This window comes from Miniopterus schreibersii, assembly GCF_964146895.1.
Source record: "Miniopterus schreibersii genome assembly, chromosome: 17".
In the NCBI taxonomy this organism is placed as follows: Eukaryota; Metazoa; Chordata; class Mammalia; order Chiroptera; family Miniopteridae; genus Miniopterus; species Miniopterus schreibersii.
In genome coordinates, this window is record NC_138117.1 from 7,388,197 (window position 1) to 7,460,285 (window position 72,089).

The 72,089-nt window shown below is 45.2% G+C and overlaps 1 protein-coding gene across 3 annotated transcripts; it reads right to left on the reverse strand.

Moving 5' to 3' along the window:
* Positions 1–26,813: 26,813 nt before the first annotated feature.
* AZIN1 (antizyme inhibitor 1) lies at positions 26,814–53,902 on the reverse strand. Of its 3 annotated transcripts, XM_081116246.1 has the most exons (13): positions 53,547–53,899; positions 49,547–49,684; positions 43,561–43,706; positions 38,384–38,581; positions 36,417–36,590; positions 35,709–35,881; positions 33,949–34,083; positions 32,894–32,975; positions 32,249–32,323; positions 31,486–31,648; positions 29,836–29,951; positions 29,304–29,518; positions 26,814–29,107 (listed from the first exon to the last, which is right to left on the reverse strand). In XM_081116246.1, the coding sequence occupies exons 4-13, from the start codon at positions 38,483–38,485 to the stop codon at positions 28,996–28,998; spliced, it is 1,347 nt and encodes a 448-aa protein (XP_080972372.1). In that variant the 5' UTR covers positions 38,486–38,581; positions 43,561–43,706; positions 49,547–49,684; positions 53,547–53,899; the 3' UTR covers positions 26,814–28,995. The 3 variants fall into 3 exon arrangements, with proteins under 3 accessions (XP_080972372.1, XP_080972371.1, XP_080972373.1); XM_081116245.1 differs by lacking the exon at positions 43,561–43,706 and having other exon boundaries at positions 53,547–53,902; XM_081116247.1 differs by lacking the exon at positions 43,561–43,706 and having other exon boundaries at positions 29,836–29,948; positions 53,547–53,900.
* Between the last annotated feature and the right edge of the window lie 18,187 nt (positions 53,903–72,089).

The window sequence follows — 72,089 nt, forward strand, 5'->3', positions numbered from 1 at the left end:
GGTGACGTATAGATGCCATTCTGACCTAGGGTCTAGATTGCCTTCAGCTCAAAATAATTTATATGCCAAAGTGGCACATTTTGGGGAGGCCTGTTTTGAACCCCTACAGGGTGGAGGCAGAGCCTGAACTGGGATGCTCTGCAACAGATGCCTCAGCTGACCCCATGGAGGGCTCTGAAGCTGGGATGTCCTAAAACAAGGGAAGGGGCCTGGGTCTTTGTACCCTCCCTTGACTAGTCATTGTATGCAGGCTGCGCTCAGGGAGGGGCACAGCCTTGAGCCTCCAGCTGAGGGTAGTTCCTGGGGAGGAACACAGCTGTGACCCCTCAGTAGGCAACACTCCTGCAGCAGGAGGTTAAGTGCCTGAGTTCCAAAGGGGGGTCTGGGTGGGGCCCCACAGCATCCACTACCAGCCTCCTGGGCTCAGAGTTCTTTCCAATCAAGTGTTCAAAGAGATCCATGTTTCATCGGCTTATGCCCCGATCTGCTACTACAGGAGCCAGCCCATTGCAAAGTTCCCTCCGAGCTTTCAGGACACCGGCTAGGATATAATTCCCATCTGTTGTCCCCTCTCCTCCTGCAGGCCTCCTTCACCAGGTACTATCACTGCAGCTGCTGAATTCCTTCTGTGCCATACTACCCAGGCCCTATACAGGAACAGAAAGAGCTACGCGGTCTTCTCTGGCAAGTGGGCAAGAGGGTCCCCTCCCCTTTGTGACACGCTCCCCTAGAGGAGCCCTAAAGAATTTCCGTGCCTCAGTTTACAGGGTTAGCTCATTCATTTTGCCTCTGCTAGGCTAGGAAATAAAAGGACCTAAAACTGTGGTTCTCAAGGCTGGCTGCCCAGTAGAATCCCCTGGGAAGCATTTTAACAGTACCAAAGCCAGGACTCCACCCCAGGCCAATGGAATCAGAAACTCTGAAGGGGCCCAGGCACTGGAAGTGCCTTTTCAATCTCCCCTGGTGATTCTAATATGCTGCCAGGGCTGAGAACCAGTGACCTTGAATTTCATTTACAAAGGTCAGTCGGGAGTGGAGTACAGAGGTGATTCAGGGGAGAGAAGTGAGGGCCTGACCAAGACTAGCGGTGATGGGAGTGGAAAAAGTTAGAGTAGAGATCACAGAAGTAGACTGAGTGAGAACACAAGCAGAGTGAAGGCAGAGCCAAGAGAAGCTGGAGGAATCCCCTGGAGATGGAAATAAATGCTCTTACCTGGGCCCCGCCCCCAGGGATCCTGATTTAATTGGTCCAGATCTGTGATTCCTGGGGGGGGGAGATGTGAGGGGTGCCAAACTGCCCAGGGGATTCTAATGGGCAGGCCAAGCTTTGAGCCAGAGCTCTAGGCCATGCCTCAGCCTCCTGCCTGGGAGCCCCAGGAAGCAGGCATCCAAAGCACCAGGTGGCCTCCACCCAGTGCTGATAAGCCAGGCATTCTTCTCACCACCTGGACCCTGGAATGAGGTCATGCACAACACCTATTTCCATCTAATCTAAACTCTAACGCTGGCACGCCACGCCTGCCTCCAAGGAGAATATTTGAGGGGAGCTGCTCTGCAGGACATGGAGCTGGGCAGCTGTTTGACTTCTGTTCCCAGCCAGGTACTCGGTGTGCTCGGCTGTCTGCCCCTCCCACCAAACACACTGGCATAGGGTTTATCTAGTTGGGCAATTTTTATATTGGTGATTTTTTTTCTCTGGAAAGGAAATCGTTATTTTTCTAAAGATAAATGTAATACATGATTGTTTAAAAAAAATGTTTTTTCCACAATGTGAAGTAGAAAGTGAAAAATCACCCTTATTCCCAACACCCAGAGGTGCCTCCCCACCCCCCATGAGAAAGAGCAAAGCGGCTCCTGACAGCCCGGAGCTGGCCTGGCACTCACAGCTGGCCTTGGGCTTCTCCTCTGAGCATAACCAGTTCCACAGAACAGCAACATCAGCCAAGGCCACTGTGATAGTGAAGATCAAAACAAAGACAAAACCATGTCTGAGCAAGACAAAAACAAGAGCACTGTCCAAACCACAAGAATAACCAAACATCCCCCTATCCTGGCTAATGGGTGCCCATTGTTTTTATTTTTACCAATTATAGGCTCATTTTATTCATCAAAAAATTGCCCTTGCTTGCTGGCAGCATCTAGCCCACATCAGAGCTCGGCCTGCTGGAACCATCAGGCAAAGCACCCACCACAAGGCCAAACCTGATTCGAATTCCTTCTAGCACCCTCAGCCCGAGATGCCCCCGTGGCCCACGGTGTGCACTCTCCCTCACTGCCACAAGCTGTTAAACCCAACTGCACCTGTTCCTCATTGCCTCTGGCTAAAGAGCACTGACACCATAGATTTTGGGATATACCTACTGATTGTTTTTTCTATGCATATATTTTTATTTCAAAAAAGAGAAGATGGCCTGGCTGGCGTGGTTCAGTGGTTGAGCATCGACCTATGAACCAGGAGGTCACAGTTCGATTCCGGTCAGGGCACATGCCTGGATTGCAGGATCGATCCCCAGTAGGGGGCGTGCAGGAGGCAGCCGATCAATGACTCTCATCAATGACGCTTCTATCTCCCTCCCTCTCCCTTCCTCTCTCTGAAATCAATAAAGACATATTTTAAAAAGAGAGAAAGAAGACACTAAAATTCTATTTTGTACTCTTGTTCAATTAATAATCCCCTAAAATTTTTAACAGCTGCATCTCTTGCTGTGTGGATGTAGACTCGCTAATACCACTTTCCAACTGTGTGATGTTCCATCTCTTTAAGCCCTTTGAGAGGAGGTTTTGCTTTTTTGATACCAGCCATGAGCTGTTGGCTCCCTTCACAAAGTCCTGAAAGGAACCACCTCCTTACTAGGCTTTGGTGTGGGGCAGGCACAGATGAGGGTGGAGATACTAAACCATTCTCCACGGGGCAGGACACGGCCTCTCAGGGGTGGCAGGGAAAGTGGGCACAGATTCAGAGCCAAGCTTCAGAGCAGGCCCTGCAAGAAGGTTCTCCATCCCCCCCCACTTCCCAAGTGTCAACCACCCAAAGATTGGGGATGTGGAACACACTGGATCCTCAGCTTTCAGAGCATCCACTGCGTGAGAGGGAATTCCATTTGGGGGACTTATATTTGAAAACTCTTTTGGCAGATTTATGTTTCAGAGGAAGTTTCTCCAGGGTGGTGAAGCGAACAAATTCTTTCTCTCCCCAAACAACAAAGTATTGTGTGTTTTAGGAAAAGGCATCGCTTCCTCAAGACAGCTCACTGACGCCTGCAGGAAAAAACCCAGCAATAAATGCCCAAATCTACAACTACGCTGTAGATGTCCCCGCACTGTGTGCAGGACACGACCTGCACCCACCACAAGGGCGGCCTTGATGAGGGACCTTCGCCGGTCCCTTGAAGTTCACCTCTGTCTGCCTTCCCCACTTCAGGCCCTGCCCCCTTATCGTTTCCTTTCTGGGAGGGGAGTTGCTGTTGGCCCTTGTATTAGTTTCCTGTAGCTGTTGTAACAAATTACCACCAGCTGAGTGGCTTAAAACAACAAATTTATTCACTCACAGTTCTGGGAGCCAGAAATCCAAAGTCAGTGTGTCAGCAGGGCCGCCCTCTCTCCAGAGCCTCCCTTCCTTGCCTCTTCCAGGTTCTGGGGCTCCAGGCTTTCTTTGGCTTCCGACTGCCTATCTCCCATCTTTGCCTTTTTCCTCACATGGCCTTCTCTTCTGTATCTGTGAGCTCTCCTCTCTGCCCTTATAAGGACACTTGTCATTGATGTAAGACACACCTGGATAATCCAAGATCATCTCATTTCAGGAGTCTTCATTATACCTGCAATGGCCCCTTTTCAAAATAAGGCCACATTCCCAGGTTTGGGGGGCTAGGACATGAACACCTCTTTTGGGGAGCCAGCAGTCAGCGAGCTAGGGTTCTGGTGCATGCGTGTGCAGACCGCAGCCTCCATCTGGCCGCACTCAGTAGTTCTCTGACCGAGTGTCCTCCACGCTGACCTGCCTGGACCTGCAGCAGATGCTCCCGCTACCAGGTCTCTCATCCGTCCAGTGCGGTGGAGGCCAACTCGCCCCTTCCCACCTGAGAACCACCTGTGGCGGTCCCCACACCTTCTCGAAGGTCAGGCACAGGTTCCCTTCTGTGTGACAGGCTGCAGCCTTCCAGCCCAGCCACACTCTACCCTGTAAGCGTGGTTCTGCTCAGCCGGCCGGAGGCTCTGGAAGGCCGGTGCCTTCGTAAAGGTTGGGCTGCAGATGTGGGAGGAAAGGGAAAGGGAGAGCGAGTAATCCTAACGGCAATAATAATACCTACGACTAGTGGCTACCATGTGCCAGGTGCTCCTTAACTCTTCTATAACCGGCGTTACAATCCTCACAACAACTCTAAGCAGCAGTACTCTGACCCCACATCAGAGGCGAGGGCTCTGCGGCAAAGACTAAGTAAGAACGTGCTCCAGCCCGACGGTTTCGGAGCCAGGATTTGAACGGAGGCAGCCTGGCTCCAAAGCCACACTGCAGCCGAGAGGAGACATCCTGCTGGCTGGATGTTTCTGGAGCTTGGAGGAGCTGCAAGATGTGACAGAAGAGCACCTGAGAAATGCCAGGGAGCAGCCTCAGCACAGGAGGGCAAGCAGAGCCCCAAGTTCCTTCTGAACGGCTTTTGGGCAAGAGACCGACTGTGCCCCTCTGGATGGACTGAGCCGAGAGCTGGGCCGTGTGGGCCCGGCTGGGCCCCGGCTGGTACTATCGAGTCCCGCCCCATCTCCCCAGCCAGCCCACATACTGCAGGGGCAGGTAGATACCCAGTGAAGTTCAAGACAGGAGAAGCAGACACTCCCTCCCCTCGCAGCTCTCCTCAAGCTTCCCCAGCCCACCCCAGTCTCCCCTCACCACAGCCACACTAAGCTTCTTGTCATCTCACTGCGGTGAGGTGCTGAGGGGGAGGAACAGCAGCCCAAGGTGGCAGGAGTGTCAGCTCGAGAGATACCTGAGACCAGAAGGGGAAGGTAAGGGAGGCTAGACCCCCACCCTGAGAAGAGGCCTGAGGAGGGGTAAGGGGGCAGGGACAACACCTAGCATCTCCTGGGAAGTAGGGAAATGACATCATGGAGGCGGGTGTCCCACAGCTTTACCAAACTGAACCAACCACACAGGACAGAGTTATGAGGCTGGGTTTCAGTCTGTCAGAAATTACCAATGAGACGTGCAAAGGCTGGGAAGGGAGGAGGGGGCAGTGCCCCAGGTGCTGAGACCACCCGGGCCCTGCAGGGCTCACTCAGCTCCGTGGGAGGAGACTTGAGAGCCCCGGAGATGAGCTCCTGGCGTGGAAATACAGAAGTACAGCTGCTTCCCTTCAGCATTATTTTCTAGTGGAAATTTCAGTCACAGGCCAAGTCTGGGAGGCAGCGAGGGAGGCAGGAACCTGACAGCAGAATAGCAGCGTTGACAGCAGATATTTCCTCCTGAGCTAGACCAGAATGTTCCTGGGCAGCAAAGAGGAGTAGAATGGGCCCAGGCGTTAGAGCCAGCTTGTTCCAGGTGGGATTTCTGGCTCCGACGCTTACTAACTGTGCGACCTGCGGAAAGTTCCATAGCCTCTCTGGGCCTCAGTTTCATCTTCTGTAAAAATGGGACTAAAAGCACCTCCCAAGATTATCAAAGAGATGCTCTGTCCCCAGATTGTCCTTCCTTGCTCTCTCAGCACTCCAGTGAGTGCTCAGGTTCCACGTTCAAGTTGAACCCTCCCAGGGCAGGCCAGCCCCTTCTCCTCCCTCCCACCCTCCCTCCTCCCTGCTCACTGGAAAAGATCCCAGAGCCGCTCACCCCAGCCCTGGAGGAAGGGGGGGCTGGCCTGGGCACAGCCAACACAGCAGGGGGCCTTGGGGAGGTGGGCTGCAGCTGCCAGGTGCCCTCAGGCAGGCAGGCAGGCAGGCTCCCTCACCTCCTGGGCTCCAGGGGAACAGTTGCTTACACTCCCTTCCCAGAGTACCTTTGGGCAGCACACAAATAACTAGCTGCCCAGCTAATGCCCCTGGACTGGCACATCAGCCTTGCAGGAAAGGCTGGGCTATTCAATGACCTCAGACCCAGAGAATGTGGGGGAATCCAGCGTGAGGCAGGGCTGACACAGCCGGGCCAGAGGGGAGGTCAGCGCAGGAAGGGAGTTTACGGGATCGGCTGAGGTGTGGCACAGTGTTACTGTACCCTGAGGGTCAGGGTGACCCCTCCAGCCCTGGGAGATAGGCCAGCATGTGGTCTGGGGCCCTGGTGTACTTATAGATGTTGCCAGCCTGGCTCCTCCCGCGTTTGGCAACTCCCTGGAGAAAACAAAATTGTTTTCAGGTTGTTTTTAAGGCTTCCTTTTGCAGCTGCTGGGCCCCACCTGTTCCCTCCAGAGGGACAGAGCTCCCCCAGGAGGCCCAGAGCCTCCTCCCAGGGCCCCACCTTGCAGCCTGGAGCCTGAGGCCTGGCCTCCTTGGAGTCTGCCAGCCTCTCTTCTGGAGTTTGCTCACCTCAGGTTAACAGATTGAGCAAATAAAAATACACGATAGCCTTTCAGATAAACAACAAATAATTTTTCAGTATAGATATGTCCCATACAATATTTGGAACAAACTTATACTAACAAAACATGCGTCCTTTTATCTGGAATTCAAATTTAACAGGTCATCTTGCATTTTATCTGGCCACCCTAGCCCCATCTTACTCTTTAAATTCTAAGAAGATCTTCCCGGCTTCTTACTCTGTGGACCTCTCAGACATTAGGGTGCACACAGGCATTGGTGTTTGTCATGTTGTTGCAAATATTAACCTGGTTTTAAAACTCTGGGACACTGCTGTTTGCAAACACTTCTTACCCTGAACTTTTAAATTATATGTTTCATAGTTCCTATTATAATAAAAGCCTCCAGTGGATCATTTCTATCCCTCACTTGTCTTTCTTATTTTTGTTACCTTGTGCTGGGAAACGTCCTGCTAGTATGTAAGAAACTGCCCCGTTCTTGGCTTGTTGTCAACTCTACTGAAGGACAAGACTCTTTTAGCTTTCCCTTCCATTTTCTGTAAGAAAAGCCCAGCCACCTTGCACCATTTTCCTTTGGAAAGGGGAGCCGCTAGGCAGGTCCCAGCTCTCTGGAGAGGGGCTCACTGGTGATGCTGAACACCCCTGGTGCCTGCATGCCCTTGAAATTGAGCCTCCCGCACTCCCAGTCCAGAGCCTGAGGCCCAGCCCTATGCAGGGCCACAGGGAAATACCCAGCTGGGGATGCTTGGGACTGTGGGCATGTGTCCCTTCTATTTTTGTCTCCTGCTCCTTTCCCACCTTTTTCCCCAGGGTGATAGAAATAGCAATGTTCTAACATCCAAAGTCACCGGAGCAGGGAGTGGCCAGGGCTCCTCCACGGCAGGCACAGAGGTCCCAGGCACAGAGGTGCCGGGTCTCTGCCACTGGGCCTGTGGCAGGTACCTGAGCTGCACTCCACATGCACCTCAGCTGGGAAGCCTGCCCTGGAAGCCACCTGGCCCCTGGCAGGCCCAGCTGTTCCTCTAGGGGAGCATCCTGGCCCTCCTCAGGCAGCGCCTTGGCAAGAGGCCAGCGTGGGGCCCTCCCTGCCCAGCCCAGATGAGTCTGGAAGCTCAGAACCAGTTCTCTGACGTGGGCTCCTCGCCCCCAGGCAGAGCTCCTGGGCTGGCCCTGCAGCCCCAGCTTTGGGTTCTCCCATCCCTTGGCCCTCCCGCCTCTTCCCACGCCTCCCTCCCAGGATTCCCGAGGGCTTTGTCAGGGTGCCGCAGGCCAACATCACACCCACCTTGGCTCAGAGAGTGCGAGACAACGTACAGGCCACCCTAGGGTAGTTCCACTGAGCCCCCAGGTTGTCGGCAGGGCAGCGGCTTCATGGCACTCGCCCTCCTTGCCCGAGTGCTGGCTGGGGAGCTTTTCCTTCCATCTTTCATCATCCATCCATTAGGAAGCCTAGTGATTAATCTCTTGGTCTCAGGCTAAAATTGCTGGATTCAAATTGCTGGCTCTCTACCTACTCAGTTACTTAATTTCTCTGTGCCTCAGTTTCCCCATCTGTGAAAGGGGCCTAATCATCATCCCTATTTCATGAAGCTGTTGTGAGGATTAAACGAGGCAAATAATATAAAGAGTTTGGAAGAGTGCCTGGCACATTGTGAACGCTTACCAAACACTGCTTCTTGGCTACTATCTAGATTTGCCAGGTGTCCTCTGGACTCGCCCACATTCGGTCCTGGCAGTGGGCAGCACACAGCGCTGGGCACGAAAGGGGAGACGTGGGAAATGGAATCTGTGCTCCCCATTCTCTGCTCTTGGGTCAGGTCCCCGTGGAGAAAACCTGAAAGTGCCTGCCTAGTCCACTTGGACACCATCACGCAAGGGCGCACGCCATTTGAAAGATGCTTCTAGAAGGCAAGGAAGGCCAAAGATGTCCAGCAAGCCACTGGAGGCTGGCGAGAGGCATGGGACCAGGTTCTCCCTCACAGCCCCCAGAAGGAACCAACCCTGCCAACACCTTGACCTCAGATTTCTAGCTTCCAGGACTGTGAGAAAATGCATTTGTTATTTAAGCCACCCAGCTTGTGGTACTTGGTTCCAGCAGCCCTTGGGAATGAATACAGAGGGGAAGCTCCTAGGCTTTTGTATCCAATGTAAGCTGCTGGCCAGGGAATTTCGTCTGTTTTATTTACTGGTACATGGATGGTGTCCAACAGTAAACATTCGATAAGAGTGTCGTCTTCATTTCTTCATAATTCACAGCACTGGGGCTACAGGACAGAGAACGGTCCTCCATTCAAAGATTGCGCTTTCCATCCGTCACCATCGACTCAGCCGTGGTCGGGCAGACCGTGCCCGCCACTCCCACTGCAGGCACCTGCAGAGCCCACCTGATACACAGGGGGGGCAGCCGGTTCTGGTGCACGGCCACAGGGCCTTGTGGCTTTCAGGCCTGAACCGATTACTAAATGCTGAAGAGACCTTAGAAATCATACTCCAACTCTTTCATTTTAAAACACAGAGCCCACAGGCCCACTGAGGGCTTTTAACTCCCTGGCAGATCCCTTTCCACGGCACAGACCCCAGATGAACCTCAAGCTTGGCTGAAAAACACAACAGCATGGACCCTTTCAATATATCTCCCATGTTATTTTGCCTACCCAAGTGTCTGTCCGTCATTCCTTCCCTTTTTTTCATGCATAGCAGGGTTATACTGAGGAGACACTTAGTGGCAGGGAGAGACTGAGTTCTAAAGAAAGTGATAATTTGTCATGGTCAGTACGGTGGTTTATTATTACATGCTTCCTTGCCTGATTTCTTTGGCAATAGCTTGGGGGTTGGGGGAAGTGTCTGCAAGTTGACTAGTCTAAGTATGGTTAAGTTAGGGATCTTCTCTCATTTAGACTCCAAGTGTGTGCGTGTGCACGTGAGTGTGCCTATTAGAGAGAGAAAGAGATCAATGCTTGATAGGTAGGTAGATAGATTGATAGATAGATAGATAGATAGATAGATAGATAGATAGATAGATAGATATAGATGATAGATAGAGTGTGTATGGTGGACCTAGGAAGGCTCTTCCCAAAGGAAGAAGAGGTAGCTGGCTCCAGGCCTCTCTCCATCTTCAGGTCCAGACCAGATCATAATGAGGACTGAAGTCACCCAGGTGGCTCACCAGGAGCCCACAGGGCCTGCCCAGCAGGGTTCTGCCTACAGGCCACACCTAGGCTGGTGTGGGAATGGGTCTCTTTTGTGTTCAGAAGCAGGAGCCTCCCAGATTACACACGGGGCTGGGCGTGTCTCTCACAGAGAGCTCTTTGTGCCTGGGAGAAGGTTGGCCCCGTTTGTCCTGGCCGGCGTCCAGATACTGCCCACCTGGAGCCATCCTGGCTCCCCATCTTTCCTCTCCAGCTGTGCTTCCTCCTCACGGGGTGCAGCCGCCCTACTGAGGGTAGGGCACTTGGGAGGAGGCCTGGGTTTTGTCAGAAGCTTACCCTGGGAGCCTCTGGCTGGAAGCCAAGGTGGCTCCAGGGACTGCTGTCAAGGAGAGGAGAGGGCCCTGGGGCTGGCTGTCACCCTGGGGCAGGCAGAAGGAGCAGGGGCTGCTGACAGGCCCACCCTGGGTCACCAGGGATACACGGCTGGCCACCAGGTCCAGGAGAGAGCTCAGAGGCCAAAAAGCCCTTCTGGGTCAACCTGCCTGGGTGGGGGTGGGATACCGCATGATCTGGCTTGTTGCTGGGGATACACCTTCACTGAAGGGCCATGATTATAATTGCAACTGTTCATGTTCCTTTAAAAAATTAAATTAAAAAACCCACGAGAAATCTCACGCTTGTCAGAGCCTTCCTCCCCCGCTGTCGGCTGCCATTATGAATCTGTGGCATCTTCTGCTGGGAGCTAATTACATGTTGTTTGAAAGATACAGGGCTCCTTTCGCATTTTTTCCTCCTTGATGGGTCCTAACCCTTTTGGCCTCCTTCCCCTGCTTCCTCCCTGTGCTGCAGGAAAGAGGGGCATCTGGGAGGAGCAGCTGGCCTGACCCTGGGCCCTTTGCTCAGCCGCTGACAGCCCAGGCCCTTCCCAAGCTGCGAGCGGGAGGCAGCCACGCCTGACCAGCTCTCCTCTGCCACCGCGGGGACATCCAGCTCGAGCCAGAGTGCTGGGGATGATCACAAAGCGCGTATGGAAGGTGCTGTTTAGGTGCCCAGCACTTCACCCCTCAGGAGCCTGCCTCCTTTTGCCCTGAAACTGGGGTCAGAAGCAGGGCATCCTGAAGCCATCTGTGCCAAGGCACAGAAAAGGAACATGACCCCTTCCAGGAGGCGAGAGGCAGTTTCACAGTTGCTGTTCTGGTTCTTTTTTCTGATTGCTCCCACACGAAGACACGTATTTCATTCAGGATGGCTCACCTAAGAGCCTATGACCAACTCCGGAAGCAGCAAGTGTAGACTGATACCTTGGATCACTGCCTGTCTGTGGTGCTGAATTGCACCCGCTGATGAGCTGGCTAATTGCACAGCTGTTCGGCCCCCTGAGCATGCTGGGCTCCCTGGGTCTCGACAAGTCACAGCACCGCAGGCCTGGACGGGCCTTCACCCCAACCCTGCCCTGGGCCAGGACACACCTTAAAGTGGAGAACTTTCTACCGGCCTCTGTCCTCTGACATTGCTCCCATAAGCCAGGCAATAAAGGAAACCTCAAGGTTGGAAGTTAAAAGAAATGACGTCTATAATTATGATTCTCAACTACCTGCACTTGAAATACCCCCTATTAATGGGCAAACCTTTCACTGTGGGCTGATGTCTTCCTGCAACTTTCTGAACCCCAAACTAGGGGGGTCTGGGAATGTTAACTCGTTTTAATTGTTAGCCATAAATGAAGAACTGCAATCTGCTGCCACTGGATTCCAAAATAAAACACAATTACAAATTTTCTATTCTTTTGAATATTGTGTTCCACAGCTTCCCATCTTAGGTGCGACAACCTAACATGGACTTTATTAAAAGAATAACTTCTCTGCTTATTTGGTTTTATTCTTCAAAGCAGAGTGCAGGCTGAGAGGGCATCGGTGGCTGGTGTGACAAACCACACTGGGTCATTGATGAGTGGCTTGCTCACAGCCTCTCAGGCAGGGGGAACTGAGTCTCATATGCAGAGCCTGTGAGAATGCAAATTCCTGGGCCCTGCACCCAGAGATCCTGATATAGTAGGTCTGGGGTGGGACCTAGAATGCTGTATTTAAAATAAGCATCATGGGTAATTCTGATGCAAGCTGCCACCCAGCTACATGCTGAAAAGCTCCAAGGGGATGATGACTGTGGTTTATAAGCGCAGAAATCAGCTGGACACCCAGCAGCTGCTGCTCTCCTCCCAGCCAGAACTTTCCTGGAATGTATGCTCCAGGAAACTATTTATAATCTATTTTTAAAAGATCATTAGTTTTTTTTCCTCCTTGGTTATAAAGTTAATGCAAATAACTTATATAATGCCATAATTTTTTAAAATAACAAAATCACTCAATTTCTCCATGAAAGTGGGGGAGGGGCGGTATTAACATATTGTTGACCTTTTTCCTTCCTTGTATATTTTATAAAGTCGACAACATGCTAAGTATATAATTTCACTTTTCCTGTTATTTTTTTTTTCTGGAAATATCATTTCTAAAGGCTACACAATATCCCCTCATGTGGACATGCCTTATTTTAATAACCATCCCTAACTGCTGGACACTGAAGTTATCCCCAGTAATTATTACAAACAATATTAAAATAAATACTTCTGTGCATGGTTTTATCATTTTCGATGACTTCCTAGAGGTGGGTCCCTAGATTAAAGGATATGAATGTTTTTGAGGCTCCTGCTAGATAGACTTGGGGCCTCAATTTGCCTGCTTGCTGGCATATAGTGGAACACCCTGTGTTGACTACCCCTCGGCCTGTGCTGCGGCCTGTTTATCACTCTTACCATATATTATGGGTTGTTTTTCCTAAAAGAGATACTGTGAAGTCCTAAGCCCTGGTACCTGTGACTATGGCCTTACTTGGAAACAGGTTCCTTGCAGGTGTAATCAATGACACCTTGCTGACCCATCATGAGTATACACGTGTTTCCATGTCCGAACATTGCTGACCGGTCACGAGGTAACTCGTGTCTGCACTTCCATTAATTTAAGTAATTTTAAACACCTTGCTAACCAGTCACGAGTGTTCAAGTGCAGAAAAGAAGCTGGCTGCATGGGCGAGTTTTGACTCAAAATAGCTGGTCAGCAAGGTGTTTAAGATACCCATTTGTGGTGCATGGTTACGCAGTCCTAGGAAAGCAATATACCATATCTTCCCTGAATTGGTGTCAGCTGGGCCAGAAAGAGCTAAGGTGCAAAGGACAGTTCTTGCTCCCTCTCAGAAGGGCGTCCAATACAGTCAGTTAATGTGTCCTTCCTGCCCCCATTCACAGAAGCAAGAGTCCAGGGCCCGGCACGAGGCTCTGGATCCCATCTCCACTACAAGCAGGGTCTGGTTTAGTGTCTTCCCTGGGCCATATCTCAGATGGTGGAGGCATACACAAAACCTAAACTTTGCATTTTTCTTCCAACTCTTGGATTCGATTCAATGGACTAAGTATTTATTAAGCTCTCTCAACAACTCCTGGATTAAAGCCTCATTCAGGGCCTAGTGTCCGGGCAAAGGTCATCTTTGTCACTGACTAGGCCTCAGACTGATTCATTATCAGGTTTCTCTCAGGCCCTATCGGTTGGTAGATTTGCTGCTATTAAATTCCTTCCTTCTAGAAATGTGGGTCTTTTCTCCCAAAGCTTCTGAAAGAATGAATTGCTCTCAGTTTGATCTTCACCCTGGACAGAACCTGATCTAAAGAACCCCAGATGGAAAAGATTATATACATGTAGGAAGTTGTACCCCACGGAAAGTCTAAAATATGGTAAGCTGCTCTTCACTGTGTGTCCATTGGGAGTCTCGTCCTCTGGTCCTCACAAGAGCTCTAAGAGGCAGGTAGAACGCTCTCTATTTTACAGGGAAAGAAACCCAGGCACAGACAGTGAACAGGTGGTCCCACGTGGCAGAACTTGGACGTGGCAGAGCCAGAGGTGGATCCAAAGGTTCCTAACACAGAGTCTCCCACTCTCTGCTCCATTATGTGCTCAAGGATGGCTTGTGATAAATTTATCAGTTAAGTGATAAATGCTACCAAGGGATGCTAGATATTTGGGAGAGTTTTGCCAAACCATTTGAGGGAAATGTTCCCAGTCCAGCTCACTTTCGTTTCCAACTTTTTTGGCATCTGCAATAATACAGAATTTTATTACCTGACCCCTGAAAATAGTCTGATCCCTGCTAACTCATCTCCTAATCTTGTATCTCACTTTCAATACATTTGTTCCCAAAAAGTTGCAAGGAAAGTGAGCCCTCTAAATGCATACGAGGAATCTTATATTCATTGGTATGCTTTGAAAAAGTTTTGTGAGGCCCCTGACTTTTTGTATGCATGAAAATTTACACCTGACATGTTAGGTCAGTTCAAGTGAGACCCCACCTGTGGTCCTGAGTGGGGATTTATACACAACACAACAGTTTTAATGAGGCACACTTATATTCCATCGACCCTCCTGCTCTAGTTCCAATTGCTAAGGAAGGGAGCGAAGGCTCTTCCTGTTGAATGGCTGCCAGGAGTCTATCAGGATGATGGGCCAGGGTCCCAAAGGCTGGGATGAACTCTCAGGCAAAGAGCAGGCTGGGTCAAAATCCAAGATGAGGCTGTCCTGGAAGCAGACACAAAGAAAGCCTATCAGGCCACACATGGGGCAGAAGAGGGCAGAGCTGACAGCTAATGCACTTCCCCAGGAGTTCCCCATAGTAGGAGCTGCTGAGATGTAACTCGGGCCTCCCAGAGGGCCTCTGGGTGGAGCAGGAAGTTGACTACAGCATAAACCTCTCAGGCCAAGCAAGGCAGGGTAAGTGTTATGTGGAGGTGCCCAGGGCCAAGAGCACTCAATGGGATGGGAGAAAGCAGTTTCACAGAGAAGGTGGCAGCTGATCTGGCCCAAGCCTGAAATATGAGAAATCAGAATTTGAAACAGTGGAGGAGGCAACCCCCACCAGCAGAGTTCTCAGCCTGAAAAACAAATGTGGAAGTTGGGGGTTGTGGTGTTTGTGGCTTCAGCATCTGGCCACGGCCTCCTCCTGCACCTGGCCTTAGCTGCCAGGATAATCCCCACTGGTCCAGCCCACCAACTTCCCAGAAGGGCAACCACACCGGGCCGGGGACTTGCCACAACTAACATTTTCCATACCAATCCCTCACCACTGTTTTTGCCCTCTGACATCACAGGGCTCTGCATCTTGTCCCATCTCAGAAAACGAGACCCCTTGGTTTCCCAAGAGCTGTCATTTTCCACTCTTTTCTACAGAGGCCTGGAGCACAGGGCTTCCCAGAAGTCTGGTTCAATGCTATTTCGAGCTGGATAGCTTGGCAGAAATGAGCCGCCCACCCGCACGCTTGGGAAACGGCTGCCCAAGGAGAGGGCCTAGAGCTGTTGCTCTGCTTGAGTTTGAATGAGGGTCAATGGGGCAAACAGCAGCTCACATGGTCTGTGGCGGCCGCGGTGGCAGCAGCTCTGGACAGACCGGGCGGGTTTTGCTCACCCAGCTGTTGGCCGCAAGATGAGACACAGACACCCCCTCCCCGGGCGGGCGGGCATCACTGGTTGAGCCCTGGCTTTGGAAACAACGGCAGGTCACATCCCGGAAAGAGGCTGAGAGAGACTGAATTTCAGCTGGAAGCGCACCAGTGACAGTTGTCTTGCGCATCCTGGCGGTCAAGGGGCGGTGGGTGCGGTGGGTGCGGTGGGAGGGGCAGAAACCAGATGCCTGTCCAGGCAGACTGCTGTTCCGGCCATTCTGTCCTGCTGGCTCCTCTCCCCTGTCTGACACGAGCAGGGAGACCTGTCAGGCATAGAGAAGCTTCCAGGTGTCCCTTAGGCCACTTCAGGTGGGCGCTTTGTAAAGGATCTTTTGCCCTCCCCCAGCACCCTGGAACCACAGGACGCAGCCTCTCCAAATGGTCACCGAGCACCGACTCGGAAGCAGCCCGCAGACCTCCAGCCTTGACACCAGGGGAAGCCCAGGCTCCTCCCAACACCCCACTCCTTCCCACAGCTAACCCATTCCCCTCGGGGGCTTGGCCCAAATCCTCCGGTAGCAGGACACTCGCCTTTCCCAGGGCTCCAGTGAGGTCCTTCGCCAGCGCCAATTCCTCTGCCGCCAGGCTTCACTCCTCCCCACACCCTCCCCCCCACTGGGCCGCCACCTACCCGCGCTTTACTGAGGCTCCCCACGCCTTAACCCGGGGCAGCCGTGGGGGTGGGGTGGGGTGGGGGTGGGGGGGCAGCCGTGGGGGTGGGGTGGGGTGGGGGTGGGGGGGCAGCCGTGGGGGTGGGGTGGGGGTGGGGGGGCAGCCTGCAGGGTTAGACTAGGCCGTGCGCTCCTCCGCGCAGGGCGAGCCCCAGGCCACAGCTGCGCCCACCACGGGGAACTGCGCCGAATTATCCCGGCCCAAGGGGCCGAGGGTGTCCTCCGGCGGTTCCTTTCCTCCCAGACGCTTAGCCCGGGGCCCTTCCCAGCAGGGGTCCCCCCTCCCCCGTCAGCCCGGCCGCCCAGCCGCCCACCCCTGCCCGCTTCAGCACGTGGCTCCAGGGCTGCGGGTTCCCTCCGCGCCCGGCAGACCCGCGGCTGGTTTTCACCCTCTTTCCCCGCCCACTCCCCCCCACGCCCCAGTGACTTCTCGTAAAAGTCCCGCCGGTCCGCACCCACCCCCGCCCCCCGCGGCCCGGGGCCAGGGCCGCCCCCTCCCGCGCAGCGCCGCCCCCGCGCCCGCGCGCTCCCCGCCCCCGGCAGTGGGCTCGGCTTCGGGAACTGTTGACTCAGAGGGTGGCCGGCGTCTGACGTCAGCGTGGAGTCGGGCCCGGGAGTGGGGGGGCGTGGGGGGAGGGTGCCGGGCGCTGGGGCGGGCGGGAGGACCCGGGAGCCGGGTGCGGGGCGCCGGTGAGTGACGCTGCGTCACCGAAGCAGATGCGCCGGGGGGTGTGCGGGGGGGGGGGCTCCCGGCTCCTGCTGACTCATCAGAAAGCCCTGCTGTGCGGCCCGGGGCGGGGGGATGCGGGGAGCGGCCCGGCTGGCGGCCGCCCACGAGGTCCTTTGGGGCGCGCGGGGCCGGAGAACCCCAAGGCTGCGGCGGCAGGGGCGCTGCGGGCCGGGGTCGCCTGCGGCGCGGGCGGGCGACAGGAGCACGGATCAGGTCCCGCACCCCCAGCCACCTGCGGGCGGCGTCTGGGCCTCGCTCCCCTCGCGCAGTTGCCGAGCCTCGGCCCCAGCGGGGCAAACGCAGGGGTGCGGTGCGGTGCGGGCCGGAGGCTGCCTCGCGCACGCCCGAGCGCCCCCCTCCCTTTAAGACTTTGGGGCTGTCTGGGGAGAGGCCGCAGCAGCACCCAGGGCCTGGACGCCGCATTCCCGCCCTCACTCCACCCCGCCCCTGTGGGGCAGAGGCCCCGGTGCTGCAGACAACCACGTGCTGGGTCAAGGCCAGGCCCCAGCCCTTTCCTGTTACTGCTGGCTAACCACAAGGGCCCCAGCGCTCAGGAAATGGAACAGAGGGGCCAGACAGCTATCAGGCAAGGGGGTGAGCAGAGAGAGGATTGCTCTGTGTGACTGTCGATCCTGTCCTGGGACAGGGACACATTCGACAGCATTCAAGAAATGTGTAAGGCTCCTCTATGCAAGATGCCACCCACCCCCAATGACAGGTGGGGGAAGGAAGAGTTGCAGAGGGGTCTGAGGGGTCCTCACCCTTCCTGCCTCTACAGCCCGGCCAGGGAGACAGTCCTGGGCACATCTTGAGCAGTGACAAAATGGGAAGTGGGCTGCAGGCACACACAAGCCCTGGTGGAGCTGGCATTAAGGCAGGGACCTTGAAGAATGATTTGAACAGATGGGGAAAGGACAGACATCCCAAACGCAAATAGATGCCTGGAACCAAAACCTGGAGGCAGGAAAGAGCAGGGTGAGTTCTGGGAATGGCAAACAATCCAGTTGGACTGGAAGAACTGAGGCTCAACAGGAGCGTCAGTGGCCTGGCCCAGCAACACAGATGTGGATCTCAGAAGCAGGCACAGTGGCCCAAGGGGCCCTGGAGCCATGAGGTTCCACCCTCTGCCCCCCGGGCACTGAGTCATACCAGTTCCCAGACAGAAGTCCTTCCAAGAATCCCATCATCTTGCGCAGTCACAGCTGCGGGAGCCTCACTGCCTTGCGTGGCTTATATCAGTTGGTATTTAATACAAATCCTCTTTTGTTCAGATTTCAAATACTTCAGGTAATTGGAATTACCTGGGGATGCTTTAGAAAACAAAAATTTTGCTGCATGGGCCCCCTCCTGGAAATTTGATTTCGTTAGTGTGGGGAGGAGCTCAGACGTTAGCATTCTTTCAGTGGGTATAGGGATGAGAACCCCTGATGCAGATGGTCACCATCACGAGTGTCTGGTCAGGCCCACACCCAGAGCAGGGCCTCCTGGTCTTCAGACTGCCCTGAGCCTGGCCTTGGCAGATCTCCAGGAGCAGTTGGACTCCCTGAGCCGGGACTTGAAATGTGTTTCACAGGCATCCGCTCAGCAGCTGAGGCCAAAATTTCCAACAGGAAGGGAGGGTAAGGCTTCTGTTTGTTTCCCAAGAGCCAACTGGCCTTTCAAGCCAGTGATAACCACCTCGAACCTCACTGCAGGAGAACCAGGTGTCAGTAGGAACTGCAGCGATTTCCCATGGACTCCGCAAACATGGAAGGGGCCTGGGTGGAGGGGGTACCATCTCTTGCAACACTGGCCCTGAGAAAGGGAAGATGATCCGGCTAAGGACAGATTGGGGATCTGGGCAACCAGGTCCTCAGCTTTCTTCCCTGACAAATGGAGGTGATGATTCCTGCTCCAAAGGTTCTTGTAGATGTCTTGAGATAAATCACTCCAGCATGGAGGTAAATTTCAGGGAGCATTGTTCCTCCAGTTTTGCTAGTAACTCCTTTCACAAATTGAGGGGAAATCCCCAAGTCTGGCCCTCACAGGTCTCTCAGCATTTGTCCACCCCCACTTCCCCACTCTACAGGCTTTGGGGAGGACCCTGAAGCCATATCTGAGGCCCTATGTAAATAAGTTTTTCATCTCAAACACTGCAATCGGAACCCTAGAAAAGCCACACTTAATTCTAGGGTTTGGGCATTAAACCAAAGGGAAATGTGTCACTGAAATGTTTGTGTCGTCTCCCTTTGAACCCCCATCGCGAGAGGAAACTCTCAGTAATCAGTGTTCATTGGAATGTCTTCCTTGGCCAAAATGTGGGCAAGCAAGATTGTCAGAGGTCTTGGGAAATGCAGAAGAGGTGCCAGGAGATGGCCCTGTAGGGATGGACAATTTTGCTCCCCCTTGGGATCCCCCCATGCCACCTCGCCCGGTAGCCTCCCAAACTTCCCTGGTGGGGAAGCCTGCGGGTCCACTGGCAAGTGGGTATTCGTTTTCCAATTTTACAGATTCGGAAACTGAGGCCGGCCCGAGGAATTCCTGGGATTCAGTTGTGGCTGGATGGGGCTCCATAAATTCCTTCTGCCGCCGCGGGTGGGGGCGGCCGGACCACCTACTGTGGGGGGGGGAGGGGGAGGGGAGGGGGACCTAGCCGCGCTCCAGAGCCAGGCGCTTCCGCCGCAGGGGTGGCGCCAGAGGAACCGTGTCCGCGCGCAAAGCCGGGGCCAAGGGCCAGGGCCAGGGCCCCGAGCGCCGGGAGGAGCCACTGCCCGGCCCTGCCTCGGGGACCCGGCGCCCCTCCCCCGCCCCACCCGCCGCAGCCGCGTGGGGCCCAGGGACGTGGCCTCCCCCTCCCGCGCCTGTTCCCGGCGCAGCCCGCGTCTCGGCTGTCACGTCTCCCCATCCGGCTCCAAAGTACAAGTCGGCCACTGCCCTGCCAACCCCGCGGAAAGGCGGGGGCGGGGCGGGCGGCGCCGGGGGGCGGGGGCGGGAGGGCGGCGGCCCCTCCCCCTCCCGCGTGGCGCGGGCGGGCGTGCGAGGGGCGGGGCCCCGCCTGCCGCGCCCGGGTCGGCCCAGCCCGCGGGGCGAGGCGCGGGAGAGGCCGCGGCAGCTGGGAGCCGCCCCTGCAGGGCGCTCGGCGGGCGGGCGGGGGGCGGGGCGGGGCGCGGGGCGAGGGGGGCCGGGCGGGGAAAGCCCCGAGTCTCCCCCCCCACCCTGGCGGCGCGCGCGCGGGCGGTGTTGCTGGGGAGAAAAGCGCCCCCGCGGCCCGGCCCCGCCCCAGCCCCGCGCGCGCAGCGCCCTCTGCTGGTGCGTCCTCAGCACTGCAGGGACCCCACCCGCACCCACGGCGAGGGCCCGGCTGCGGAGGCCGAGCGCAGCCCCGGTCTGGTCCTCAGAAATTCGTAAAGATCATCTCTTTCTCTCTCTCCCCTTTAAAAATGAGCCCTGAGCGCTGCTGAAGATGTGGAGGAAAAAAGTCGCGCAGAATGCCTGTATCTAGGAACACTCAGGATTTGTGTGTCCTTCCGGCGTTTCATAGTTGCAGGCCCGTGTGCGTGCGCGGGCGCATTCTTTATGGAATAGAAACATTGTCAGTTCTGTGAACGCAGAGGCCTCGCATCTTCCCCTCGCTCCGCCCTCAGTGTCTGGATCACTGTCTGGCAGAGCTCCGGGTGCTCGAAAGCATCGTTCCCTTTCCCACAAGGGATCCTGCTTGACTGTCAGGATTATCGTTTTTAGCAGACTTAAATTTTCTTTTATGATCCCTGGATCCCATACGAAAGAGGCTGATAGTAACATGGACCACTAGCCTCCTGAGCTAGAATCTGAAGGCCAGATGTGTTTGGAATTCAGAATTATTCAGCGTACACATATAAGGTAACACCCCCCCCCCCATCGGGGTCTGGACAACACCCTGTAATCAAACACACCACATTCCTGTGGCAAAATGTATGACTAGTCACATTAAGTAGGATAAACAAACACTATAAACAGCTTCATGTCAGGTCAGGTTTTGCGACCAAATGAGTTTTCACCACACTAAACAAAAAGCTTTGGGTTTCTAGAACATTTTGAATGTTGAATTTGAAGAGACTGGACCAGTACTAACCTCTGGGACACCCAAAGGTCTGATGACGTGTCTCTGCTATGAGCCGTGTTATCCCATTTCTCAGTCTCTTACACACTTGGGGTGCACGGTAACTCCAGGTAACTGAGGTGCCGGCCGGTTAGATGTGAATGACTGTAGGGCAGGGGGTGTGAAGACTTGTAATCCCCTCCTTCCATGCTCCCAGCTGCAAACCAGAACGGGCCAGCACTTTCATGGTGACACCTTCCCCTTCCTGGATCCACTTCCAGGGCTATGCTTGTCTCCATGAATCCCACCTGGGGATTTTGAAAGAAAAGTGGCTGAACTCCCTCCAAAGACCCCCACCCACCCAGAGCACTACTGTGACCCAAAGAGTGCCACTGTCACTTCTCAAGACGAGTGTGGGAACCAAGACATTTGTCCCCTAGCAGTCATCAGTTGTGCTATATGCAGCCTCTCCAAGCTCCAGACTGAATGTCCAGCCTCCTGCTCACGTCCACACTTGATTCCCATCCCCAATTCTCACCTCAAGTGCAACAAGCCCAAGACCACACTTCCAAGCCTTTCCTCAAACCTGGTCCTCCTGCTGCGACCCATGTGGGTGACCGAGCCCGTGATCCAGCCTGAGCAGCTGGGAATGGAGAGGCATCTGCCATCCGCTTCTCCATCTTGATCCGGCTCACGTCAAGTCTTGCCCGGTTCCCTCTGAAACGGCCCTTCGACCCTTCCTGCCCTCCAGCTCCGCGCCCCCATCCAGTCCCAACACAGGAGCCTAACCAGCTTCCACTTCCAGCTCTCACTCTGCTCAGGTCCTTTCTCTGCAATGAAGCCGGACCAATCCCTTTGAAACACAAAGTCAATTATGTCCTACGGACTCCGGGGGCCACCTCTCTTAGGATAGAAATAGATACCCATTCAAAAGGCCTGCAGGGCCCTGCTCCATGCTTGTGTTAGAGGAGTCTCTAAGCTCCAGGGGTACTGGCTTTCTTTCTCAGGCCCTTGACTTTCCCCCCCACGGCTTTGGCCCATGCTGTACCCCTCGCGTGGAACGTTCTCCCTCCATCTCTTCATCTAGTTACTCCAGCTCTTCCTTCACATCCCAGGGCAACTATCGTTTTACCAGGAAATCTTCAGATCAAGCTAAACACCCATCAGTGCTCTTTGGCACTGCACGCTGCTCCTTCACATCTGCGACCCCTCCTAGTCTTACAGGTGTTTGTTGACTTGATCCATGCCTGTCTCCCTCAGGACACTGTTGTGCCTGGTTTGCCCGTCCTGCTGTGCCCAGCACCTGGCCCAGCACCTGGCCCAGCATGTGGCATGAAGTAGGCGCTTCATAAACACTTGTTTGATACCTGTGTGCATGAGCGTGTGATGACTACTCTGCCCTGTTTGCTTGCCCCTGGGGTAATATGTGTTCTGCTCACCCCTCCCGGGACAAGCCCAGGAGAACCAGAAGTGAATTCGTTCATCCATCCAACGGCATCTGCTAAGTGCCGGGCTCTGGAAATACGAAAAAGATGCAGCCTGTGTCCTCAGGAGCTTCCGAAAGATAGCACAGTGAGAAACCAGTTGACTGCTTTCAAGATCTTAACTTTGGCCCTAGTTGGTTTGGCCCAGTGGTTAGAGGGCCCCCCCCCCCCGACTGAAGGGTCCTGGGTTTGATTGTGGCCAAGGGCACGTACCTCAGTTGCAGGCTCCAGCCCCGGTCTGGGCATGTGGGGGAGGCAACCAATCAATGTTTCTCTCTCTCTCTCCCTTCTACACTCTCTGAAAAGCAATGGAAAAAATATCCACAGGTGAGTATTAAAAAAATAAATAAAAAGGCAGTATTTCCAAAAATTGAACACCTCATTAAAAAAAAAAAAAAATCTTAACTTTTAAATCACACAAAAAAAGACCCATTGAACTAGCAAAGAATCAGCTGCACAGGGAACTTTCCCCACAGATATAATGTCCCTTCTTTGAGCCTAAACAAATCAGCAAAGGTCCCCATTCTCCCAACCAACCAGTCCTACTTCTTCTCTGCTTTGCTAGCTGCCTCAACCACCCGGCCCTCCAAAAAGCCCATCCTAACCCTCTCAGACTGAGAGGCTATGAAGCTTACCTGGAGTGTGGGCTCCCTGGATGCATCAATCTAAGGAAACTTGGCTTGGTGTGGCCATAGGCATGTCCTTGGTGGGCCTCGTCATCCAACTTGGGAGTTCAAAACGCACCTGGAAAAAGCCACATCCCTTGAGCACCCAGGTCTCTGGCCTTTGGTTCCATTGCCTCACACCCAGGAATGCCGGTTCACATTGGGCTCAGAAGCTGTTATAACTGGAAACCTGTACTTTTGAGATTTGCAGTGAGTGGCAAAGGCTCTTGCTGCCAGCTTGGGGAGGTGGGGGGGGGGGAGTGAGGCAGGAATCACCTCTTCCTTCTGGCTCCACCCACCTCAAAACCCACTGCAGCAATGAATGCGAAGGGCAGAGATGCAGGGGCACTCGTGACCTTCGGAAACATGCTTTTACTGCGACATGCAATCAGCTAAGTACACTGAGAAAAAGTCTGTCGCAACTTCCAGGGCATTGTGAGCAAAAGTGATCCACAGGCTCCCTCTAGTGGGAGAATCTGCCACTGCTGCCCAGCCCCTGAGCTCTTCCTGAGCTGCATTCCTGAAGCCTGACAGGTCTGAGCTCTTCCCACCAACAGCAACTGCATGGGGCCTTTGTCGGAGAAGCATTTTGAGCCTAATAGCCCTTCAACTCTACTCTTAGCAGGGTGAAAATAAATCAGTTCTACTACGTTTTGAAGCCACTTTGTTTCAGGGTGATTTATTAGGGATCAGTGTAACGAAAACAAACTTCATGACTCCTAACCTAATTTTTGTCTTATAGAAACACCAGGGAAAGCAGAAAGCTGCACCCAGTTGAATCAAACTGTTTAGGGACATACAAAGTGCACATTCCTCAATTATCTATCAGCTACTTCGGTTCACCAACTGATACAATTTCCCATCATTTCCGGTAACCCTCCTCCCACTTCACAAGCTGCGACCCTTCCACAACTGTGGGTCTTTTTCAAGGTAAAGTGCTACAGTGATTGTATATTTATACATTTCATGTGTAAAACTGTACTGTTTTGTTGTATCAATATTGTAATGTTGCACTGACAAAGTTTGAGTGTTTTGCTCTGAACCCCGCTGTTCCCATCAGCCCACTGCAATTTCACAGTGTAATGATTTTTAGGAAAGATCTCAAGTTATAGTGAAACTCACTGCACTTAAAAGGGAGCGGGCATAGCATCATGCCACTTGGAAGTAAAACTTGCCCCTTGAATGTGGATGAACTTCTATGCTCAGCTCTACAATTTTTTGCCCTTCCCTGACCTTTCCATCAGTCTAAAATATTCTAGACCCAGTTCTTATGAGGGCATAAAAAAGGTATATTAGCTAAACCCATTCTTCTTAAGAAATATTTCTCTTTATTGACTTCAGAGGGAGGGAGAGACATGATGAAATCACTGACCGGCTGCCTCCTGCACGCCCCCTACTGGGGATCGAACCCGCAACCCCGGCATGTGCCCTGACTGAGGATCTAACCCTCCTGGATCCTAGGTCGATGCTCAATCGCTAAGCCACGCCCAGCCAGGCAACCAAACCTATTCTTAAGCAGCACTTTTAAATGTTGCTTTTCTTTTGGGAACCACTAGAGTTCTTTGACTGACAAATACTTGACAGAGGGATGTAACTGAGCACTGAAACAAAGTGCCTTCAGTGCATTAAAACCAGTTTGTAGCCACAAAAGCTCAGGGTATGTGGAACTAAGTACTGCATAAGTTACAACCTAGAAGCATACCACTCATTAAGCTCAAAAAGAACAATTTTAGATAAATGCAGAAATTAAAACACTGTATCACAGTATGTCACTATGATAAAAGGATTGTTGGTTCAAGTCAAATGTTAAAATACTGTCATATACTATTCCTGTAACTTTGAGCAAAAACTTAACTTTTTTCTATTTTGGATTATCAGAATACCTTTAAAATCCCTCCTAAATGAAGTGCTATGAGGCAGATGGAGATCATTTGGTCTCCCAAAATCTAAAAGGCCTGTTTACTTGCCATCAAGGTTTATGCATCTGGTTATACACCGAGGGGCAAGTGGTGAATGCGCTATGCTTTTTCTTCCTGAACTAAAAGGGAGTTAAGGGGAGAAACACGACAGACAGGCAGATTAGTAAATTACTCAGCAGCTGGAGGAAAGAGTCCCAAGCAGGCAGTAGGGAAAACAGTGAATTCTAAGAGGTGCAGGAACTGGCCAGTCCCGACCTCTGACAAAGGCATCTCCTGGAAGTCTTAGCATTCAAATCCCAGGTCCTTAGTTCTATGCTGCACAGCTGGGCAAGAGCCCCGTCACTCGGTCAGACTGGACGCTGGTCTAGAGGACAAATGGGCCTCTGGAATGGTGGACACTAGGCACCACTGGGGGCAGGACTGTCCTACTGTACAGTGCACGGAAGCCCAACCCTCTGACCTCACTTGGCTTCTGGACACTGGCAGATGGCCCATCACCCTTCAGGCAGGACGCTGAGAATTAGCAGACTTCAAAATGATATGTTTCCCCAAGTAAGCCACCAGAACAGATCACATTGTTTCAGCTGACAAACTACTCACAGCTTTACTCCTTACTAGCCACTCTTCAACTCAGACACAAGGGTTACCAGACACCTGAGGAATACCTCTACCCATGAAGATACAGACCAACTCAAAAACAAAGTAACAATTTGGAGAAAAACTAACTAGAACTTGGGAGGGGGAGGGAGGTGAGGAGGGAAATGCCTAAAATTGCACACTTAGCTAAAAGGTGAAGAAATTAAAAATAAAAGTTGACTTAGAATATGGAGCTGAGAAAGCAGAGCAATTTGAGACAGAAAACAGATGGGAGGAAATAGAGAATTAAAATCCCTAAACTTTAGCCAAGTCCCCTCCTCTGCATCCTGCTGTGGTGACCAAGCTGCAGGCATGGGCACGCCCTAGATGAAGTCTGGCATTATTTAGGAAAATAATGAATTATTTGGAAGCCGAAGTCCAAGACAACACACAAAATGAGCATGATGGATAGACTGAGCCTTCACTGCCATTAAAAAAAGTTTGCTCAGCCTGTTTCCAATAGACAAAACCCAAATCCTTGAGCTGTGTAACAGTCCAAGTGCCTTGAGCTTGGAGTGGTTTCGTGTTCCCCTACCCACACCCCTTTCTGGGTGAAGATATGTACCGATTAAGACACACGTAGCACCCACAATCTGTAGCCAGCAAATGATACACCCAATTCCTCAGTACATTTAAGAGGAAGAACTGCTGCTTTTCAGGTTAGCTTTAACTTACCCAAATAGTCGTACATTACCATAATTTCTTCAAACTTAGAGCACTTTCCTATTTCTATACTTTTCCTGCCCCGAATTAGCAATCACAAGAAGCTAGGAAAATGTTCAACCCAAACAGTCCATGACTCAAATTTGATTCCAGTCCCAGGTCAGCCTCCAGCTCGTGGCCAGTGAAGACCAGAACTAGTTTTTTACTCCCGGCCATTATGAAAGCCTGCTCCTGCAGACACACCATATTTCTCCTCTGCCTTCAGGACAGGCAAGAATTAAACTATTTGTAGGATTTATTCACAACTGGAATGTGGAAGACTATTATTCTTTTTCCAATTTCATACTTTGAAGCCAAATAAGCCGCCTTTGCTGATCGAGTTGCTAACTACAATGAGGAAACAGAGTAACTCCCCTATTAAAGGACAAATTTGACTGCGATGTGCCTTTTTCAACCCAATATTTGCATGGAATGGTGCTCATGTTTAGTTGGAATATCTAGCCCAATTTTATAGATTATTTCACTATGTCTAAATTCAAAATTGTTAGGAGGCTGACTCAATGTGCCTAGAAAATGTGGCCCGAGAAACATCTTAGTGGCTCACGTATGTATTGGATCAAAACCTTCATTGTTCCATGTATTTGTAATGCCCAGCATCCTTTCACCAAATTCAGTTAGTTGCCCTGTAATTAAGATTCTGAAAGCATGCTTGGCAAGCCAATATACAAAGCTGACATGAAATTTCAACTTTCTTTCACAATAGAAGCCATCAAAATAAAACATAGGGAGGAATAAAAACATTTTATCTGTGTATTCAGAACCACACACGTTACCTTTACAGTTCAATTTACTATATAGAAATCATTTGGGTTTCATATTCAGTTAAATTCTGAACTGATTACAATATTGTAAATTAAAAAAAGATTGTTACATTAATTCAGTACTTTTTCAGCATACAAATTGAAATACATAAGTTCAAATTCAGATTTATGGCAAACAGTCTTCAAATACAATACAGACATTTCTCAGTCACCATATCATTCACGTGACTCTGCAACTCTGAGCTGCTACACACAGAACAGCTCGCCTGTGAACATGGCGCAACCGACCTGCCACAAAGCTCAAAGTTGTAGTCAAGCCCAAGACTAAAAGTTGTAATAACATCTTTTAAAAGATCTGGCATTTCTGGACCAAAGCACAATATGTAAAGAAGGTTGGGAACAATTCCTCCTTATTACGGTTAAAAAAAGTTGCATGGTAGCTTGGAATTTTGCATAAAACCCCGTATTTCCCAAGGTATAAGATGACAATGGATTGGGGCCCTAAATTTTTTTTATTAGTAGAAACCATAAAATTCAAATGGGCATTAATCAAATCAATAAATATTAAGCACCTACTGGTTTAAGAGATTGAAATTTATTAAGAGATTCATGATCAATTTCTTCCCACCTTGAAATCAAGGTGTAAAAACCAGCTATTAAGTGCATTCCAAACTTCTCTTATGCAGCACAGGTAGAATTTTCTGTCCATTGGCACCAAAGTGAAGTCACATTTCCTCTTGGGAGACAGAAATTCCACGTCTGAACACAGAGTAAGTTGGGAAAATGACCCCTTGTTATTTTGTTACCACTGTGATTCTGAGATCTAGGATTGGTTACCAAACACACTAGCAGTGAGCGAAGCAAACTCCTGGCAACAACTGTCAGGTTAGTGACGCTAATTCCCTTCCCCCCAATCACCATAAAATTTTAGTATGAAAAGAATGAAAAGCAGTAACTAAGCTGAACAAATGGGAAATAAGAAACTAAATGATTTGCTAAGTAACAAAACAAACCCCTAAAGTTTGAAATCACTGCAACTGCGAAATTGAAAATAGGTGTGTTTCAGCCCCTCACAACTCTGAATTTAAATAATATTCGGTGCAAAAGAGCATCAGGTTTCTGGATATAGATGTAGCCCTTCTTAAAGTTTTAGTGTGCTACAGAGTTTTCTGCAATTTCCATTTCCCTCCCTCCAGTTTTATTCAAAGTATTTAATAGAATTGTCCACTTCAGCCAAGAGATTGTGATTCAAAGATTTACTAAGTTACTCTATGCATTCTATCTATACAGAAACACCTATTATTACAATTGGTTTATGCAGGATTAACATTTTTGGTGTTAAAATTGTTAAACATCATGCTTACTGCACATCAACTCTCCATGATGCATCTGAACTTCACAATGAAACATTTTATTTAAATTACTAGTTAAATAACTAAAAAATGTAGAGTCAAACTAAATTTAAGTGGGCTATAAAAGAAAATAACCATCAAAACAGTCCATATACACATCTATTTCAAAACTACCTTTGCTAGCTAGCCCCTTTCCCAAAGTTTTAGCCTGAAAAAACAGTAAAATCTACACAAAATTTTATTGCAATCATACAAGGGTTACATTAGGTCAAATACAACAAATACTATGATGCAATTTTACATTTATTAAACTACAGTTCAAAGCACAAATTTACACATTCTAAATACACTAAACATATCTAATGAAATCACAATGGTCTTTCACTGACATTTGATATATGTGGGTGAAAGACATTAACTTTACAAGACTTTAAACACGAATCCTTAGTATAAAAACTGTGTACTTGTATGTAAACGATTTAATGGGGAACCCAATTAATGGGCTTCCATCTCCACTAAGTCATCCATTTTGTTGCATATTTTATTTTAAACGCTTAAGGGGTAGAACAAACTGGTAAGTTTAAATCTGGATACATCATCTTAAATCTCCCAATTAACCCCCAATGAATTAATAGATGAGAGCTGATTTTGTCTGGTCCCAAATAGCTATTACTAATAGTTTGTTTCAAAGAGAATTAATAGAATAAGATTGTTTGAATTTTTCCACACTGGAATGTAGACCAGACAAGTTTAACCTGCAACTTCAGATCTAAAGAATTGTTAATGCCTGTTTAAGCTTCAGTGGAAAAGCTGTCTTCTTGGCTCAGCTGGATACAAGAAGGCACAAAGAAGAAGTTCTTCATCATTGTGTCTGCAGTAATTCCAGCATCTTGCATCTCATACCTACATAAAAAAAAAAAGATAATTCTGAATTTATGCACCAAGACCTAAGAAACAGACAATAAAATATATTTCAAGAATCCTTAAAACATGAACATTTTGCTATTACTTGTAAGTTATGCATCCATTACAAAATTAAAATTAGCAAACATTTTGTCACCTCAAATATGCAATTTGCTTTAAAATAAAAACACCTTACCAATCACTGAATGACATCATGTAATAAATAGCTGGTCTCTGGAAATCATTAAAAGCAGATGGTTCATGGAAAGAATCTGCTCCCATGTTATCAAAGATAAGCCAATCTCCCACATTCAGCTCAGGCAGAAGGCAGCTTTCCACAATTTGATCAAGCTCATCACAGGATGGACCCCAAAGGCTGCTTGTAAACAGAGGCTCATCGTCCTTGTATTTCTGTAGGAAAGAAAAGGTTTTTGAAAGATTAAGTTTTCACTCATGTAGGCACTGAATTTGAGATAGGTAAGAGCATTTTTCACTATCTCAGATCCAATGTGCCCATGGAAGGGAAGTCTAGAGCCAGGGGAAGTGGTACTCCTCCTTCATGCCATCTAAAGCAAGACTTAGGCCAGAAATAACGCAAGTCCACAAAAAAGGGCAATATTCCCTAGCCTAAAATTTCTCCAAAAATTAGGATGCATCTTAAAAAAGTAACAGCTCAATTTACAAACTGCCAAATGAGCAGATCTGATATTATTCATAACAGAACTTGCCTTGTGAACCTCTGGAATGGTATTTAAGTCCTCCGACAGTTTACTTGCAAAAGAACCATAAACACCATCATTCATATAATACACAAAGGCTGGTTCATCACTTCCGGTTTTTTCTACTGAAATGAAGAAAAATGAAGGCAAATTTATAGTAAAATATCTAATACAGTAGTTATGAAATGCATATCAAATACATCGAAAATTTCTTTGTCTTGTGAACCTCTGGAATGGTATTTATAGTTTTCACATCTTGAAATATTTAACTTAAAAAAAACCACAGATATATACTGACATATCTTAAACAAAACTGCTAGCCTAAAAAACAATGCATTTCACAAAGAAAGATAACCAAAGAACAAAAAAGTGCCCTACATCAATCATTCATAACCATGTAAATGCAAATTAACACTTAAATGAGTTATCACCACCACACAATCAATGAAGGTGGGGAACAACCAGAACCTGCCAGTGGAAGGGTAAAACGGTAACACCACTGTGATATCCAGAAACACACACCTTCTGTGTACTCTAGGCTTAAGCAAGTGAGAGAGAAATAATGGGAGCTAGGTTTCTGTCAGGAAAGGGACTTAAAATAGGGAAAGGGGGAAAACCAAAATGTACCTTGTGGTATATTACACTCACAGCTTTTGATATACAAATGTATTTAAGAAATTAAAAACTTAAAAGTGCCCGGCCGGGCGTGGCTCAGCGGTTGAGCCTCCACCTAGGATCCTGGAGATCGAAGTTCAATTCCCAGTCAGGGCACCTGCCCGGGTTGGGGCTCAATCCCCAGGCGGGGGCGTACAGGAGGCAGCTGATCAATGACTCATCATTGATGTTTCTCTCTCTCTCTCCCTCTCTCTTCCTCTCTCTGAAATCAATAAAGATATATTTTGGGAGGGGGGGGGGCACGACAAAACTTAAAAGTAAAAAAGACACTCTTACTCTTGCTCATTTAGAGGAAAACACAGCATTAGAAATAAGTCTCCTTAATGTCGAACAGTACTTCCTACACATTATTTAAAAAGTGACACTTCTGCTGCCCTAGCCTGTTTGGCTCAGTGGTTGGAGCACTGGCCCAAGGACTGAAGGGTCCCAGGTTCAGTTTCGACCAAGGGCGTGTACCTCGGCTGTAGGCTCAATCCCCAGCCCAGGTCAGGGTGTGTGCGGGAGACAACCAATTGATGTCTCTCTCACACAGATGACTCTCTCTCTTCTACTCTCTCTGAAAAGCAATGGAAAAAATATCCTCAAGTGAGGATTGGGGAAAAAAAGGTGATACTTTCTAGACTGTTTAGTGCTTTTTGGTTGGTTTGTCTAGAGACAGATTAAAAGGACTGTTGGCCTAAGTATGTGGCAGATTCTCTCTGTGACTCGTGTGACAGAAAAACATAACAGAAGTATCAGATGAAAATACTGCTGAACAAAGGAGAATCAACTGCCTGTCTCACATCAGCACCAGAGGACGGGAGTCAGGAGGCCTTATGGTCACTTTGAAAAGCTCCCTGACTGCCTATAGCTGACTGAAGATCACCCACAACTTTATAATCCATAAAATGTCCTGCAGTATAATTACACTTTAGTATGATAAATTCATCTTCAAAATATCTGGAATTATCTACTAACAGAAAAAAACTAAACTTTGTAACTTACCTCCAGAGGAAAATTTATCACTTTCAACAACTTTCTTTGCAATGATATTAACTGCAAGTGTAAATGCAGAAGACACGTAATAGCTTCCAGGTTCTGAAATTATCTTAATGCCAGATCCTTCCGGAAAGTAGACATCCAATAAAGGGCTGATAACATGATTAACCTATGGATTTAAAATCCCACATTACGGTTTCAATACTAGATTGGATTAATTCAAATTACAGACTGTGAAGCTGTTATAGTCAAGCAATTAAGCAGGCTCTTAAGTCAAATTTTATCAGAATGTCAGTAATTAAAAACTGTAACTCTAATGGCAAATACCTACTGGTGATTATTTAGCCATGTTTCTGTCTAGCAACAAGGAAGCAAAATTTCAACTCAGTTTCTAGGTATTAAAGAATGTGGGAAGGAGGGCAGAGCAAGAAGGTAAGGAGTGATGTACACCTGGATAAAACAGCTTAAGCTATCCAAATTGTGAATTAATTTGTGCCATCAAGTAAATAGTTCATAAGAGCACAACTGAATAGAAACTTTTTTGTGATAAAAGTTATTATACTACAGAGTTAATTTTTTTTATTTTTTATTAAACTTACCAAAGTTAGTTAGGTCTTCTTATTGCCTATTTTCTTAGAATCAGATTTTAAACAGATGTTACAGGCTTTTAGTTCCTGCCACTGTAAAAACCCTAGTCTATACATCTATCACTTAAGTAGCAAACAATGAGAGATTATTCCAGTATGTCCGTCCACTAAACAAAGTTTACCTCTTCCAATTGCAATTCAGTTCCTGTGAAGCCTCCACCAATGTCTAAGATGTTCATCGTGAAGCCAAATTCTCCCTAGAGATGAAAAAGGTACTTTAAATGCTTTCCCAAATTGCAACGAATATAGGAACATTTTGTTGTTTTTTTGTTTTTTTTTAAATATATCTTTATTGATTTCAGAGAGAGGAAACGAGAGGGAGAGAGAGAGACAGAAACATCAATGATGAGAGAGTCATCGATCAAGCCCACAACCAGGCATGTGCCCTGACCGGGAATCAAACCCTGATCGCCTGGATCCCAGGTCGACGCTCAACCGCTGAGCCACGCCTGGCCGGGCTATAGGAACATTTTGAAAACCCCCTTCCAGGGAGATAAATATCTGTTCTGACCTTTAATACCTCAAGTTTTTTGGTTCCTAACAGAAGCAGATTAATTCAATGTTATATATGTTGCCTGTACTGTCTTGTAGACAAGTTACTATTTAATCCCTTCACCTAGTTTTAAAATGTGACTGTATGAAACTGTTTAGTGTAAAAAAATAAGGCGTGTGTCGTAAGTAAAATGAGAATACTTCAGAGGTAGAAAAACACTGAATCGTAGTCTAACATCCTGATTTAAATATCAAAATTTAAGGAAAAAACTTACAGCCATGTCAAACACACATCGAGCATCAGATAGAGCATGTACATATACTTGAGATTCTTTGCAAGCACTTGAAACATGAAATCTGAAAGAAATAAAGTAATAAACTTAGAGCAGCAGCATATTTTAGAGGCACTTCCTATAATTCCTTTCAATTCTCATTCACCATATTGACACAAGTATTTACCTTAACCTTACCAAATATTTCAAGTATTAGAAGCAATAGCCTCTTTATTATCAAGTAACAATACTTAACAATGAGTTATCAGTCATGATTCAAGGCTATCAGATTTTGGGGTGGGGGGATGCTTTTTGTATATATGGTAGAGTAACAAGCTCCACCAATAAAATTGTGTCACAAAAACCTTCAATCTGAATGTGTAATTTTATCTGACAAAATAAAAAAAGTGTCTATTGTGAAATACAAATGAACGTTAATTCAGCTATTACTGATATATATACTTGTTAAGATTACTTATTAATATTAAGTGATATAGACTGAGAATACTTAAATTTAATTAAAGTATGATTCTGACCCTGATTGTGGCAGTAATTACACAAATCTGTTAAAATTCACAGTATAAACCCAAAAAAGTAATTTCCCATTTTCCCTGTTAACTTAATAAAATTTAGTTGAATTATGTAAACTCTCAAATATATGTCAATATTGTCACCTAAGATAGTGAAGTGCCCCTGAAGAATTAAAAAAGATGAAAAAGTCTTAAGGATGGGAAGAAAAATTAAAATGACACAAGGTACAAGTTGAATGCCATTTGGCAGCCATTAAAATTCCAGAAAATTCCCTCCATTCAATTTAAAAGATGATTTAAATGAATCATTTAAGTTTTTATTTTTCTATTTATCTCTTAATAGGAGAGGGTAAGACAGAGGCACAAAATAGTATGAAGGGTAAAGCATATTTAGTTTTTCCTAAACTAAGGGGAAGGAAAAGAAATATGTAATTGGAATTTGAATCTGTGAGTTCATACAAATAAAGTCTTAAATAATCTTAAGACAAAGATTATCACCATAAAATGAAGTTTAAACCCAATACTCACTTAACCCCAATAACCTGGACATCAAGTTCCTTAGCACATTCCAAGATATGCCTACAGTTCTTCAGGGTTGTGCCAAACTTCACGTTACCCTCTTCACCTCCAGTGGTATCTTCTGTTGCAATATGTAGTAAGACCCTAAGAGAAGGGAAGATGATTGGGGCAGAGTTGGTTTACATCATCATCAGCACATGTGAAGCCTGAAGATTGTAGGAATTGTTTTCATTATGTTGCCAGTGCTCCCAAATCCAGCGACGGATGAATCAAGTGAACCTAATGAAAAACAATCCTGTACAGAGAAAAAACTAGCAATTAGGGCCTAAAGCATGAAGCTTACAAGGACGGAATTTGGGAAATGCAGGAAGTTAAGACTGTTGAAGCAGCAAGGGTAAGTAGGGCTCTGTAATGAAAGACATTACTTTCAAATGAAGTCCATCAGTCCATAAATCCACCTGGAAAGACTAAATTGAATAGCAATGCCATCATGGTTTTTCAATAAAAGCATTAGGACTTCAAATGTTTCAGATTTCCTAAACTATTCTAGCGATTAACCTTCCACCCACTTATTCTGAACATTCCTATTAATCTCATATCTAACAAAAAAATTGGAAAGCACGGAGTTATTTTATTTGTCTAAAAAGCAGCCTTTTAGACTACTAATTCAAATCTATTTAGTATTTCCCTTCAAACCATGACACGCTAGACAAAATGGTCATGAGATCTTCAAGTAATTACAAAACCACTAAAAACTGCAAATACACAAAGCTGTTTCCCGAAGGAAGTGTTGGTGAATGACTAATGATGAGAGGGCAAGTCTGATAAAAGCAAAATTATTCATATCTATGGGGAGAATCAACTCTAATGTATCATTCACTTTACAATTAAACACAGTAAGCACTCCATCCAAATCAGGGCTTGTCTTCAGAAGATCATGGAACAGGAATTTTTCAGAGAGACAGGTTCCCTAGAATTTTCCAAAAAAGCCCAAACAAAGGTTTTCTGTGTAATCAATCCTATCAGGATACCTTTCTTAGGACACCATTAACTTCACGAAGTATAAATATATAAGGAAAATACAGATGATACACATTTCCAGGACATGTAACATAACTCATTCGAAGTAAGCAAACAATTTTGTGCTAATACAATATACTTTTACTATATTTTGAAGTCCTCTTGACATACCAATTCATGACATTATTTTTGCCTTAAAACTTTTTGCTTTTAAAAAGTAAAATTTTTAATTTAAAAAACAATCTTGGGATGCATACAGGAACAAGTAAAAAAAAAAAATCACACTTCCTCTTCAAATAGAGATGTGGGCTTTAAATCATTCAAATCACTAAGGACAACCATTCAACAACTATGGCCAAGGCCAGATTATATCCTTAGCTAACCAGGAAAAAAAGCAGACCAAAATACATCCTGTTCCCAACATGACACAACAATAAAGGTTAATGTGGCTATAAAAATATAGCTGTGGCCCTAATTTCATTATCCCACTACCCACATCTTCCTCAAGTTAAAGATTATAAACTCATGCCCTAACCGCCCTTATCTCATCCCAACTCCACATGAAGGGTCAGAAGTAGTCAGCCAGTAAAACAATATTAGCCTTTTCCAAATAGAAACTTTAAATGTATTAAAATGATTATAATACGTCACTGCTCTACATTACTGCTTCTTTTTCCCAGGCTAAAGACAAACCCAAACCCTAACAAACAAGTAAGATGATATACCCAGGTACTAAGTTGTACACTTACTTGGCATTTGGGTGATTACGTGCAATTTTCTTCAATTCAGCTTCACTGTCACATGTCATGATGTTCACTCCAACTTTTGCTGCATACTTTATCTGAGACACTTGCTTGCAAGGACTTACGTAAATGATGTTTTCCGGAGCTACACCCAATTCTTGCACTAAAGCCATTTCAGTCTATAAAAATAAATTTTAAAGTGTCATCTAAAAGGCACAATTTCTATCACTTTTCATTCAATCACTACCTTATATTTTTATTTTTTGGTTAAATTCAAGTTACATGAGGTTAAATTAGTATTACATAATGTCACAGTTTATATTCTGGTAATGCTAACTATACTACCCTGTGTTAAAAACTTTTAGAAGGTATAATTACCATCAGAGAAATTTCATAGTTTAGAACATTACTTGTTATTAGAAGTAACTTGGTCTAGAGCTAGGTCTAGCCTAAGAATGTGGAATAAAAAGGTTTTGGTTAAAGATAAAACTTTTAAAAGTCTCATCTCATTAGAACGTTCTTCTCATTGATACTACACTTTAAAAAAATTACCAATTACCATATTAGGCAGCAAATTCAAACAAAGAGTTTAAAAACCCATCCAAAAGTCAAACTCCCTTTAAGTTTTTCTCCAACTGTTGAAGGCAAACCAAAGTTAGAAAGTGTATTTTTAAATGTTGATGTTTAATGACAAAATAATGAAAAAATACTTACTTTACTGGAACAAGCAAATCCAGTTCCAAGAGCTGCCAAAATCTCGAGTACAGCTGGAGTAGAGTTGCACTTTACTGTGTAGAATGGCTTTACCTGAGCCAGTACATTTTGCCACTGACTGTGTTTCTTCACAATCTTTCCAAGATCTCCCACAAAAAATGCATTTTTCCCTGTCTATTATGGTTATGAAAAGAAAAAAAAGAGAATCAGAACTATTGAAAATAGAAGACAATAGGAAAGAACCCGTTTTCCCTCCACAAATGAGCCATATTATCTATTATTTACACACTGTGCTTCAAAGCTTGAGAATAATGAAGCTAGACTGAGCAAACAAAGAAGAATCTAAACACACTTGTTCTTTAAAAAACTTTTTGCTATGCTACATTGTGGCATATAAAATATTCTCTACTTTGATTTAAAAAATATTATAAGGACTTTCTATTTCAGAATTGCTTCAATTTTACTTTTTAGGAGTAGAGGGGAAGGAGATCACCTATTTCCTTCCATGCTATTTAAAATAGGCCTACTTTGCCCAGGCGGCATGGCCCAGCGGTTGAGCATCAAACTACGTATGATCCAGGAGACTGAGGTTTGATTCCCGGTCAGGGCATATGCCCAGGTTTCGGGCTCAATCCCCAGTAGGGGGCATGCAGGAGGCAGTCGGTAGATGTATCTCTTTCATTGGTGTTTCACTGGAGATGTATCTCCCTCCCTCTCCTTTCCTATCTAAAAATAAAAAAATTTTAAAAATTAAAAACCCCAAAAACCTCACAAAGCCAATATTATTGCCTTATATTCTTTAAACATATTTTTGAAAATGTATACTACTGGAATATACTGACCAGGAAATAGACATGACCGGAAATTATGGGCTATGTGTGGCAGATAGGGGACGGTTGTACTGAAATCACCCCATCCTTACAAGATATGCCATTTCTAATGTTCTGAAGAAATTTTTTTACTTCAATGTGAAAAAAAATAAGGCAATTACAGGTACTAGCAAAAAACCCAAGATACTCAGTTGTAAACCACCCTTGAGCCATACAATTAAATAAGGCTGCTAAGAGAGCGTAGGCCTAACTCTCACTAAATGTTACTAAATATGGGATAATTTAGACTATAGTACAAGAATGGATGAAAAAAGCCTGTCAAATGTCATGAGAGAATTAACTGAAGAATGACTTGTTAGTACTGTTCAATCTATTCTATAGCCAAGTGTCACTCCCCTCACCCCAAGAATTTTGATGGCAGCGTAAGACAGAAATAAAGGAACTTTGCTGGGGTGTGGGAAGGTGAGCACATCTATAAAAGTCAAGATAAGAGTTTTTTGGTTTTATTTTTCTCCATTTCCCTACCCCTAGGAGAATAGTTTTTTGTATCCTATTACTGAACACTAGCAACATGAAAACAATTCAACAAATTTGGGGAAAATGGGAAATCAGCTCCAACAATGAAACAAATTATATCAGTAAGGCGATAAACAAAAATAATTCTATCAATAAGTACGAAACAAAAATAAATGATCGTAAGTAGTAGTTAATATGATTCTATAGCTTGACACTTGGGGCACTAGAGTGTAAGCATTCAATATAAATTATCAAATTCTCAGTCAACGTACACAAGCAAGATTATCTGGAATATAAATTAAGATCTAAAGCATACAGTTGAGGAAAAAACCATGGACTGAGGATAGCTCACAACATATTAAAATAAAATATACAAGAGCTAGGTGCTAAAAGGCACAGCAGAGAAAGGTCTATCAGGGAGGTTTTTTTTTAAAAAAAAAATGTGGACTGGAAAGAAAACCTCATCCCTACTCATGGGGAGTGTTAAGGCAACCTAGGAAAAAAAGACAACTTGGAAAAGTTACCATTTGAACAAGGCAGTTTTATTAATTAACATCTTGGAAATAAAGCATTGGTGTTTTAGAATTCAGAAATCTGAGATATGTGAGCTGGCACACTTACCAGGGTATGTTCATTAACATGGTTATCAATAACATCTCCAAGGTTTGTTCCTTCATCCAACAGGCTAACGATGTAGTTTGCATCGTCAATGAATCCTTTCATCTCAGCCGTATTCCACAAAGCCGAAAGTCATAAACCAGGAAAAACAAGAGACGGGCCACCAAGCCTTATGTCTGGGTCCTTAGAATATGCAACAAACTGTCAAAACAGAAGTTATTTCAAAGTCTGTATTATTTCAGTAGTTAACCTTAATGTGTGAGTTGTCAGTGAAAGTGTGGTAAGTGCCTGACTTAATGAGGAATCTGTGTGATCACTCAACACTTTCAGAAAAGCTTGATCACTAATATCCTTTAGTGCCCATTTTAAAGTGTATACTTGACATACCCACTCTGCTTTAGCCATCGTCTTGTTTTGTACTTCTTCCGTAACACAAACAATTTACTCATTTTAAGTAAAGAAAGCTTGTATAGTGAATTAAGTATCTGCAGCCAACAAGTTAAAATACTAAATTTCAATATACTGCCAGCCAGATAACATAGCATGCTACCAGGTAACTCAGATAAATGTCTTCTAAATAAAATTTTAGAGTAGATGAAAGTAAAGTAATGGAAATCAGTGGGAGAAGAGGGTGACTTAAGGAAGTTCTGTAGTTTTGTTACAGACTGACTAGGTCAGGTTAGTAATGCATGCCTCTTACGAGGTGAGTTGATTTGATGAAAACGTTAACTGAACTAGAAGTCAGAAGACCTGGTCCTGGCCATGTCATTTAACAGCTGTGCAATCCTAGGTCAATTTCTCTAAACTTTAATGATCTTTAACTACTTCCTTGAAAGGCTGTGGTTTAAAAAAAAAAATCATATAGGACACAAATAAAAACTTGTTTAAGTGTTGGATCAGAATAGAGCTAAAATTAAGTTGCTAATTGCCAAAAACACAAAAATGCCATCTTAATTCAAAACTAGGTATAAGCTAAGTTCATTGTACATCCTAAACCATGTACTAAGAACTGCTTTTTAGCCCTAGCTGGTTTGGCTCAGACTCATGGACTGAAAGGTCCTGGGTTTACCTCTGGCGAAGAGCACATACCTCAGTTGAGGGCTTGATCCCTGGCCCTGGTCAGGGTGAGTGCAGGAAGCAACCAATTGATTTGTCTCTCACATTGATCTTTCTCTCCCCCCCCCCCCCCGAAAAGCAATGGAAAAAATATCGTCAGGTGAGGATTTAAAAAATAAAATAAAATAAAAAGGTATCAGCCTAAATCTAATCCCTCTCCAATCAAAGACCTTCTTCTCCTACCCCAGACCACCCATTCTCCTTTGGGAAAGCATATACTGACACAAAGGTTTAACTTTTTTGCTGAATTCACTGGTCCTTAGGTTACTTTAGGCAAGGATTTTCTTTTTTAAACATTAAGTTCACAAACAAAAGCAGTACTTTAGGCAATACACTACTCATTGTTTTGTACTGATTTCTGGTTGCCACATTAACAATCGGCATAGACTAGCTCTTGGCAACCTACTTTAAAACTGCACAGCCTTTCCCGTGTCTCTGACTCCTTTTCGTACACTAACCCTGTTCTAAGCTAGTCTTCACCATGGGTGATGGCCCCCGTCCTAGAAGTACACTCCACTTCAATGGGTCCCAAAGTGTCAGCTTTTTGCTTGCACCAAAACAAACTCATCAATAAGCCATAATACTAGTTAAATTTCATGAAACATGAACAATACTTAGTTTAAAATTTTAAAACACAAACAACTTCATCCCAAGAAGTCAATTACATTCAGTTTAGGTCATCAAATCTTTCTGAAATGGTAGAAACTTAAAAAGTTGAGAATATTTTTATTTTACCAAAGGCGTTAATAAGGCATATTCACATGAAATCTAATACTAATGCAGTAAAGTAAAATGGTAGCCTGAACATTCTCTGAAGTTTGTTATACTAGGACTGGTATAAATCTGTGTCTAGAAAATAAAATATTTTAGGCTTGAGGATACATGTTTATTTTAAGCACTGTAACTCCAGCTAGAACATCAATTTTAGGGAGATAGTCAATTATGCACTAAGAGAAACAGAAAACATAAAGGCTCCTCGTTCAACAAGTTTAACACAAAGGTTTAAAGTGTAAAAAGAGTATGAAAGAAACTTCCTGTTAAATTGTACCAAATTTCTAGCAAAAGGGCTTTCATTTATTCTATTAACAATGAAACATAATTTAACCAAGATCTTTAGCCTAATGTTTCAGCTCATGAGACTCCTAAGTATATTCTACTATTTATATGTAGTATTTACTTGGGAACCATGGGTTATCAATTATAGACCACCACAGACAACTGCTACTAAATTCAACAAGTCTAGCTTTTATTTTTATTTTTAAGTTTTATAAAATAAATCTAGCTTTTAAAGTCAGGGCAAGATGAATCTCACTTTCTTACAGCAATAGTGCTTAGAGAAAGGGTAAGTTTCCTCTAACGTCAGGATCCTTAGTACTTACACAAGATCAGGCCCATTCCATCCAATCTTACCTGCTGAGTGCCCACACTCTTCAGAGCTTTTTCTACAGTATGGTCAAGGGATAAGGATCCCCACCCCCCAACTATTTTGTAACTACATAATCTATAGGTTCAACTCTCACTGTCTGCTAATCTAGCTTAAATCTAACAGCAAACATTTCTTTAGTGTGCCAGGCACTGTTCTAAGTACATCATCTATACAGTATCAATTCTCTTAACCCTTAAAACCACGTTGTTATTAACCCCATTTTATGTCTGAAGACACTGAGGCACAGAATTAGGCTAGCTCTAGAGATGCTGATCAAATTATGTTTAAAATAAAAGGAAAAATCTCTTTTCAGCACACAGGACTCCTTTTCTTGGAACTCCAATACAACTATCAGTCTGTTTGTTGCAGCTTTATCATATCCCCATAATCAACCATTTCTCAGACTAAATTCCCAGTTGTTAATAAACTCTTAAGTTTATTCAAATACGATATGAAAACATCCTATTACGCCTACTCATTCATAGCCTTTTAACCTTTCTTCATATAACTATTTTATAGATCTTAACCTTGCTGGCTGTTCCTTATCTTTTGTCTAATTCTCAGGTAAACACCAAAATTATTTTTCCTTTTTTCATCCACCTTATCCAACAGTTTACATGCAATAATGTGTACACAATTTTGACAACTGTGTACACCTGAGTAATCACTACCATAAAGATAAGTTCCCTCATGTCTCTTTAGCAGTAAATCCCCAACTCCACCTCAAGCAACCATTGATCTTCTGTCTAATCTGACTTTTGTAGAAGAGAAGTAATTTTAAACATTAACTGAGGGCACCAAACTGAAACAGCTGACAAATGGTACTACCAATATGAATGAAAGTTATTAGAAAGTATTCCCTGCTCTAAAGTAAAAATACAATGCTTGTAGAGTGGCTAATACCATCATTGAAATGGAACTCTCAATTCAGAGGTAACCATAGCATTAGCTTACCAAACCCTAGCTGAGTCAAAAGAGGACTTTGATGGAAAAATAAAACTCATTTATTGTATTGGCAATACTTGACAAAAGGACTAAGGGACTAACATAATTAAAACACTAAAACAGATGTAGGACATTAATATTATTTGATTTCCTTACTCATACTGAGCATTGCAAAATTGTTGATTAAAACCAATACTAATAAAGCCTATACATAACAGATGGTAAATGTGGAGATAAGCTAGCTCTATCTTGATTTATCTTCCTAGATGCTCCCTGAAGGTTCTGATATTCCTAGCCTAGAGTAGGTGCTCAGAAATGGAACAAAGAACTTCACAACTCTTAAACTTAGCAACGCTGGTGACAGTAATAAATTTCCTTGAAGTGTGTTGAAAAACATGGTCCATCTTTCATTCTTATTAAAAGGAGCCTAATACCTTGATACACAAGTGACCCACATGTAAATGTAAAACTCAACTGTCAGTTACTGTTAAACACTGAAAGCTATGCCCAGGAAAAACTAAATCCACAAAAGAATCCGCAGAACAGAAAAACCTCCAGCAGAGTAGTTTTCAATACATTTTTAGCCAACAATCCCTTTTGTTCAAACAAAATGTCACTAGGAAGCCCCATATTTCTGAAACTGATAAGGATGAAGTATAGCTGGATAAGGGTGGGCTGATCTTGACTCTTTCCTACCTCCAATCTCACTGAGAGCACCCTAAAATGCAGTTCTTAATCATACCTCTCCAAGAGTCTTTGCCTGCAATTTCCTTAACATGTTAAGTAAAAATACTTTAAAGCTCCACTGTTGCACAAAGGAAGATTTATGGTCTTCATTCTGCTTTACTTAAAGCACTAAGTAAAGAAATATTTAGCTAAAATGTTTTCAAGTGGCATTTAAAGTTACTTGGTGATGACATGTTAAACCAAAATCTGAGACATGAGCACATTCTAGGCACCCAAAATGAAAATAAATGTGCACGTGCTAGGGGGTAAGCAGAGTTTATACTGTATGCCAGATCTGCCAAATTAATTCACCTCAATTTTAAGCACCATGGGAATTTCTGCGAAACTTCCCAGTGTTCCAATCCTGGGTAAAATTCCTAATAGGTACTGTACTACTTTTTATGGCTTGTAAATCACAAACAGGACTCATTTACTCGCTCCAATACATTATAGAACATTATATACTATAGTCTGGTGCTGCTAGATACTGAGTTATTTACATTAAAACTGAGAAAACCTACCCTATTAAATCTTACATTCTCTCCAAAATGCTTTAGAGCTTAAAGAGCAAATTTACTTTTACCAGTAGATACTAGGAAGTGTTCTCTTCTCACAAGTCTTTAACCTATTTTCACAACCAAACACCTTATCGCTACAATATATGATGAAAGAAAGCTCATCTTATTTTACACTAATACAACTGGTAATCACAGTACTACTTTCATAAGTAATTTCCTCTTGGACATCAATGCTGGGAAGAAAAAAATGTTTAACATTCCTATACACCTTCACATTGGTGGGTTTTGATAATACATTTTTTATGAAGAGCTGCCAAAGAAAAATCTCCAAAGAACTGCACACTGTTCTCCCTGGAGCCTTTCATGAGGCAGTTGAGTCCTCATGTTCACTGAGAAGGTAGCTCCAAAAGTAATGGCTGCAGCAGCTGGGCACTTGCCTTGTTACACACCTGCTACAAAGGCTTCTACAGTTGATTGTACTTCAGAAGAAACTGATACATCTCTCAAATAATCACAAGATAATGCTGGCAGCAACAGCCCACTTGACACCAGGCTGGATGAATATGAGTCTTGGATTTCTGAAGTGAAGACCTCCCTGGAAGTAGAACAGGGAGAGCTGAAAGGTTGAAGAGTACTGTTTCAGAGACATCTACGCAGGAAACCCAACCTTAATACATCAACCACTTTTCTAAAAAGACTTGTACTCATTACAAATGAGAACTTGAAATACTTGGGAATTTACACTACTACTATTTCTCTGAAGAAGCCTAAGGGCACTTCTACCTTTATTTCTTTATTACATTGGCATTTGATAATTTAGCACTCGGCTCACTTAGACACAACGCTGTCAAAGTCACCTCTGCACTCTACCTCCCAAAGAAAAATGTTACTTACCACACAGAATACCTTTAGAAATAACTGGGTGAAAGAATATTGGAAGAGGCTTCTAAAAGATGACTTTGGCACTATAGATGTGAAGCCGGAAGCAGGTAAACCTGCTAAAAAAAATAGTAGTCCCAGGAAGCTACACACTGGAACTGGTAGGAAAGACATTCCAACAAATTATAAAAATCACAAGACCGCATGAACTTTGGCCATATTGGCCCCAAAATAAGTACCGGACAATAAAAGTACTCAGAAGAATCAGGACAGGGTTGGCTTCAATTGACAGTAAGAGGAAAGCCAGTAATGGCAATAAGCACCCTTAAAGTTATTTTTCAGGTGATGAGGTTGGAAAAAAAATTGAGAAATCATAGAGGAAGAACTTTAAAGGTGACTGCTGAAGAATTATTTTAAAAGACAGACAAGAACAAGAATGCATAGAAGATATCTGAAGGGGAAAAACAAACCCTAAAGGAAATAAGCCTGACAGGCTAACTTTGAAGTACCTGTGTAAAGCTGCCCAATGAAATGCCTCACAATAAATTCTAAAATACATCTTAATGAGAAAATGAAACACGAAGTTTTCATAACAATATGCTTATTGCATGTGGAATTGACAAGATTAGGCTCCCTTAAAAAAGTGTCTTCATTGATGTGAAAACTAAATTTGTTTCTGGAGGGAATATCTGTTTTGCTAATTAAGAGGTGGTAACATTAAAGATAACTACTGTAACATACTACCAACAGGAAATACATAACCATATTCTTTTCAAGCTTTCTAGCTTTCCTGGTGGAGCACAGGGAATAACCCTGTAAACAAATGCACTTACTATTTTGATTACCTTATAGCAGCAATCTCACTGTCACCTCTTCAAGACGAACACTTATTTTTATTATACAAAAAATGTGTGCAATACAAGCATTGCAGTGAACACCAAGTTAAGAAACAGACTGAATACTTTAAAGTCTCCATTACATTTTCCCCAAGTGGCAGTGGTTGCATCTCCCCTAGAATAAATGTCATACTTTTCTAATCATCATTCCCTTGTTATTTAATAGTTTTATTCTTCAATATGCCCCTAAAACATTAGCTTTACTGTTTTAAACTATAAATGGAATCACTATTGTTTCTCTACCATGACCTCTTTTCGGCTCAACTTTATAGTTTTAATTCACCCATGCAGACTGATGTGAATGGAGTCCATTAATTTTCATTGTTGTGTAGTATTCTACTGCACAGACATACCACATTTATCTGAACTGGACCTATAGATTACTACCAATTTTTTGCTACATTATTTATTACTTATGATATAATTTACTATTATTTATGTACCCCCAAGGGTAGTGCTAGTCAAACTGTGGTCTGCAAACTAGCTAAGGCACAAGAACCAAGCATTTTACATGCTGGTACAAGAGTCTATCTTGCTGACTGGCAGTTTAAGTAGCATTGGTCTAGGTGCCAGAGTCTAAGGCCACACATCTGAGAGCAGAATTGCTAGGCTGTTATACTAGGATAGCTGGGCTGGTGTGGATCAGTGGTTGAGAATCAACCCTTGAACATGGAGGTCAAGGTTTGATTCTGGGTCAGGGCACATGCATGGGTTGCGGGCTCCATCCGCAATAGGGGGCGTGCAGGAGGTAGCCAATCGATTCTCTCTCATCAATGATGTTTCTATCTCTCTCCCTCCCTCCTTTCTTCTCTCTAAAATCAATAAAAATACATTTAAGAAAAAAGGAAAGGGAAAGGGAGAAAGGGCAAAAAGTTCGGAGCAGAATATTCCAAAAGAGTTTGCAATCTTGGCCCCTGCTGCACATCAGGAGTTAAGTTACAGATCTCATGATGGCTAGGTATGGTCTGGGCAGGCTAATCCTTGCAACTGTACACTGTACAATTATTTTCTATTTATGCCATAATGTTCTTCACAATATTCACTGGATTAAAGAAAAGAATGTCTAACACTGGAGTAGAGGAAAAAACGGCCTAATCTTTGCTCCAGTTAGCCTCCGATGAGTTGTTCAGGCGTGCATGGACGACCCTGAAATGGAGAGGAAGAACAAAAACGTTTCCCAGGCCTTCCCCGTAAGTGGGAGCACTGCACTTACAACAGCCTACTTAAACTTGTCTTAACAACGGGCCACCTTAGAATGGCACCAACAACTTATCTAGATTTTATAGTTTACAAGGTACGGTTTATACAATATGGCCTTTACTCCTAATTGGAATTAAGCATTTCAAAAAAAAGTTTTTTTTTTCGAGTGGGAAGGGGGCTTTAAACTCAGAAACTGAAATAAGGCCAGGCAAAGAGTGTAATGAACACACAGACTGAGAGTCACTATTAAGTTTCTAGGCTCAACTTCTCCTGTAATAAATGCAAGAACCATTTTATCCCCTTTAAAAACTATCTATACTGCTTTCTTTTTGGCCCTCTCAGAATATTCTAAATTGGCCAAAAGAAAGAATACCATGTCCTTCAAACACTATTTTATCCATTAACATGCTACTATTCACACTGTGCTTGTACAGGACAGGTTTTTGCTACTTTTACACAGCAATGAAGCACCAATACTGTGTACTTTATGCATGCCAAGGGAATACACATACTTTAGAAAAACTGGTCCCTAATTTTAATGACAGTTTTGTTCAGTTTTTTGATCAAAGAGCACCAACAACCATCAATGAATGCACCGTTGAATTTGCTTGCATCATAGAATCTTTAAATTACATAACTAAAATTTCTTCTCCATAATGAGTCGAAATTTTGCCTTTTCTACAAACAGTAAAACATGAGAAAATAGTACTAGTAAACTTGTAAAGAACATTTTATTCCCCTAGTTAAAATAATACCAATTAAGGTTGGGCAGGTCCTATTAAGGCATATGTAAATAAGAGTATGGATTTTTAAAATGCTGATGTTCGTATGAAAGTTCTACATGAACATACACATAAAGAGTCAACTAATAACAATCAGGTAAAAAAATTTAAGCAAATTTTAAGAGTCCAGTTGAACAAATCAATTAATTGTACCCCTTTTCCATACTTAGACACATAACATATAAGGTATATGCTAACGATTAATTCAATCTGACTTCATCACCAACTAATAGAAGCAGTTGGTTAGAAGGGAATTTAGTTTTCTGGAATAGAGTCTTTAAAATTTTTCCATTTGGCTAATTTATTAATTATAATCAGAGTTACAAAGCAACTTGAAAATCTAGCCCACTGGAAAAAACCACTCCAGCATAAACCCCTAAGGAATTTTTTAAAAAGGCATGAAAAAAACTTTCCACAATTACAGACCCTTCATTAATCTGAGATAGTACTGGCGTTAAAGTATTTGTCATCATATTTTTATTATAGTGGTCATATATTATATATATACTCTAAAGAAAAGTGTTGAACGAAAAAACTTTATTATGTAAGCAACTTTGAAAGTTTCCAAATACTTAAGGAAATGAACTATCTCAAAATTCAGATGGTTATCTGATTTTAAAACCTAATTCTGAAGCCAAGCCCTAGTTCTTAGATCACCTGCACAGAAATCCTAATGGGAGTATTGGAGTATTACATGGTTCAAATAGAGTTTATAGTTTAGTTACACAATCTGCAGTGCTATGTGCCAAGTATTTTCCATAAAGGCCAGTGTGTTAAGTGCCTTTAATGACTTCTAGTTTTTCAAGCAATATCACTGACCCACAAAAAATTAATCTCAGGATTTCAAAATGTCCAGTATAACAAAATGCTGTAAGATATCTGAGGACATTTCTGGAACACAAAAATTTCTCTTGCCAGTTTTACTAATTCTAGTCAAGATACCTTTGGAGCCAGGTATCTTTCTGAATTTAAAATTTCTCAGATTTTAGAACAGTAGTATAGTACATGTACTTCATATATCATGTAACACTCTCCAGGTTATCAGTCAACACCCTGTAATCACAGTATTTCTGTCGCAAAATTTAGGAATATTAGCATTATGGGGTAAAAAGACAAAAATGGCCTCAGATCAGCTCAGATTCAGGCCAAGTTTTTGTTCCCAAATCAGTTTAGGTATATCGAGGAAGCTATAAAATATTTTTTTCCTTAACTTTCAGGTTTTGAAATTATATGAATAAGGTACTGTAGACCACTGCTTTACAGCACAGCGTCAAGCATTGAAGTTTCATTTAACATAACATATATTGTACCTGGGCATAAAAAATAAAGAGTCAGACACTCTGGTTGTCAGAATCTACAGAATAAATATCTTTATTAATTCTATCTGTGCCCATCCATCCACAAGCCCCCCCAAAAGAGAGGGAAACTATGACTTTCCAAGTTCTACAACATTGTTAAATTCCTTATTTCTGTTCTAAGTGATGCTGATGCTCCTGTTCCAAAGACCACATACTCAAAAAGAAATCATTTTATCATTTCAGGACTAAAGAAGCTTTATATAAAAATCATAGCTATAAAATAAGCAATTTGCTCAAATTCACACAGCTAGGAGAAAGCTAGGAAACCAGTATGGGAAACCCTCAAGTCAGGGTTCTAAGTCAGTAAACTTTTAAGAACTCTATTAAACTGTTTCCCTCTCTCTTTAATCTTTAAAAAACTCATCTTAAATTGTAATTTGAGGTTAATATCAAATGTGTTGAAAAGGTCTGCTTTAACATACTCTAATTTGACAGAGCAAATACTTTTGATAGAATCTGTTTAACAAGACAGACTAAAGAAACACTAACTTGATACCCTAAGCTTTCCTAAAAATTTCAAGTGTCTTCTCCAAGTTTCTGGCCAACTTAAAAACATGCAAACCTCAATACCAAAACCCAAATCTCAATAGCAAGAAATTGATAAATAATAGTTTTTTAAAGGAACCACTTAAGTACAGCAGCCCAAATTTAAATTCAAACAATAATTTACTGTGGAAATTACATTTTCAGAGATTTAATTCAAAAGTCAAATCCATACATAGAAAATCAAGTATAGTCAAAACAAAACTATCCCTGAAAAATCTGTTCAGAAGGTGTACATATATGATCTCCCAGTAAGTCCTCTAAAAACAACCAGTTTTTCCCCACCAGCTGAGTATTATTTAAAGTTATTTTATGAAAAAGAATATAAACTCTAGACATAAAACTTTGTGTCTGGCAAGATGCTCGTAACTAGAAAAATAAGAACTAAGATTCACCCCTCATATCCCATGCTCTGGGATATAGGTGTAATGAATGGAATGGACAGCACTATCTTTTGCTCTATTGAATGTTGTGATAAACTACTGCCAAAATCTTAAACCTCTCCAATTTATATTAAAACCTGGACTAATAAGATTTCCTAAAATGTACAATAACACATATCATGTATTCAAAATAAATGTGAAGTGATCCAGTCATTGGTAAATAATGCATATAACTGAATCAGTATACCTCTAATGTCAAGCCTGTTTTAGAATTTTTAAAGAGTTTTAAGGGTCACTTGGCAAATACAATTGCAAGTTTGAAAAAGACTGAGAAACAAGAACTATCCTTTACTCCAACTTTACAAGATCCCTGCACAGATGGGAAAATACTTACATGGACAAGTTAGGAGATGGAACCCCCCTATCATCAGCTAGGTTCCCAAGGTGGCTCAGCGTTGAAGTCGAACTGCTCTCTATACAGCACTTCTCCTAGGCCTTCTGGGTAGTTGTATACTTGGTCAGAAAGTTCGCCCTAAAGGAAATAAAAATAGTAGCATATAATCATTCTATGCTTAAAAAAGGTTGTGTTTCATGCGCAAGTTAAATTACATCATTAAGGGGAGAAATAAGTTTTAGTTTTAATAGAATGTTTCATTAATGTAACATTACACAAAATGTTTTCAAAGGGTTTACCACAGTATGAAGTACTTTGTTTTTTTTAACCTAGTAAGCATTTCCAAGCTGCTATAGTACAAAATTCACATAACTTGATGTCCTGGTCATCTTACCAAGTAGCATTACCTACCTACTCAGTTTCTGGCCTTCATCTAATTTCATTTTTGCTTTTATTTGTCCTCCAAAACCAAAATATCTAAGTTGCCTAAAGTTTAAAAATGTTCCATACCCTCACTAACCTGATATGTATGCAAGACTTACTATGTATAATGTTGTAACATAACCTGTAGTCTGGAACTACCTACATTTCTTTTACTCTCCAGATTCCAAGTTCTTCTTTGCTTTAAGTATAAAATCCTATTATATACCAAAAAGATAAGAAGATTTTGACTTAGCTAATACATTATATATACACATATATATATGAAATAACTTTTTAGAACTGCATTATAGACTGGGCAAGTGACCTCTAAAGGTTTACCTCCTCACACCTAACCGGCCCAGACTTAAGTCATTCTACTATACTAGGAACATATGAATGCTAATGTGCTTGACACACTACAAAAATGCTAAATAACTTTTAGGAATGGTTATTATTTACTATGGTTTGATAACAGACTTATATCATCTCTAAGGTATTAACTGCTATACCTATACATACTTCCATTCGTAATTCAGTGGTTGCTACTTCAAATATAACCTGACTGCACTTGCTAGAAAAGGGATATGAAAGAAACCAGAAAAATGATGAAACTTGAAATCATAAGGGCAAGAATGTGAGACTCTTCAGAAGCACTCTAGGTATATCTAAAGCGTATCTCATCTCAACCAGGATGGTGACCTTTGGAGAAGGTAAAAAAAAAAAAAAAAGTTCTTTCTATTTACTAGGGTTTGCTCATACTCTCAATGATACTAATGGATGACAAAGCAAGATACCAGCAGGTCAGTGATTATAACCTTACATTAGACTCCAAATCAAAAGTTCTGATTCTTCCCACACCACGATAATTTAAAAAATAAACTAAAAGACTCATGCTGGAGACAGTTTATTCTCAATTATCCCAAGGAATAGGATAATTAGCCTGAGACTTTTTCATTTTCTTCCTGCTATATCCTCAGATATCTTGCTGCTAATGCAATCCAAGAGCAATGATGTGAAATGTTAAGGATGTTAAACTTCAGACGTTCAAGAATGTTCTTCAGCATGATCTCTAAAACATTTCCACTTAACTAAAATATACAAGTAGGAAATGAAGACCCTAAAATTTGAAGGGCACATCTTAATAGAAATCATAAAAGGGGCATACAGGGTAAGAGGGCCTAAAATACAGGATAAATAGAATTTTATTTGTACAGTTAAGATAGGCCATGAGAGGTTAAATAAAAATGTGGAGAAAAGGAGTCATAGGAAGATAAATTATCATTTAGAATGGTGTGTGTAAATCAGTTGGATCATGTATAACACTGCATTCCAGTTCCTTAACAACTGTTTGAAGAGACTGTCTTCACCTTGGTGAAGAGCACAGGGAAAACTGGACTTGACCAAGTCAGCAGTAGGCCAGTAAGATAGAAAAAAACCCTTCTTCCATCACTTTGACAGAAACCACCCACAAAAACCTAGTCTGGCCAAATTACCAGTATTTCTCTGAACTCCCACTGCCTTTACCAATGACTTTTATTGAAGTTGCTCTGTGGCCTTCTTTTCAAAAACCCCCAACCCCAGTCTAATCATGAGAAAATACCAGATAAACCCAAAATGGAAGATGCTCTACTAGATATCTGGCCAATACTTCTCTAAACTGTCAAGGACATGAAAAACAAAAAAATACTAATTGTCACAGATCAGAGACGTCTGGGGAAACCATGACAGCTTAATGCAGCTTGGTACCTTCGACTGGATCCTGAACAGAGAGGACATTAAAAACTAGCAAAAGCCAAATAATGTCTGCAGGATAGTTAATAGTACTGTATCAAAGTCAGTTTCTTAGTTTTGACAAATGTATCATGGTAACGTAAGATGTTGATTAGGTAAACTGGGCGAGAAATATGCAGCACTACCTCCTGCACTATCTTTGCAATTTTTTCTGTAAATCTAAAATTATCCCAAAGTAAAATTTATTTTAAAAAATCAGGGAAAGTATACTACCGAGCAACAAAAGGGAAAGACCTACTGATACATGCACCATGGATGAGCATCAAACATATGCTGAGTTGAAGTGTTCAGCCAACTTCAACTTACTTTGAAATACATGAAAAAATATGGACTAATGAATGAATAGTAAGGATGGCAAATAAAGCAAAATAGGATTCTAGGTGAGGGTACAACTCTTTCCCCTCCTCTGGATGTTTGAAAATTTACAAGTCAAACCTGGATGGCAAGAGGGAAGGTGCTGATTACCTGATTATTTCACCTACCATACCACCAGCAGTCCTTAGGAGTATCTATCCTACAAACGTGAACTCCTCAGGGCTCACCTGTCTTCATGACCAGCATCTGCACTCTTACATTCGTAAAAGGCATTCAAGGACTATTAGGGTCCTGCCCGGACATCATTAGCCGTGTTTCAAATGCCGGGCTCGTCCGCATCAACCTTTCCTGACCACGCAGTAATTCTCTCTTTCTTCAGTGCCCTAAGGTTTCCACCCAAGCTGGGAGCTCAACAGCGGAAACCAGACAGGACACAAAAATACCATAACGTATCTAAGACGCCACCACGAAACCCAGTTAAAACTGCTGAAACATCATGGGGCTGTAAGCCGCGCACCGGCCCTTTCAGGTCTCTGAACCAGCAGCTTAGCATCAGAGACCTACGCTCAGGACACACACCGGGTAAGGGTTAAAACACGTCACCACCATTAACTGCTGGCAGTGGAACTAGGGCTTGATAAGCCACCCGAGCCTACCGTTCTCGCTCCCTAGCCGGGAGTGGCGGCGTGGACGGGAATACGAAGCCACGGTGACTAATCTCCGGCTCAGGAGGTGGCCGGGGTGAGTGAAGGCGACTCGGCCCAATCAAGAGCGCCGCAGGGGGCGGGGCAGCCGACCCGAGGCTTCCAGAAGGGGCCAAAGGCCTCTTACTCGCTACCTGACACCGGGGCTTCCCCGCCGCCGGGCCCCGCGTGGCGTCAACTTTCCTCCACCAGAGGGAGGCCGCACTCCCAGCGCCCGTCCTCCTCCGGCAGCTGTCACAGGAGGCCGGCGCCGGGCCCGCCCCGCTCCATTCATAACCTACGGCCCCGGCCATGGCAGGCCGTCCGCCGCCCGCCCGCCGCCCTAAGGAGAAGGCGCGGCGCCGCTCGGGGTCTGGGCTCCGGGACCGAGGCCCCTCGGCGCCGCGGCTCGGCCCCCTCCCCGGAAACAGCAATGCACCACGGGAGAGGGGTGGGGGCCTCACGCCGCCGGAGGCGACGCCGACCCCCGGCCGCGAGACCCCCGCGCACCCCCGCGCGCACACGCCCCCTCGCTCCCACGGCGGCGGCGGACTCCGCCGAGCGTCCCGCTACCGCCTGAGGGCCCTGAGGCGCGCCCGCCGCCGCCGCGGAGGCACCGACAGCCGCCACACACACCGCCGTCCGCCATGTTCGAGGCGGCCGGCCCGGGGCGCCGCGGGGACGCCGGCCGGGCGGCGGGGCCCAGCCCGGAGCCACTCGGCCGCCCCCCGAGCCCCGCTCCACGCCCCGGCCCCGGCCCCGCCCGCACCCCTCGGACTGGTACTCACGTGAGATAACGGCCCAAAGAGTCGGGTAAAGCGTCTTCTCTTTTTCGGCGGAATTTTTAAAGAGGGATGTGGTTACCTTGAGCAGAAATACCCAAGGCGGCCTGGGCCATAAGCTGCGGGGACGACGTAGGAGGAAAAGCGCGGCACCGACACCAGCTGTGCAGCAGTGGCGGCGGCGGCCGAAGGAGAAAAAGAGACCAGCAGCGCGGGTACAGGAAGAAAGGCGAGGGCTGGGTGGGGAGAGGGTTCGGTCTCGCCACGCCACGGAGGAGGAGAGCGAGAAAGGATGAGAAAAGGCAGAGAAGACGGAAAAAAAAGGAAACCCTGCAGCGGAACGAAGAGCCAGCGAGTGTGGGAAGGCGGTGCGGGCGCCGCCAGTATTTATGGAAGGGGCGGGGCTTGGTGACGTCACAGCCGCCCGCGGCCGCGCGAGCGGGGCGGGGTCGCGCTACGGGAGCGCCGAGAGGGGCGGAAGAGAGAGGGGGCGGCGCGCGGGGACCCGGAGGGGGCGGGGCGGGCGACCCCGCGGGGCAGGTGCCGACCGCCCGGCGTCCTCGCGCCCTCCGGCGGCCCGCGGCTCCCGGGCTGGCTGAGGGCCGGCGGGGTTGCGGGGAGGCGTCCCCGCCCCTCGGCGCGTGAACTCTCGCCCGCGGCGCGCCGGAGCTTCGGGAGCTGGGCCCGGCTTCCCCGCGGTCCCGGCGCCCGAGGCTGTTGCGGGCGCGGGGCGGCAGGACGCGGGCGCTGCGTGGAGAGGGTATGAGGGAGGCCTGGGGGGGCCATCCCGGAGCGCCCCCCCTCGAGAGCACCCCGCTTTGCGAGGGCGAGCTCGGCGGGCCGCGCCCGGGGACTGCCCGCCAGCCCGCGAGGGCCGCGGCGCTGCACCGCAGCGAGTTCCTACGGCCAGTCCCGGGGTGAGGGCGGCCGCGGGGGCCGGTGACCGCGCAAAGATGTCCCCTGAGCTCGTAAGTTACAGTGCGGTGCAGGGAGGGTTTTTGTTTTTTTTTAAGGAGTGTGACTTTTATGTCTTCATTTCGGAAAGTGTTGGTGCGGTCGGAGCGAGCCCTCGCCGGGAAGGACCGGCGCTGGAGAGGGGTTGGCGATGCTCCGAGCTCTCGCGACTGTAATCCCCGCGTCTCGTTTTCGCAGTCACTGTAATGTCACTGCTCCATGACAAACTTCTCCTGGCGCACCTAGGACGCCCTACATAGCTTTTCAATTTCTCATCTTTTTAAAATGTCTTTGCCCTCGTGGTCAGAAGCCCCGAGTCCGAGCGTGCTGACGCCTTGCAGCTCAGACTCGGCGACGAGTGAGGTATTGACACCTCCCAAACTAAGATCTTCGAAATTAAGACCCTGAGTCTTTTCTTTCCTTCTTCTCCACCGTCTGTTTACTTTGCGAGCTGCACTGTGGTTGATTAATAAATCATCAAATGGAAAGAAAGAGCCCTTCTGAGTGGAAAGGTAGCAACGCTGAAATGTGGGCTCTTGCGTGAAAGTACTAGGTAGAAATCAGAAGCTGTGGGCTCTATTTCTGATTTTGTTTTTCCATATTTCATTCTGCTTTCTTGGCTTTGTTTTTCATTTTAAAATTTCTTTTTTGATGCAGAATATTTATAAGCACAGCACTTCACTAGACCCCCCTGGTGGAGGTAGGAAGGCAAGAAATGAATACACGACTTGAAATCTTGCTTACAATCTAGCAGGGGAAATAAGATGACACAAAATAACTAAATTGTTGACACATAATAGATAAAATGCTGCATGGAGCCTAGTAGAAGGAGGAAATGATTGCAGCTAAGTGGGAGAAAGGCTGCTGGGAAAAGGTAAAGAAAGATTTTGTGAACAGAAGTTCCAGACATGGGGAACAAGTGATCTTGAGAGCAGATATTCCAGGCAAGAGAAACAGGTGAGAGAAGGCACAGACAGAAATGGGCCAATTTGGAAAACTGCAAATGGGCTTCGGGCTCCAACATAGGGGCAAGTTTGCAAATGACATTGAAAAGGTAGGTTAGGGTGAGACGAAGAAGGGATAGAGCTTGGACTTTATTCTGGAACCATTAAGCAGGGACATGATATACTCAAAGATGCTTTTAAAAGGTTATTCTGGCATCAGTGGGCTTGAAAATAGAAAGTTTGGAAGAGAAAGTGAAGGAGACGCTCACAGAAGTTAAGAGACTAAGAGATTCAGAATGGATAGGAGGGGGAAAGCATGGTAAGAACAGAGGTAATCTTGACTGTCAAGGGAGATAAAGTGTCATATGGTTTAAGCTAGTCAACAGAGGATTCTGGAATCATAACAAGTAGAAATAGAAGGACCCATTTTGGAGGGAAGAAGATGAGCCTGCTTTAAGCATAGTTGGAGCTGTTGATGAAATAACTCGTGTGAAGATGGTGCAAAGGCCCCTGGAAATGGAAAGATCTGGAACGCTTTTGGATATGAATTTGGGAGCCTCTTCTATAGACATGGTAATTAAGGAAATGTTGAGGTCTACAAGGAAAAGGGATATACGCACAGGACCTAGGGAGATGCCAGGGAGAAGGGGGGCTAGCACACAAGACCAAGAGGACTAGCCAGAGAAGTGGAATAGTCACAGGAGTACGTTGTCAAGCCATTCCAGATGGAGCGTGTGATCGGGATGTCACATCCCTCAAATAGGATGAAGGGGGGGGGGGTTGGTTCTGATTTTGGCAAATGGCACATCATTGGTAATTCCAATCTCATGTTAAAAAGTTTGGATTTTTATCCTGAAAAAGGTTCAATCATGGGAGTGGTTTTGATTTTTAGAAAAGGGAATAATACGGAGTTGGGAAGAGAAAGGACTGTAAGGGTGTGGCAGGGAGAACACTTAAAAGCTACTATAGTGATCCACTAAGAAGAATGAAAAGCACCAGAAAAGAAGTCATCTTTGACCTGTAAGTGAACAATCCCAGTGGAGTGGGAGACACAGGAGTTGCAGAGGTTTGGGCAAGGAGCAGCTGAAGTGAAGTCAGTGAAGGTTGACCACTCTTTCAAGTGGAAGGTACTGGACTAGAGCTTCATCCAGCATCATTTATACCATGAAGCAATTCAACTTTTATTATTCAAACCATGTGTCCTCATGATTAGTATTGCTGTATTCAGATTTAAAGAATAATGCTAGATTTTAATGAGTACAGTAGAACCTTGAAAACTGTACTGCAATGAAATAGACAATGTAGCATGTAACTTTAACAGAATGATAGTTTCCTAATGAGAACAGCATAGTTAATTGTGATTGGGGTTTGAGGTTTTGGGGTTTTTGCCAATTTGGGTTACTCATACACAAATACACAGGTAGTGCCAGAGAAAGTATTATGATTAAATAGAGAGCCCTAAGATAAAATGATATAACCATTCACACTTAGGTCATCCTGGTACACTCATTCAAACTTACTGTTGTGCCAATAGATATAAAAGATTGAATGAATTAGATTGTTGGTAAAGACAAGTCACTCAAAACCAAAAATTAAACCTAAAATCACCAGCCAATAATAGAAATATTTTATAGCCACATAGAAATGTGATAAATGTAAAGAATCCAATAGTAATTGAGAGTAAAAATCCAAGTTTAATGGAAACCAAAATATATAGGTTTCAAATAATTAAAAACATTCACATTTAAAAATGTTATAAAACCTACTAGATCTAATAAATGAATTCGGCAAAATAGCAGGATACAAAATCAATATCCAGAAATCAATAGCATTTCTATACACCAATAATGAACTACCAGAAAGAGAAACTAAGAAAACAATCCCATTTACTATTGCAAAAATAATGAGGTACCTAGGAATAAATTTAACCAAGGAGGTAAAAGGACCTGTACTCAGAAAACAACAGGACATTGAAGAAAGAAATTGAGGCCCGGCTGGTGTAGCTCAGCGGTTGAGCATTGATGTATGGTCCAGGAGACTGTGGTTCCATTCCCAGTCATGGCACATGCCCAGGTTTGGGGCTTGATCACCAGCAGGGGAGTGCAGGAGGAAGCCAATCAATGACTCTCCCTCATCAATGTTTCTCTCTCTCCCTCTCCCTTACTCTCTGAAATCAATAATATATATATATATATAAAGAAAGAAAGAAATTGAGGAAGTTACAGCAAGTGGAATCATATACCATGTTCATGGATTGGAAGAATTAACATCATTAAAGTGTCCATGCTACCCAAAGCAATCTATAGAATCAACACAATCCCTATTAAAATACCAATGGCATATTTCACAGCTCTGGAAAAAAATACTCCAAAAATTTATATGGAACCAAAAGAGGCCCCAAATAGCCTCAGCAATCTAGAGAACAAATTTGGAGGGATCACAATACTGGATATCAAACTATACTACAAGGCCACTGTAATCAAAACAGCCTGCCTAATGGTACTGGCATAAGAACAGACACATAAATCAATGGAACAGAGAGCCCAGAAATCAACCCATGCTTCTACGGTCAATTAATATTTGACAAAGGAGGCAAGAGTATACAATGGAGTTTCTTTAATAAATGGTGCTGGGAAAGTTGGACAGGTACATGCAAAATAATGACACTAGGCCACCAACTTACACCATACATAAACTCAAAATGGATAAAAGATGTGAATTTAAGCCATGAAACCATAAAAATTCTAGAAGACATGGTCAGTAAAATCTTAGACATTTCTAGCAATATTTTTTTAAAGGTTTTGTGTGTGTATGTGTGTGTTTTTAATTGATTTCAGACACAGAAAGGGAGAGGAAGAGAGAGAGAAACATCAATGATGAGAAATAGTCATTGATTGGCTGCCTCCTGCACATCCCCTGCTGGGGATGGAGCCAGAAACCATTTTATATTTTAATAAAATTAGAGAGTTTTAAAATTATGAAATATTTTATTCATGCCTGCCATATTTCCACTCAGCTTTAAAATCAGTACATAAGAACTCCTCAATCCAGATTATAACTTGGCCATCTTGTTTCCTGATAAATTCATGTTTATTCCTTAAGAATCAATGCAAGCATAACTTCCTCTCTGAAATTGCTATGACTTTTCCCTCTAGGTAAAATTGTCTTTGCCTTCTTTGTGCCCCAACTGTGTTTGTGCTCAGCTCATTGGATTCTATATTATTTAATTGCCACATTTATGTGAATTAGCTACAAAAATAAGTCAAGTGTCTAAGAAAACAACTGTTAGATATTGCAACAGGCAGCCTCTGAAAGGCCCCCAATAATCCTGCCTCCTGGTCTTCACTCCTTGTATAATCTTTTCCCCTTAAATGTGTGCTGTATTTACTGACTTGTTTCTAATGAAAAAAATTTGGCAACAGTGGTGAGATTTTATTTCTGTGATTGGGTTATAAGAAGACTGCGGCTTCCTCTTAAGTGGCCTCTCTCACTCACTCACTCTGAGAGAAGCCAGCTGCCACGTTGTGAGTGCCCTTATGGAGAGACCTACATGATTAGGTACCAATGTCTCCAGCCAACAGCCAGAAGGAGCAGAGGCCACATGAGTGAGCTTGGAAACAGAGAGAGAGAGTGAGAGAGAAAGCAAAACATTGATGTAAGAGAGAAACATCAGATGCCTCCCGCCTGTACTTGCCCCGACCAGGGATCGAACCCTAATCTTCCTTAATGCAGTTTTCATCTGTCCCTCCACTGGTTAAAAAAACAAAAAGAAACCATAAAGATCCTCTGTTTTTTACAAATCATGCCTTGACTCCTCGGCTGGCTATAAGGCTTTCCGGAACCCAGCCCCACGCTTGGGAGCCAGCCTTCGAATCCCTGACACAAACCTTGAACTCGGCTCTGCCTGGTTTGCTCACAGGCCCTCCAGTTCTCCATGCTAGTGTCCGCCTCTGGGACTCTGTACTGTTGTTTTGTCTACCCAAATTCTACCACCCAAGGTGTCCCAGCTCAAGTCCAACATCCTGTTCAGATCCTAGAAGGCCTGTTCCACTGTTACTAAACTTGACATCAGAGCCTCTCTGGGCCCTTACGGCCACTATGCCCTATGGAACCTCCATTCCTACGTTATAGGAGCACCTAGAAGTTCAGTGCCTTGAGCCATACGTCTCACCCTCTTCCCTGGTCGTCCTCCCACCCTGTGCTGCTCCTTTCCTTCTCCCACTCTCTTCTGTTCCTTGTGGAAGCTCCATTTCATGGTGAACAAACCCTTCTCCATCCCCAGCCTGGCTCTTACTCCTTGCGTTAACAACTGAACATTGGCTCTCTCACAAGAACATAGCTTCCCCTGCCAAGTCTTGAATTGAGGGGTGTTTACCCTACCAAGCCTCAAACACTTCAGGGATGGGAGGCAGGGTTGGCCTTCTCCCAGCTCCACAATGCTATTGCCAGACCATTACACTGAAAATAAATAAGAGATTAGGCCAGCTGGTGTGCCCACCCCCTCCCTATCCACGCCTGTATCATCTAACACCTTCCTGCCACTCCCACGATGATTAAAAGAGAAGGCACCTTGTTCACTGTCTTCTTAAGTCTTTTTATGTTACAGCTTTAAAACCATTTTCATCATTCTTTCTCCTTAAAAAGGTAATATAATAATATTCCCCTATCACCCTCCACTCCAGTGATGACCACCATTCCTACCTTTGCATATATCCCTCTGAAAGTGCAGTCTTGAATTTCCTTGTGAAGTGGGTGTCTTTTTGGGTTACCTTTTTGTCTGCTCAACTCCCTCACCTACCCTCGACTGTATTAGAGGTCTTAAAGCCCAGCATTCCTCCCTCTGATTGCAACCTCCTTTCCCTTCCAGCTGCCTCAAGCCACCCCCATACCTGCTCTTCGGGTGTAATCTCCCAATCTCTTTTTAAATTGAGCTGAAACTCACATAATTAACCATTTTAAGGGGTACAATTTTGTGCATTCAAAATGCTGTGCAAATACTACTCAAAGCAGTCTACAGAGTCAATTGTAATCACTATAAAAAATCTTGTCTTTTTTTGCAGAACTAGAAAAACCCACCATAAAATTCATATAGAATCTAAAGGGACCTTGAATCGCCAAAACAACCTTGAAAAATAAGAGTTGAAAGATTTGCACTTCCTGATTTCAAAACTTTCTACAAAGTAACAGAAATCAAAACAGTGTGGTGTTGGAGTAGGACAGACATGTCGGCCAATGGAACAGAATAGAGAGCCCAGAAATAAACATATATGGTCAAACGATTTCCACAAGGGAACCAAAACCATTCAATGGGGAAAAGACAGTCTTTTCAATGAATGGTTTGGAAAAACTGTATATCTACATGTGAAAGAATGAAGCTGGACCCTTACTTTACACCGTATTAAAAAATTAACTCAAATGGGTCAAAGATGTAAACTTAAGAGTTAAAACTATAAAACTCATACCAAAAATAGGGGAAAATCTCCATGACATGGATTTGGCAATGATTCCTTGGATATGACACCAAAGGCAGAGCAACAAAAACCAGACAAATTGGATGTTATGAAAACATAAAACTTTCGTGCATCAGAAAACACTATCAACAGAGTTTAAAGGCAACTCACAGAATGGGAGAAAATATTTGCAAATTCTGTATCTGTTAAGGAATTAATATCCAGAATATACAGATTATTTTTAAAAAGAAAAATATTATACTATCTTTGTGAGCTAAAAGAAAATTAAAATTTTAAAGTTTACTCTCGTTATATATGTATGTGTGTGGGGGGGTATTATAAAATATATACGTAGAGAAAGGCATATATGGGCTGCATATTATATGCGGACACACAAAGAGAGACTGTAAACTTCATGAGACTTGGGGTTGTGTCTGGCATGTATAACTCCTTTCCCATTTCCCATGTGCCCGGTACAAGATCTTGGCCCACATTAAGTTTTCAATATCTATTTTTATGTAATGAATGAACGAGAAAGGAAGTAGACTCTGTTTAATCCCATCACCACCAACATTGTTTTTCTAAAACTCAGATCAGATCATGCCGTTACCTGCTCAGAAATCTTGCATGACTTCTCAGTGCTTTCAGAATCCAGTGCTCCTCGTGGCCTCCTTACCTGATGGGTGGATCTCCCTCTATCTGCTTTCGGTGAGGCCCGTCACCTCCCGCCCATCACGGCACCATGCGGGGAATGGCTTTGGCCTTTGCGCACCTTGGTGAAACAGGAACAATACACCCCCCAACAAGGATTGGGTGTCGAAAGGATTAAGTGAGGTGACATCTGGAAATGTCTGGCATGTAGCTGATACCAGTCAACGCATGTCGGTGTCTTTTCCTCCCTCCTGCACCCCACTCCTTAGCCACACTACAGGTTTTGCCCTCTCGGAGCATACACGTAATTTCATTCCTCCAATTTTGTGCTTCATGCTTTATCCAGTCACCTGTGTCTTCCCGATCTCCCACCTCTCTCTCTAAAAATCAGTTGACGACCTCGAGACATGTCTCAAGTTGCACTCATTCAGTGCAACCTTTCGGAATCCCCCGGGAGATTAATCCTTTATTACGCTTCCATGTAATTTCGGAAGACAGTTCCTAAGAAACTGTCATAGACGGTCTTATATCACAGTTATTTGTGGACATACCTTGTGGGCCTCTGTGTCTATCTTCAGAGCCCAAAGCAATGTTTATTACATTGAATTAAATTTTTTTTTGACCAGGAAATTTGGGTCTTAAATTTCATGACTGAAATACATCATAAAATCATTGCAAGTGCACTCCCTATAAATAGTTCCTCTCTTTATGTGATAACACCCAGCCTGGCAACTTAGCACCCTTGCCACCCCCAGCTTTCTGGAAGCTATAGCTGCTCAAGATAATGTGTGATAACGTGACTTCTAGGGATGGGCACAGGGGACAGTGGGTGCAGGGAAGCCCAGAGCTGATTGGACCAGAGGTAAGCACACACCTGACCCAGGAGGAATCAATCGCTTGTTCAGAAAGGACCTGTGTGGCCCCAGTACTCTCAGAGGAGCCAGGCCACTTCCTCCCTCCCTAGAATGTCAGTGTGTGTTACCAACTGAGGGGGGTGCTGGAGCTTAGAGGTCGCGGTGCAGGTCCCGGAGGAGCAGCCACGTTGTGCCTCAGGTAAGATGAGCCGGCAGAGGAAGGCAGGCACGGTGGGGAAAGGCTAGAGCTGGCTCAGAAGCAGAGACAGAAATGCGGGGCAGAGCACCCCATTCCTGAGTGCTCCCGGCTCTCCGGCCAATTCCGATGAAGCCCAGCAGTACTTTGTTTCCCACCCTTGAGTCCTGTGAGATCTCTGGACACTCTCAGTAAGTGCCCCTCCCCCTGTCCTCCCGGGGGGACTAATGCTGCTCAGTCACCTGCATCCTGACTGCAAAGAGAAAATTATTCTGCTGAACCAACTCCGGCCTATAACCTGAACTTATAGCTCGTCTTTGGCCCTCCCATATTAGCTAATTATGACTTTGGACAGGTTTTTTTTGTTCATTCCATGTCTCAGTTTCTTTAACAGGTAAAACACCGTAATTTCATATGGTGCTTTAGCAACTTACCAGTCCCTTTCCATACATTGTCTCATGAATTTTTTTTTTTTTAATCTTCACTCAGGTATATTTTTTCCCTTGATTTTCAGAGAGAGTGGAAGGGGGGAGGGAGGGAGAGAGAAACATAGATGTGAGAGAGACACATCAATTGATTGCCTCCTGCATGGGCCCTGACCGGGGCTGGGGCCGAGGCTGGGGCCGGGGATCAAGTCTGCATTCGAGGCATGTGTCCTTGGCTGGAATCAAACCCAGGACCCTTCAGTCTGCGGGCCTACCCTCTAACAGCTGAGACAAACTGGCTAAGGCATCTTGTAAATTTTTTAAAAGTTCTTAGAATACAGGCAAAGAATTTCCATTCACCTTTTAGAAACTTTCACAAGATTTCACAATTAAGTACTAGTGAAAATGGAACTCTCACAGCAGCCTCCTGACTTCTCTGCTCAAGTCACCATCAACTCTACCTCAGCGAATATAAAGAATTTTTCTTAAGGATGATAAATTGGAGACTGATTGAGAATAAAGGGATGAATGGATGAACAAGTGAATGAATGAACTCTAAGATCTCTTTCACGAGAACTTTTGGTGAAAGACTTTTAAGTCATTAGAGGTAACGGTAACTTCATATTTATATGAATTCTCTTTCATAATATATTGATACTGAGCCTAATAGTAGGGCCATTAAAGATCTACTGTTGTAATAAACTGCTCTATTTCTACAAATATGCATAATACACCCACCGTGGCCTATGTTTCATGGATTCGTTACTATCGGGAAGTTTAATTTCAAGGCTGTAGGGTCAAGACCTTACCTACACCCATGGGCAGCCAACACCTGGTGCTTCCCCTCCCAAAAATATGTGAGCTCAGGTTACAAAGAACTTTCAATGCTAGGATGACACCACACGGTCCTAGTTCGCCAGAACCCCATCACAGTTTCTACAAGGCCACCGACGGGGCCTGCCCAGGCCCCACCACGGGAGCTCCCAGCCAGGGCTGCCGGTCGGGCTGGTTCTGCTCAGAGCGTGCAGCTCCCTCACGGCGGGGAGAAGCTGGCCTTTGCTGCTCCTCAGAGCTGCCCTGCACCGGTCCATGCAGAGCATTGCTGAGTCACTTCATTTCCTCCCAGCTGCTGCCACCAGACCACATGGCCTCTTTCTCAATTCAGCCTGAAACAGAAGAAAACGTTATGCAAACTAGGTGCGAGCACAGAACACTCCCCCCCCCTTCCTCCCTCACACCAGAGAGCACATTGTGGGGTCCTTGTGTAATTTAAGGATCAACCAACACAATATGATATAATTGCACCTAAGTGCAAAAGAGATGGAAGGAGAAACCAGGTTGGGGCTGGTTCACTGCTGAAAGGGCTGGCCCTCAGCTGGACTCTTCAGTACAGCTCAGAGAAAAGCACTGCGTGCATGGGTTGGAAGTGATCATAATGTTAAGCTCTTGCTCTAACGATGATAGATAGCATTATAGTGACACATAATAACGTCAGTAACACTGACATCTTCACTACCTGCCATGCCTCGTGTTAATTCCTTTATGTATCATCTATACGATACTTGGTAAGCCTTTAACACAGTGCCTGGCACAAAGTAACGCTTTAATGAATGACAGGTTTAGTAGTTGTAGCATCTCACTTATCCTCACAATCACCAAAAACCTTTGCGAAGCCTTACTCTTTTCATCAGTTACTCTTTCAGGAAACATTCACTGAGCGCGTAGTATTTACCAAGCCCTATGTCAGGCCCTGGGGGCATCCAGAAGCATAGGCCCGAGCTCTTTCAGATGTGAGTTCCAACCCAGTTCAATGATTATCTTTACGGGTGATGCTGGGCAGGCTCCTTGAGCTTTCTGAGCTTAAAGTTATTCAACCGTTAAAGGAGCAAGGTAATTTCTATGTCATAGGATTGTTAATAGGCTCAGACACATGCAAAGGGTTTAGTCCAGCATGTTGCTCATAAGAAGCTCCTAATACAATCTTAGCATCATTTGATGTGGGATTTTAATATATCTCACTTGAAAAAGAATACTAAGAGGGAACCCTGTTCGGGCTCGCACAGTAAGCACCACTAGAACCTGGGATTTGACTCCTAAGTCTCACTGGCAGGCCCCATGATCGGCCGATGTGATTCAAAGTTTGAAATCAGGACTTCTCTGAGACACTGGTATGTCTGGATTCCATGTCTCTCCTGGACAGATGAGGCATCAATACACATGGATGGGAGATTTTTAAAAATATAGGACTCTAACTCACCCATAAATTAGGATCCTTTCGAAATCTCCAGACACTTGGCACGACAGGAAGTTAAATACAACAGCATCCTGCTCCTTCCTTGACGTTTCTGATAAAAAAGTAAGAAATGTTGAAGCTGTCGAGCCAAACAAACCTCAGAAAGCCCTCCTGAAAACATTTTTCTTTGCTGATTGCAACCCAGAGAATGTTTTAAGACACTTTGGGCAGAATCAGTCTTCTAGGATGAAACCTTTGCTCCCCCTGCCCGCCCACCGAATGCCCTGTGTCTTGTGCTCTGAGAACGTTAAAGTCTTCAGATCGGAGTGGTTTGCAGTTCAAAGGGGAAACTAAAATCAAAACCGACTGAGGGGAAAACCTTCTGACCTCTCTGTACTTGCCCTTCAGAAAATTTTTGTGAGCCTGTTTATTTTCTCGCTGTCTCTTGGTTATGTTCTTTCTTGTTTTGGTTTCACATATGAAATGTTCCATCTGTGTATTTCATTTTCTAGACTTATTCCCTAGAATTTTAAGTAAGAGACAGTTTAAAGCAGTGTTTCTCAGACTTGTTTTTCCCTCCAATCAACAGAGAGAAATATATTTTACATTTTAACCGAAATATACACCTATTTACATATATGCATATATAAAACAAGAGTTTCATGAACTAATACCCATGCTATGAGGTATGCACTACGATTTTTTAAATTCTATTCTATCTTACATGTAAAAAAACTGAGCCAGAGGGCCAGCAGGTGTAGGGGGGATGCATGGGTAGAACACAGGGCACTTCTAAAACACAGTGAGCACTAACGTAAACCGTGGATTTCAGTTAATAATCATGTGCCAATATTAGTTCATCAATTGTAACAAATGTACCTTCTGTGAAATTTTTCTGTTAACCTAAAACTGCTGTAACAATGAAGTTTATTTAAAAATATATATTTTTAAGTAAAATACAAATAAAAGTTGGTTATAACTTAAAAAATGGATTTTACTGCCCATCCACTAATGGCTCACTTTCCACCAAGCCCCTGTGGCAGACCCCAGTTGAAACTGAACTTTGGAGACAGCCTAGAGAAGGAAAGGTAAGTCACAATAGGATGGCAACACTCTGGGAGGAACAGTCCCAGTCTTCCCAGCTTGGTTTCGGTGGGACTACTTTTAGGGTGATTGCGTAACTAATAATAACATAGCATCTGAGTTATTAGTTAATGAAAGTCTGTAATTTGGGGAGGGGGGGTATGTGTTAAATAAACAGTTTATATCTCTAAGCCTCACAACCACTTTGAAAAGCTAGGCTGTCCCTTTGATTGAGAGACTGAGTCTCAGATTCATTTATTCCGGGGAAATTTTTAATGAGTGCTTACTGCGTGACAAACATGGGATTGGGCACTGGGGAAAGAAAGCTGAAGAATATGTCCTTGCCCTTAGGAAACTTGTGGTCTGGAGGAGAATCTGGCAGATCAGCAGATAATCCACCCTGGAGTAAACCCAGGGAAGGGAAGAAAACCCAGAAGATGGCACCTGACCAGACCGGGGTTGGCAGGAGAGGTGAGGAGAGAGAAACTGCAGGTCTTTTCTGAAGCCTATTTGTCCTGAAGTCTCCCCCCTCCTCCTTCACTCCTTTACACTCCCTCCTCACCCCCCACCAAGTGAACAAACCTAGAGCAATTTCTCCAAGTCCCCTAAGTACTTTTTTGTACCTTGGAGTAGCAAATGCAAGTCCTTAGGGACCATGTTGCACCTCCCTCCTCTCCCCCCCTCCCCATATTGCATCTTAACAGAGAGAGAATGTACTAAAACTAGGACCAGATAGTTTAGGGTCAAACCAAGGCACTTTGAGAAGGAAAGGGCCCCTGTTAACAATTATGTCAGAATAAAGGGTGTAAACCAGGTGTTCCTGGCAACCTGAAACAGAGGTTTAGGCTAAATATAACCTAAAGGAATGCCTGCAATGGAGAGATCCTGGGCTAGAAGCCTGATCGGTGGAGATTTGGGGGGGGTAGTTCCTTGATATCCCATGAGCCTCTCCACTAAGCAGCCACATAGGCTTGAATTCCAGGCCTATTTCCCTGAGCTTAGGGAGGCCCTGCTGACAATGGGTTGTGTGTGTCAGGGTCGGGGTGGGGAGTTGCTTTAGCAACAATCACAGCAGTCCCGTGGGAATAGTTACCGGGGTGAGGGTGCGAGCCAGGGGGAATACCGGAGAGAGCAGCCCTCAGCAGGGAGGGCAGCCAACCCAACCGGTGACTGGAGTCCAGAAATCCCAGGGCGTGGAGGTGGCGAGCCAAGCCCACGTCGTGCCTCGATGATGCATGACTGGGCTGAAGAAAGAGCTCGTTGAATTGTCTGTGGAAAAGAGTGGTGCCCGAGAGGCCAGGCCTGCAGAAGGAGGCAGCCAGCCTCCAGCACAGTGCGTGGCAGGCCGCCAGGCCTGAAAGGTCCAGCGAAGGCCTCCCAGAACGGGAAGAGGGTCTTGCAGCAAAAACTGGCCACCACAGGGACGGATGGGGGCTCGCAGGCTTTGCCTGTTTGTGGCTCACTGCTGGTGGATGTGTCAGAGGGTGTCAGAGCTGCGGCTCAGTCCTTGTGTGAAAGGAAAAACCCAGACCTGCCTGAGTAGGAGGCACGCGGGCCAGAAGCAAGGCCTGCTTTGCTTCTAGGGCTTTGTCAGCAGCTCCTTGCTTCGTGTTTCCTAGAATCTGCCTGCACAGCCAGAGGCCTTGGTGGTCAGATAACTTGGGTCTAATCCTGGCTCCATGGCCTCCCAGCTGGGTAAATAAGGTTATAATGATAAAAAACATAATTTACTGTGTGCATGTGCCCATGCTGCCCTGAGCACTTTGTATCTCTTATCTCGCTTACTCTTCACAGCAACTCTAGGTAATAATAGTCCCCCAATTGCAGAAGAGGAAACCGAGGCCCGGGATAGCTAGGTCATTTGCTGAAGGTCACAGGGCCAGGTCGTGATGGAGTCAGGATTTGAACCTGGCTGTGGGACTTGAGGACCTGAGCATTGGGCCCCTCTCCTACGCTGGATTGTAAAACAGGCAGCAATGTAATTATATTTACATATTCATGTGGGATAATCACTTTACAGAGTGGCACGGTGCCCGCCTGCAAAACTGTGAGCTACTGCCGGAGGCATGACTCACCACAGCCTCTCTGAGGCCTTGCCACCCTTTCTGTTCCTTCTCAGCCCCCTTCAGACAATTTTCTGCTTAAATTTCATGAGGCCTTCAGCTTCTTGGGTTAGGACACGGTGTCTATTTGGCATGTGTGGAGGGGCTGGGCAGCAAAGATCAAACACCCTGTGGGATAAGTGGGGATTCTCTGCTCACCTAAACAGTATTCCAGGAATCCTTCAAGGATCGAAGTTCAAGTTGGGTCATTTGAGCCAAGTTTAGGGTTATTCTATGCCTTTGTTTAACTGTAAAAAAAGAAATCTCCATAGCAATAACAACAGCCCTCCTGGTTCTGTTTTTTGGTGGCTCCCCTGTCCACACAGAAAAACAGATAAACTGAAATCACTTCTGTCTAAGGCTCCCCTACATAAAGCTTTTTCCTTCTTGTGCAGGGGCAGGTGGGGGGGAGGGGGGTTTCCCTCGGTTCTGTGCCTCCCCTCCAATTCCAAAGCTGAGAAGAGACTGACCCAAGAGAAGCCCCAGGGAAATTCTAGGTTTTGTTTGCCTGTGTACTTAGGGATTTTTGAGTCTCCCCTTCAAGGTAGGAGATGCTAGGATGCAGCCCAGGCCCTGGTGGGGAGAAGTTCCTATTCACCCACCTTGACAAGGTACCTGGGGGTTTGTGGCAGGGGGGACTCTGGGGTTCCCTATTGAGTTCAGACATGTGTTGCCTGGTCATTGGGGAGCTGCAGGCCCAGAGGCCTGATAAACTTACCCATGATGTTTTAACTGCTCCTAGCCTAGATGTCAGCACCCTCGTGTTACCAGTGAGCTGAAGAGACCTCGGTTCTTATCTTCTTTAGGGAAAGATTTCAATCAAGAGACAAAGTGTAGAAAAGAAAGCAAGAACTTACTGACTGCAGCAAAAATATACTTAGGGCAGCGAAACAAGGAAGGGCATAAAAGCAGCAGCAGGAGAGCCTCGGCTGGGCGGCTTGGGCTCCCTGGGAAGTCAGAGAAAAGGGTGGACCTCGGAGACAGGTTTAGGAAGTTAGCTCGGGACGAGCTGCCACTGCCCGTTGCCCACCTGGGCAAGTCTCATGGGGTCCCTTAGAGGTTAGGGGACACGTGCCTGTGGGAAAGGAGAGAGGGAGGGGAATGGCACAGGCATGCTCCTTGGAGGGAGAGCACATCCGGACTTTCGTTTTCAGGGGTTTTAAAAGCTGGGCCTTTAGGGGAGGTCTCAGGGGCTGATCAATAGACTATTAATCAGCTTTATGCTGATGTACCAAAATGAGATTTATTCTCTTAATTTGTCCTTGGGTGTGGTTGGCAAATGGCACTAATTGGACTTCTGTTATCTGTCTCTATGAGTAGGGTGATTTAAGCTGTTTACCCTCAGGTAGCAGAGAAGTACAGACCATTTACTCTTAAGTGTCCTGGGTGTCGGGAAGATAGGATTTACTAGGTGGCTGCAAACTGCTGTTTAACTATCTGCCTCAGTTTCCCTATTCCGTTTGTCCTGGAATATTCCTAGCTTTTACTATGCTGTAACACTAGGACAGGCCAGTCACTGCTGGACCACTGTGGGAGGGACAGAGCAGAGAGGGCTGGGCTAAGTGGGCTGCTTCTAAGATCACCCCAAGAGGCCTGCGGAGCATTGGTGGGCTTGAGGATTAAAGACCTGAAGAGCCCACAACCATGATTCAAGACACCTCTTGCTGTTCTGGGGTGGCTCTGTTCAGAGACGAGGCTGTCGGGAAACACTCTGAGAGATTTCAGCTCTGGATTGGTTTGCACACCCACCCGTCTTTATTTCCATACTTGAGCTCTGCAGTTGGCTGATAGAACCAATTTGCCTTCCTCCAAAAATGTCCATGGAGGAGAGCAAAGCAGAAGGAACTAGGAAAGATGAAGGGAAAGAGAGAAAAACCAATGCCAAGGACTCTCTTAGGAGATTTTCAGGGAAGATTAATCAGGACCAAAAATACCCCCGACAAGTTTTGTTCTTAGAGCAGATAATGTATTTGTGTGTTTAATTACAGCCCCACTTGGAAATGCCACAGGGAATTTTGTTTCTCTCAGTTCCCTCAATTCCCTTTCACTCTGCCTTCTCTCATTTAGCAGAAAGCTCCTGTTTGGATCCCAAATGCAGCACAGGCCGTGCAATGCCGTCCACTTGGCCACATCACATCAGCTCTCCTGAAGGCGGAGGCTGGAACTCAGTGCTTCCTGGTCCCCAAAAGAGGACCTTTGGAGCCCCTGGACCCCAAGGGCAGCAGCCCCAGGGACATCCAGGGAGGATGTTGTGATTCACCTGAGCCTGTTCTAAAAACTTGCTTTCAGCAAGGAAAGCCTGGGGTTAGCTAAGAGATAAGCATGGGCACGTTTGACCTTCCGTGTCCTTCATTTGATATTAATATAGCTAGACAAGGAGGGAGGAGGGGACCTCAAGGAGATGAAGACTGTTTTCCATTGCGCTAGAGGACCCAAGATCTCTCTTTTTATTTTTCTGATTGGAAGACAAGTAGAGCTTGTGCCAGTCCTATAAAAAGTCACCAGATACCTCATTCCTTATAGTATCTGTTGCTGTGAACTTGCTTCAGAGGTTGACATTCTGCTTAATACTGGCCAAAGACACCTGGGTTAGTTATTGCGTGTTTTGTTTCGAGAGAGTGAGTATGACCAGCAGTTTAGGGTGGTTTCCTTGGTGCCAACAACAAATCCTAGCACCTCCTGCTTCCTCCTCAATTGTCCCCAGGCCCCGGGAGTAATCCAGTTGGAACCCAGAGAACAGAGAGGCCTGACTTCCCCCTTCCTGTGGGTGGCTTCCTAGATCAGCCAGCAAGAGCCCAGCATCTGGGACCCTGCCATGGCTCCCCACTCCCGCCCCCGACTCCAGTGACTTCACGAAGCAGCAACAATTAGCCTGGGGCGAATGGTGCCCTACAATCTGCGCAGCAGAAACAGTTCATCACAAACTGGTGTGTAATTTTAAATATACCTGGGCCCCACCCAGATTTCAACACCTCAGTAATTATCCTACTCCTCAAACCTGGTGCCTGGGAGGAAGGAGGGAGTAGGGGTGGGGATTCAAAAGAGCAGCTGCAGGGCCTAGCTGGGCTATCAGATGCCTACTAATAATAGCTCCCATTTATCTGGCACTCACTCTGCCAGGTATGTGCTAAGCTCTGCTCCTTTATCTCGAGTAATCCTCAACAGCGCTGGAGAGGGCAGGTGATTCCCAACTGATGATGGGAAACGAAGGCTCTGAGAGATGGAGTCATTTACCTAAATTCACACAGCCAGTAAGTACCTGTTTGAACTCTCAGCTGATTCTGTGTTTTTAAGCATCACTCCACACTGCCGTTTCTTCAAGCCAATGAATTTAATGAGAGTGGGTGCCAGAAAATGCCAGTTGAGCCAGGAAGGGAGTCGTTGCCAAATGCCAAACCAAAAGGGGTTTGAAACCTGAGAATTGGCAGTTCACCTCCTGGAAACCCCAGTGTTGGGTGTGCGTGGGGGTGGAAGTGTTCCTGGGACACGGAGTGAGGACACAAACAGCAGACTCCGTGTGCCTGTTTAGAATCACGGGAAGAGTGAAGCTAAGGACTGTGCAGAATGGAGTCGCTTTAACCAAGCTCTAAAATCATTAGCGTTATAAAGGTTGGGCTGAGGAAAGACTATTTTTGTCCTAACTAGACTGGAAACTTA

Excerpts from the sequence above, each read along its gene's own strand:
- AZIN1 (XM_081116245.1), bottom strand. The coding sequence starts at position 38,485 with ATGAAAGGATTCATTGACGATGCAAACTACATCGTTAGCCTGTTGGAT. Across the intron at positions 36,591-38,383 it reads ATGTTAATGAACATACCCTG|ACAGGGAAAAATGCATTTTT; the intron begins GTAAGTGTGCCA and ends TAACCATAATAG. Across the intron at positions 35,882-36,416 it reads GATTTGCTTGTTCCAGTAAA|ACTGAAATGGCTTTAGTGCA; the intron begins GTAAGTATTTTT and ends TTATTTTTATAG.